Here is a 72089-nt window from a genome sequence, read left to right as displayed (position 1 = left end):
GCCATTAGTCTTGTATTTTGACCACATGGATTTCCAGCAATTTTAAAGTGGGGGCTGATGTACCCCACTAGAATTAAAGTGTTGTCCTCTCTTAGAGATTCAGGAGTTATAAGTTAGGGCATGGAAATTCAACTCCAAGGTTTAGTTGTAGCTGTCAATTTGTGAAACAGGTGTGGGTCAGAACACTTCTGATCTTTGCTCTTTGTGTTTGGCAGAAAGCCAACCACATCCTGGACTACATGAAAAGCAGCATGGCCAGCAGGTCACTGGATGTTACTGTCCCCCTCCACTCTACTCTGGGGAGACCCTGAGTAGAGTGCTGTATCCAGCTTTGGGACTGCCAGCATAGGAAGGATTTGGTCCTGTTGGAGCAAGTCTGGAGGAGGACCACAGAGGTGACCAGAGGTCTCGAGTACCTCTCCTCTGGAGACAGGCTGAGAATTAGGATTGCTCAGCCTGGAGAAGAGAAGGTTCTGGGGACACCTTATAGCACTTTCCAGTACCTAAAGAGACCTAAAATAGAGATGGGGAGGAACATTTTACAAGGGCATGTAGGGAGAAGGACAAGAGGTAACGGTTAAAACTGAAAAATGGCAGGGTAAGGCAAGATATTAGGAAGAAATTCTCTACTGTGAGGATAGTGAGGCACTGCCATGGGCTGCCCAGAGAAGTTGTGGGTGCCCCAACACTCGAAGTGTCCAAGGCCAGGTTGGATGGGACTTGGAGCAACCTGGTCTGGTGGAAGATGTCCCTGCCTGTGGCAGGAGGGTTGGAACTAGAAGATTTTTCAGGCGTCTTCCAAAGCAAACCATTCCATGTTTCTGTGATTCTCTGCCTTGTGCTGCTAAACCAGTCCTTCCCTCTGAGTGGCCATGCCCCTTTCCCCTTGCAATTATGATGGTAAGAAAATGAAAGAAGTAAGAACCATATAGATGAACTTATGAATGTTTCCAAGTCACCATGTCTAGATGTGCACCTGAATGTGTCATCTCAGGGTGACCATTCCTGGTTGTTTACCAGCAGTTTTCCTCAAGATTCCTGGATAGCACTGACTGCACTCACCACCTGGGCTAGAGGCCAAGTACAGATTCCCCTGTTTTCACTACTACTCATTTTAATATTTTCTTCTTAATTATTCACATTTTCTACTAAAGCAAGTGGGAGATTTTCAGGATCAAGCCATACATTCTTCAAGCTCTAGAGCTCGAGTATATGTTAAGAATCAGGTCCATGGAGAAGTGCTATTCATGCTACAGACCATGAGGGATGGACCCTGATTAAGGTAAGGTAAAAGAAAAATCAAAGAAACTTTGTAGGGGCATCTTGTGAAATTATTCTGAGATATCAAGGGCCAGGAAAGCAGTCCTATTTGAACCACACCTGAAATTGTAGAGGTGAGTCAAGTTAAGAAATTAGGAAGATTACAGGTCTGTGTTGTTGTTCCTGACCCTGACCCTGTGTGTTGTTCCTGACCCTGATTCTGAAGAACTTGCCATGTTATTGTCCAGCAACAGCAAGACTGTTGACCTCTCAGTCAAACAGGACTGATGCTTCTCTCTTGTTTCCTTCATGGAGCATCACTTATTAAGCTATCAGGGAAGAGAAAGACAATTTAATATCACCCTGTATAATCATCATTCTTTGGAATTAGAGGCAGTAAACATGGTCTGAATTGACTTAATTCCTCATCTGGATGTCCATCTGGATTTCTTGGAGAAGTACAAACTCTGATTGTAGCAGATAGGCTGGGAAATACAAATACTAATTTTATATTTTATGAAGATGTATGTCCTCTCTGACAAAGCCTGACAAAGCTTTGTCTCCTTCTCTCTTACTCTTTGAATAAGAAAGTTCTTTTTCAGTGCTTATCATCCAACCAGAGCTGTACACCTCAAAAATCACATTTTCTGGTGTGTTTGTCATGCTAAAGTGTCATGGAAATAAGAATAGTTACTGAATGACAGATCAGGAAATTAATTCTAGACAAACAAAAGATGTTCTTCTTTTCTTTAGAGATGGGACATGCTGAGACTGTCATTCAAGTCCTTGTAAGGAACACTCAGACATACTATTTACTGCTTATGTCATGTCTGAATCTTCCCATACTGAAATGATCCTGCTTAAGCATTATGGTTCATATGCCAGTTAGTTCTTATACTTTACTTACCTGGCTGGAAGCACTGTCAATTTGCATTATGGGTGAATAATGTAACAAGCTTAAAACCATGCCCTCTGGAAAAAAAAAAAACAACTTTCCAAGGCAAATGGGATGAATCATCGATAAAAATGTTTAGAATATTTAAAAGTATGCCTGAAACCACCCCTGCATAAGCTTCCTTTAGCAAATCAGAAACTATGGTAGGATTATGAAAGTTAGGCCATGTGTCTAAGTTCTTCAAAGTCAGTTATTACTGACTGCTACTTAACTAGATGACATCAAAATGACTTGTCAAATAGGGAAAGAAACTAGGGAAAAACTGGTATTAACTGAGGTCTTCATGCCTGCACCCTTGTTCCAGGATAAAGAGCTAAACAGCATAGGTGGTTAGTGCTTTTTGGAGTATTTTGATGGCTATGGGCATTGCCCAGGAGCTCTAATGCCCCAGTAAGCCTCTGTATCTCATGCACATTTCTTCATGTGAGTTCTGCTGGAAAGGGATGAATTCTACCAGATATCAGACTTCACCCTGAAAACTGAATTGGCTAAACTACTGTCTTTGATCTTGCTTTGCCTACAGTTCTTGCAACACTGAATAAGCTGGTATGTCATAGTTATCTGTAGGATGAGACAAACAAGACTGCATGAGTGGACTGTATTTCTGAAAACCAAGAGCAGCAAATACCTTCTCTCTGTATGTGCACACTTCTGCCTTTGAGGAAAGGAGGAAAGAAGAGTCAACACAGCACCCACTTTATTAGGTAAGCTTATTTCACTGTCAAAAATATTCAAGTCATGACAGTGTTACACAATCACATTAAGAAAAATATTGTTCCTATTTCAAAGACTGTCTCATGAGGATGATCAATTGTAAAACCCTCACTGTGCTATTTTGAGGGAAACTATCCATGAAAGAAGGAAGAAGAAAGGAGATAGCTGCCTGCAGTCATCTTTCAGCCCTGTTGTTCTCCAGGAGTTGAAGAGGTTGGCAGAGGGGACTGTTGTTTTCTGTGCTCTAAAGGGACACTGAGTATGATGTGCTAACCTGGAGAAGCCATACCAGCTCTCACATACACTTCACAGAGGTTTTCTGTATCAGCAGAAAAGTTTGAACAGTTTTCCCGATGTTTGAAGTTATGGGGAAAGTATCTTGCTCATTCATTCTCACAGTAATGTGCATATGTTGAGCAGCTCTTGGCTGCTGCACAAAAGCTTCCTCTTCCCTTTGCAGCACAGTTGAAGTATGATGCTATGGTGGAAAAGGGCACTGATGTAGATGGAAATTCCAGCAATAAATATTGGATGTTCTTTATACTTTTCCCAGAAGAGAAGGTGAGTTTAAGTGTATTTCCTGAAGCATGTGAAAAGCACTTCAGTACAGCACCCGCACCCATCATCATAAAGCTGCAGCTTTAGGCAGCTATTTTTTCTTGATGATCATAATTCAAAGCTACAAAGAGTTTTTTTAGACTATCTGACAACAGTAGCAAAAACTTAGCAGGAGCAGGAGGTCTTAGATGCCCTAGAGCTTTCTTTTGAGCAGGAAATCAAGAAAGGTGTCATGTCCTGAGCTTCTTGTGTTTGGTGATTTCCCTGACCTTGCAACACAGTCCAAGAGAAGAAATATCAGCTGTGTCCATCTGCAATATAGCATTAAAGGAAATAACAGGGATACATTTTTTTAGCAACTAGATATGCAGGATGCAAATTATGTTGGTACTTATCAGTATCAATGCTGTGTCCCAGTGATTCCACAATCACTCTTCTGCCCAAGTAAATAGGAATAATTTCTGGACGTGTCTGCAGACAGGGACTGATCTTCAGAATGTGGGTTAGACCTTGTCCTTCTATAAAGAGATATGTATTTTGCTTGAGTTGATTTGATGGGATTTGCATCAGGGCTTGTGCTGTTGGGTCAGTACTGAAACAGCACTGTCCACTTTGATGTCCTCCTACTCTGGCCTCTGGGATTTCAGAACAAATTAATGCATCTCATCAGCTAGGATAGATATTGGGCCTGAGTTTTGTGGGTGGGTTTCCTCCCAGCTGCTCTGGAGCCAATATCTTGTGAAATTTGCTGAGTCTCTGAACTGTGTAAAGTGTTAAGAATGATGACTAAATTCTAGACAAAAAGTAAAAGTGAGGAATTCCCCCCCAGTCCCCAGGGTTAGAGGGCTGACAGCAATGAGTTCATCATGTCAATGCACTTCATCTGAGCAGAATTTGCTCTTTTTCTCATCTGTGTCTAGGCATGAGAGAGGCTCAGGTTTTTTCTGTTTGTGTAAAAAGTGTGTCAAAGCTAGAAAAATGAAAACTGTACTGCACATTGGGTGTGTTGGGGTGCATGTGGTTGCATTTGGAATGTGACCACACTGCAGTCATGCTTTGAATACTACCCAGTGTGTTCCTCCTTTTGCCAAGGAGAAGCTAGAAGTAAATTTTTTCTCATGTATTGGTTTTGTTAATGACACTGAAGGTATGTGGATAGTTGCTGAAAATATTTATTGAATCCCACTGCAGTGGGATAATGAAGTTGTTTAATGCCAGTGAGATACAGCATAAACAAAGCAGCAGTGGTGGAGCAGAGGATCAACAGTCCCAAAAGCTGGAAGCCCAGGTATTCTGTCCTCTCCACAATTAAACTGTACTCCAGATTGCTATACTGAGGGAAGTGATAATGTACAAATAGGACATTATTCCACATTTTCATAATTTCTTTTTTCAAACATGTTCAAGCAGGTGCTCATTCTGTAGTCCTAGTTCAAAAGCAAGATATGTGCAGGACACACCCAAAGAGAAGGAGTTTTCATCTAACTGTGCTGTAGCAGATGGCTCCTTTGGGGTTTTCATGCACAAAATGCAACTGAATACAATGGGATTCCTATCTCATGTCCCCTACAGATCCACAGGCTAGGAATGATGAAGGAAGATATTATGTGATTGCTCACTGCAGCTCTGGCTGCCTTGTGCTTCACTTTTGATGATTCATGAGGTCTCTCTTAGTGGCACAGCTCTAATCTAGAGGTTCCAGACAGAACCATAAATACTGACACGTGGACAGCTGACCCCACAAGGAGAGGTGATAATCTCCACTGCCATGGCAGTAATTGCCAGCTGCTTCTTTTTTTTGTGGAAAAAACCATATATATAGACAATGCTTTGTTTGATGACAAAAGCATTTAGAAACATGTCCAACATGACAACAGTGTTCAGTGTGTTAAAATAATCTCCTCCTATTCAGTGACTTGGCATAGATCTTGTTACTGACTGCATCAGGTCACATCAGCATGTGCTGCCTGACATGATGTGACACAGCTTGAAAGCAACTGACACAGAATTACCTCTTCCCACCACAGCGACCTATACAGGATGCTCAGGCAACAACTGGTGCAGTTATTAAATCCTCTCTGTTACCTGCAGTTAGGCAAGTGACCCATGCTCTGAAGCATCTTCATTTAATACCAAATTGTTACTTTTGTGCCAGCTTGAGGATAGGGTTTTCTTACAGGGCACCTCCAGTGCCATTGCATCAGAAACTCACTCTGGGCTGTTGAGAGCTGAGGCACAGCTGAGTGCTTCAGAAACAGCCCAGCAGTGAGTGTAGAAAGCATGTGCATACTGTAGGGTGTGACAGGCCATTCCCACTGATTTAGGCAGTTTTTGACCTCTACAAAAATATTAAAATGGCAGGTATAAAACCAAAAGCTTAATGGCTATACACAGATACTGAGATATTTGCACTAGCTTCTTAAATCATAATGCTAAACCATTGCAGAAAGTAAATTTTGTGAAAACTGGGCTAAGAGGGCACCTTTCAAAACTAAAAAGCTTGGGAAACTCATTGAGATAATGAGCTCTAGGTGATTAACCCAGTCACTATTGAGGTCACCAGCAGTATTAGAGCCATAATCCCATTGATTTAGATTATTGTATAGTTTCTAGTTGTATAGTTCTAGGTTATATGTTTTTATGTTATGTCTTACTCTTGTTTGATGGTGTGTAAGACCTCATGAGACATCAAATACTGCTCAAACAAAGAAGATTGTACCTGTCCTTATCACATGAAGTTATTTCCAGACTCTGTAAAATTTCAGTGTCTAGAAACTCTGGAGAAATTGTGGAGAGATTGGAAAATACAAAAAAGGGTGCTCCTGCTGTCCTCAGGCCCATGTATTTGCCTGTTTGGGCAGCGTGCGTGACTCGCCGTGAAGCTCCCTGCTGCCAGCCCTTGCTTTGTGCTCTGGAGGTCATGAAAGGAAGCTGAGATTTTTCTAATCATGACCACCAGGTTCAGAGCAGGGGAAGAACAAAGATGGGGAGCCATTGGAGAGCTAATGCTGAGCTACTGCAATGGCTCTGATGACTATTTTACATTGAAGAATGAATTGAAGCTTCATAGTTGGAAGCTGGAAGAGGGTTGTGGTGGAATTGCTCTGAAAGCCTGAGGAAACCTAGTGACTGAATGTGCATGTAAAGCAGAGTAATGATGCAGTCTCCATGGCAGCATCTCAGAATTGTACAGTAATATTTTGAAATGTAATATAGATTCTAATTTTTCAGTCTTAACCCATCAAATCAGTTTTACTATAAATACCCACACTATCCAGTCTCTGAAAGAACTAAGGCTGACAGTTATTTTAAGCCTGCCCAACCAAAGACAAAAATGCAATTTATATTCCCTGCCAAAATAAACTCCTTCAGTTAGGAGAACAGAAGGATTTTGATTTTAGGCAGGTAAAATCAAGGAAATATAAAGATTACAGAAGGAACATGGTCTCTACTTCCTCATACATCTGGATCATGGTAACCTTTACTTGCCAACATCTGAAAACACTGAAACTCTGTGTACATAGGAAAGTTTCTTACCATGGCTGGCTACACTACCAATCAACTCAGGGCACAAAAGGGCTACTGGATCTGTCTGAAGCCACCAGTGCCCACCATAGTGTGTAACTCAGAGCACATCTGAAAAGGCACTGGCTGCTATTTGCAGACAAAAACTACGGGATTAAATACACATCTGGTGAAACAAGGGACTCCAAGCACTTTGCTGAACCCACTAGTGTGTCAGTATGTGCCTTTGTGTCTGAGGAAGCAGATGTTTCTCCCAGGTAACTGGGAGCATGTGTGAGCACCCAAGGGAGAAACTGAATGTCCTCAGTGAGAGTTGTCTGGTCTCCATAATAACAGCTGCATTCCATTCAGCATAACAGCTTGATTGAGAAAAGATGCTCTAATGAATACTAGTTGTGATTTGTGTCTCCACCTGACTTCATCCTCTGTTGAGGAAATTCACAACAATTTTATGGGAGCTGCTGAAAAGTTGTCAAAGAATGGCAAGGATGGGGATGGTTAATGAGGTTGTTTTGAACAGTGTGGGACCTGAGTAGGATGTAAATGGTATGGAATAAGGGGTGGAACGTGTGGGTTTTGGTTGGGGTAGAATTTGTTTTCTTCACAATAGCTAATATGGAGCTATGTCTTGGATTTGGCTGAACACAGTGTTGATAAAGCAGAGATGGTTTTATTATTGCTGAGTAGGGTTCACACAGAGCCAAGGCCTTTTCTGCTTTCTGTGCTGCCATGCTGGAGAGGAAGAAGTTGGGGCTGCATGGGAAGCTGGGAGGAGACACAGCCAGAACAGGTGACCCAAACTGACCAAGGGGATATTCCAGACCATATTCATCATGTTCAGTATACAAAGTGGGGAGAAGAAGGAGGAAAGGGAGGACATTTGGAGTGATGGTGTTGCACTCTCCAAGTCACCATTACCTGTGATGGGGCCCTGCTCTCCTGGAGGTGGCTGAACACCTGCCTGCCCAAGGGAAGCAGTGAATTAACTCCTTGCTGTGCTTTGCTTGTACATGTGGCTTTTGCTTTCCCTATCAAACTGTCTTTATCTCAACCCATGAGTTTTCCAGCTTATATCCTAATTCTCTCCTCAATCCGGCAGTTGTGGTAGTGAGTGAGTGTCTCTGTGGGGCTTGGCCAACAGAGTTATCATGGGAAAACATGCTCTTATTCATCACTGTGAAAATGTATTTATTATGCAAAGAGCTAGAACTCATTTTGAAGTTACTTGTATTTATGGTATAGCTCTATATACAGATGCTGCTGGATCTGAAATATTTGCTTGCTCATCCCAGACTAGATTTTCTAACCCCACTCCCACTTTTCACCTTGTGTGCAAAGCACTTGGATATTTGCACCCTGGACTGCTCTTGCAGATTGGCTGCTTTGAAGCCCAGATCTTAAAAAGTTTGGACAGACATAAAGTAGTGTCCCCTATAAACATCAGAAACCCAGTCTTATCCTCTGATGGAAAGCAATAGGCTACAATCTGTCAGTCAGGCATGACAGTTCTGACCCATGCTAGAATTACTAATTAAAAAAAAAAATAAGTTACTCATGCTCCTGGCAAGTTACATATATTGCCATCTGTAGTAGCAGTTACATCAGTGTTACCAGGATTTCTTTAGAAATTTAGGGCATTTTATTCTTTCCAGTACCCAGAGAAACACTAAGGTGTTGCTAGCAGCTTTGTTGCTAATTACTCTTACAATTAGAGCAAAATGAAATAAGTATAGCATGAGATAATTACAAGGATTGTCAGATAAATAAGAGATTAATCAATAAACAGGTGTTTCTAACCATTGTCTCTGTGGAAACTGGAGACTGATTTTCAAAGGGAGATACCAACTCAGTGATGCAGGTGCTGTGCCAGAGCCAGGGATCCACTTGCCGCTCCTTTCCAGTGCAGTCAGTATTTGTAGGATTAGGCCCATCTGTGGAGACCTTTCAAATAAATGAGAAAGAAGGGTTTGGCAGATGGTTGTCTATGTGAGGTGCTGGGATTCAGTTCATCAAGAATGAAGCTGCAGCCATCTCTGGAAAACATGGCATCTGGAAAGAACAGGAAATTGCACAGCTGTTTCAAGACAGTGTGGCAATCATTGCCCAAATTCAGGCACCCAGTGTTGGCCATGATGCTTTAGAGAGTGTCCCTTGGTCTCCCAGAGGTCCCATGTTCTATCTGCTGGCCCTGTGCAAGTGCTCCAGCCCACTGGCACCGTGCCCCAGACCCCAGGAAAGGAGGCAGGACAGGTGAAATGCAAGTGCATGGTGAAAAGTGAAGGACAGCCTGGTAATATTATCAGGTCACTAGCTAGCATGTGGGGGCAGCATTGATAACCAGCAGCACCAGCTGATAGCTTTTACCTGGGGAGAAAGAAGAAGAGGAGGGAGAGGAGGAGTAGGAAGAAAGCTCATGGTGCTACATTTAAACGTGAGCCAAATGCTCACCCACGGTCATTTTCAGGCAGAAAATTTAGATGTGGTCTTCAGTCTTTACTATTTGTACCACATATGGTGAATATATTACCCAGCTTGTCCTATTTTTCAGCTGTGAGTTTTCTGCACATATTTGTGCCTTTGCAGAGGCTCCTGGTGCAGGTGTTAATTCTCCCCCAAAGCTGAGCTGATTGGGAGCTACAGTCACACCCTTAGGGATGGAAAAAATGAGGCATATTGGAAAGTGGGAAGGTCACAATTTCAAAAACAACTCCATGTCCCTCCTGATTCTTAATAAGTCCTATTTTTTAAATCTTCTTTCTCTACAGGAGTTGATTCTACCTTGTTATTTATACAGCTTCTGGTATCATCGAGTACAAGTGTGGAACCCTTGGCATCACCATTGTATAAATGCTTAAAAAAATGTTCTTAATTAAAGACAAACAATATTTTTCTTCTCTCTGTTTATATCTTAAGATCATCTCTTTGACGTGTTTTATAATTAAATTATATATGGCAGAAACAGTGATTAATTAGAAAAAATTACAGATTTATACCTTTCTGTATACAACATTAGAAACTGCAAAGAGCAAAGATGTTTCACAGTTCTGGAATTGTAATCAATTATATATTATACTATATAATATATAATCTAGAATTATAATACATTTATATATTATTTCTTAATCTTCAGGTCGATCTGGAGCATTAATATGCTCAGTCATAGATGTCAGTTGATCAGAGCAAGTCTTAGCTCCCACTTTAACATTAAAACCTAAAAGAGAATATGTTGATTTAAAATAAGCAGGCACACCCTAGAGGTAAGTATGAAATGCCACAGTTTCATATGGGACTGAATTTAATATGATAGAATCATATGAAATATAATGCAGAAAATACCATTAATATTTTTTAAAAACTCTTTTCTAAAAAGTGCTGCCCATTTTGTGTTTTTATGTATTTTAGGGAGGACTTTATTGTTCACAAAAGAAAAACAGTGAAAATTTATTCCAGGTTTTAGATGTTGAAAGCATAGTGGAGAATTCAAGGGAGACAAATATATGCTTTTTTGGTTGGTGGGGGCTTTTCTAATGTGTGATTTGTGAGCCTTAGAGAATTGTTTATTTTAGGACAAGTCAAGGACTGAATCACAGGGAGTCACTTTTTATTTTGTTTTACTTCACTTCTCTCTGGAGAGATGCCAGGACCAGCAGGACTCTGGCTCTGTGGCTGGTGCTGCTGCCTGCTCGCTGCCCCTCCTTGCAGCCTGGCTCCCAGCCCCACAGCACCAGGTACCAGCAGGACTGGAGACCAGCCTGTGGCTGGGCCTTCTCGCTAATTCATGGTGCTTAAATGTCCCACTTTTTCTGACACCAGCTGTTCCAGGCAGCTCCTCTGGACCCCTTGAGGGATGCTGGGGATGAAGTCGGGTGCTTTGCCCTGTGTGTCCCTCTGCCGTCCCTGCAAAGCGAGACCTGCTGCAGCCCTCTCCATCCCTCCTCCACCCTCCCTCCTGCAACCACCCCCTGCCCTTCCCAAAACCTGGTACCCCATCTCTGTGTGCCCATCTCTGCTGTCTCATAGCTACAGCCAAGCACCTTTTCTGCTTTGGGGAGGGGTAGCAGGTTCTTGCCCCAGCACTGTGGGCAGCACAAGAAATTCCTCTTGCTTCCAGATCCATACAGGCTTTCCTGGTGAAATCAATTAGTGCCCATTGCCCACAAGTTTCCTTCAGACCCAAGGTGCTGGCCCAGGTGCATTTTTGGCTTGCATAGTCCTACTCTGGGCTTTGGGCTCTGGGAACAGCCCAGGGAGAATTGGCTGTGTTTGGAATTCCATGTCTCTGGTGGGGATGCAGCATTCAAGCATTAATTTGTTCTGCATGAATTTGCACAGGAGGCAAACACAGAGGTCAGATTCTGCCACATTGAATCATGAGGGCCTCTTAGTTCTGCCTGCCTGCCTGCCTGCTGATCAAGGTTAATAAGAGCTGGCAAGCTCCAGAGGCCCAGTTACACTGCTTTAAAATCTTTTAAAGGCAACACAGAATATCGCGAGTAAAATCAACTGTGTTGGTCTCACTGGAGTTACATTTGATTGCCTGAGTTGTCAGTTTATCTATTAATAAAGAGATAAACCTGTTGCTGAAATAAACCACCTTCTGTAGGTCAACACTGATTTAGGCTGAAACTGCATTTAAATAGAGATCAAAAGCATTTGAATGACAAACTGTTGACTTGTGTTGCACTTTCTATATTGCACCTTCAAAATCTGCAGTGCAAAGAAAATTTTAGAGTTGAATTAAATCTCATTCTGCTGTGGCTGACACCAGACACCCTTGTGACATGAGGACTTCAGAGATCAGCCTTCCCTTTACAACAGAGATGTTGCAAAAAAATCCATCATTAAACAGAATTCTTGCTCCATCAAGTAAGTTTACACAGCAACTTCTGTGATTCTGTATGTCTCAAAAAGACAACCCTGTGCTTCACACCTGAGCTGAGCTCCTCAAGTCTGCATTACTGAGCTGCAGTCCAGTGACCCAGCCCATATTCTCACAATGACAGCAGCATTTGAGTTTGAGAGCCCCATAACCATTGCCTGTGTCCTGCACACTCAAAAGCCACAAGCCCCTAAGCTCTTGCTACTGAGGTTTTTGATGTTCAGCTACTGCCCATGCCTAAAATAACTTCCTTGGTACACGGCTGTACATCTCCATGCTTATCTCACTTCTGCACTTGGATTAGAAATCAGAATCTCTTCAGTTTAATCCCCATGAACCATGCATCCTCTGCCTGGCAGAGCTAGTACAGATAGCTGCTGTTCTGAGGGCAGGATAAAATTTAGATTGATTTAATTTCAAATTAGTAGCAGTATTGCTGAGTGAAGAATGGGGAGGAATCACCCACATTTTCTAGAGATTGTAAGAACAATTCTAGTATTGTCTGTGCTTTAAAAGGACAGGTCCACTGCCTGTTGTGTAAAGGATGGCTCAGATGTTTAAGTCCAAAGCAGGTGCTGAGCTTTGGATATTGGGTTTGCATTGAAATATCTTTCAGGGGTGAAAATTAGATTTCTGTCACCCCTTCTCAGCACTTCTGCCTTGGAGGACTCTCCTCCTCAACCTGCTGTCTAGCAGAAGTCCTGTTGGGAGATGTTTCAGAGTCCCACTGCACGTCAGCAGAGCCCATCTATGTAAAGTCAGTTGGGTCTTGCATCCAGAGGATGGGGAAGATAGCAGCAAAAATACCATGTGGGAATTTCCATTAGAGTACCTGAGGGCCAGCTGCCCTCATCCTGACACCAAGGCAGAGCAAGAGAATAATCCTCTGGGCTACATGAGGCTGTGAGGTGTATTTTCACCTGCTGGGCAGAAATAGCATCACCAAGTGATTGCAGAGCAATGATGCTCTGGGGGAGGGGATTCAAGCTGCTGGGTTAGCTGTTCACCGCTGACCTGTCCTCTCAGCCATGGGCTGCCTGTTGGCTCTCAGATACTGATCTAAAAGAAGGCATATGAACCCCAAACTATTTCATGTGGCAGCATTCACAGGAACTGCCATCACAGCAGAGGCTCCGCAGCAATGTCAGGTTACCGAGAGTCCGTGTGGGAGGGAACAGGGTGCTGCTTTGCGCTCAGTGTTAATGCTTTTGCTTAAGCATAATCCAGCTGAAGGTCTTTTCGGTACAGCAGAGTTCAGTGGAGGACTAGCTGAGTGTGCTGGCTCAGAGGGCACTAATGCAATTGTGTGATTAATTTACGTCTGCGCTTTTGTTTGCTGTGCAGGCTGCGGTCAGTGGAGATGGGCAGCGGGTACAGTCACTCCTCCAGCGCTCCCTGTGCTCTCGCAGAGATGACTGCTGGCCTCTGAGAGCTCCTCTGGAGCAGGGATGAGTCACTGCCCAAGGGTAAACAGTGAATACTATGATGACACTCACGTTTGAAAGACAGTGAGGTAGAACAAACAAGGTAATTTCTTAATAAATATTTATTTCAAAGAAACATATTTGGCTTAATCCTTTTCCCACTGATGTTAATAAAAATTATGCATTGACAAAAGGCTACTGCAGCATTTGTAATGTATTTTGACATCTGTGGATGAAAGGTTCTAAATAATAGCTAAGGATTATGTATCCCTCAGTGGGAACATGAGTTAGCCTGCTGGATAAATTAATAAATACATTGTTATGTAAGTATGGTAAAATGCTGCTGATGCTTCATGATTAAACTTGACATGTTGACAAAAGGAAGCTGAGGATTTTGTTTATTTTACTCTATTTTATATTTTTAAAAATTTGAATTTTCAAAAATTTCATACTTATAAGGCTTGCTTGAAAAATCTCCAAGTACTTTCAGTTTAAAGGCCTTCAATTTCCAAATGGACACAACTATATTCAGTTCTGTTTCACAGGTAGAGAAGTTGAGGTATGCAGATCACCGAGACTTCAGTGTCATGGGATCTGTGAACTACAGGCTGCATCCCTGGTCATTACAAGGTATAGAAGGTGATATTTAATTGTTTTAATCATGCAAAAACCTCAAAATTGTCTCAAAAAAAGAAAGGGACTTATGTGGTGTAAGAATGTCAGAAAGCAGATATTCTTTGAGTTTAGATATTTAATAATGGCCAAGAAGATTTACCATGCACTCATCATGGTGTATCTCATATTTTACCCTGGGTATCAGCACAGACACTGCAACCATGGGAGATCCCAGGGGGCTATTTTTGGCTGAGTGGGTGGGACATGGGTCCCTGGTTCTGGGGGTCTCACTGTTAATCCCACCCAGCTGTGTTTGCCCTTGGAGACACCTAGCACCATTGCTGCCTGGTGCTAAAGCCCGTCCTTGCACTCCAGCCCCAAAGCTGCAGGTCTGCTTAGTGCTGCTGTAATTATGCCAAAAGACCTTTCTCTCTTCTTTCATTGAGATCCCTGATCTGATCACAAGGATTTGTACATTGGTTCCCAATGGTGGTATTTAAGAATCATTTAAATACCCCACTTGATCCCAAAACTGAAATATCTGGCACCTAAAAGTGATAACTAGTGATAACACATTCACAAGCACTAGTCTGTGGTACATAAGAGATCAGTGTTTGCTACTAAATGCTGGACAGTCTAGTATGAAGTATTTATGATTTTTTTAAAATATTTGTAAATATTATGATATATTTATAAAAATTTAAAATTACAATTTTTCATGGAAGTGGTTCTTTTACTGGGTGCAGCCTACATCATTTCAGCAAAGGAAGCCCATAAAAATGACTAAGAATGAAATTAGTTATCACCAACTTCCAGTGCCTTTGTCTTAGTGTGTATTGTATTTACTATTGTATTTACTGCAACTCCAGAATTATTCTCCTGGACTTGGACAAAGTAAAGATTAAAAGATGAGTTTTCCATGAGTGATCGTTTCCTTCAGAACTGAAGAGGAATTGGAGTTTGTGTTTTGTCTTTTTTTTTCCTTCATTTTTCCTTCAAATTTAGTGATCTGAAATCTGAAAGATTTAGCACTCTGCCTTCTGTTCTGTCGTGCTCTGCAAAGACTACTTTTGCTGCCTGTGCAGTAAGCTGTCAGCTTTTTTAAAGGTTTTCTTTTTCTTTTTATTCTTTTTTTTTTGTAATAGCTTTATACAGTGTGGATGCACTTTTGTCTACAAGGTCACCTTGTAGAAGGTGACACAAAAACAGTCACATTAGAAAAAAAATATTCTTGGGAAATAATGTCTGTCTAGTAGTGGTGCTCAGGGATCTGCTTGTTCCCTGCCTTTCTGAACTGTTTTATCCACTTAGATGACTCATGAGAACAAGAACTGCCTCATAGCCCATACCTAGCACAGGGAGTACCAGTCTCAGCTGAGTCAAGGGCTCTTCTGTACTGAAGGCAATTATGTGCTGATGGAACCTGCTAGCTATGAAATAATAACACTGAGATCAATCAGGTCGATAACTAATCTTCCTTTTCTTCTCTCAGATACAGATAATGCAGATTCTGCCTTCCATTACTCCTCTGGTATTAGTAGGAAGATTTATTTAATACCACAGGAAATGAAGCCAAAGATGAGACTGAAATTCATTTCAACATAGTGAAAACTTTGATACTTCTGCAAGTCTCTTCTACTTAAGACTTAAAGCACAGAGAAAGGGTGATGTCAGTGTCATGGGCTGACACCTCCAGCTTGCACTGCATTTGCTTGGAGGTAAGGAATTATAAAAAGGCCGGGATAAAACTGGGCATTTCTGTATTGTCTCTTTACAGGAGAAGGGGATGCCTTCCCAAATGCATCTTGTCTTCATCTCACCATTGCAATCAGAGGTCAAGTGTGAAGAGAGCGTATGGAGATGCCTCCTGGAGGTCACAGCCTGTGTGTTGCTGCAGACAGCTGAGGCCCAGCTGCCTGATTTTGTCTTAGCATTTAAGCAGGTACTGTCTCTGGTGTGGGGTGTTTCTCTCTGCACCCAAAGGCAGCGGAGAACAGCGATTCCCTCTTCATGGTACAGCAGCAACTGTGCAGCTTGCTTCTCTGCTCTATTCCTTTCCAAAATGGTTGCAGATAGGAAGCAATTACTTAAGAAGTATTGTTAGTAGAATAATCTCTGTGCTACTGTCCTTCTCCCAGGATCCCAGGAGCCCCCTGGGAACCCAGGATCCCTTCTCTTTGGAGATCTATCAAGTCTCCTGCTTGGCCCTGCCAAGCATAACATCTGCCTGTGTGAGACCAGTCTATTGTCAACCCAGCCTGTGATGCTCCTCTGCCATTATCACGTCTCTCTCCATTTCCCACCTCCACGTCTTCCCGTGCCCCACCAGCCCCTTTCCCGCAGAGGTGCCATCCGGTGCCCTGCCCGCCCTTGGCGCTCTGCCCTTCCCGGTGCCGCTGCCTCCCCCGCCGGGCTGGCGCTCAGCCTGCGCTCAGTGACCTTTCCAGCGCGTGTAGTGCCCTGCGTGCTGTGGGAACATGCTCCCCTCCACGTGTCAGCACAGCCACAGCCTCATAAACTTTTGACCCTTGCTTAGTCCTCTGGCATCCCTGGCAGAACCAAGGGCAGGGTTATACGCCTGGGTTTAGTTACCTGTGTCCGGAGACTGCCAGGGAACACAGTGTTGCAGCTCTGATTACACTTACATGGAAGAAAAATACACTTAAGGCAACAGCTGCTGTCTTCTTTTCTTCCTAGGCTGTCTCTGTATGTGTGTTGGTTTTTTTTGTTTGTTTGTTTGTTTGTTTTTAAATTATCATTATTATGATTTGTCTTTAGGTTACTGCTCAGGTGTGAAAGGCTATACCCCTTGAGTAATACAGCATGCTGCTTCCTGAACTGTGTAAGAAGTCCCTTTTATGGATAATGGGAAGGAAGGGCGCAGAAACAGAGAAAGGTGGTTGCAGTCCTTTTGGGAGAGAGGATAAAAGGCAGAAGCAGCAAGTTCATATGTCTAAACTGTAGATTTAATGACAAAAATTATGCCTTCCCTGAGTCCAGCAGAAGAAAAATCCCTCCCCAGTCAAAAGCTGCACAGAACACACTGCCCATTGCTTCACTCCTACTACTAAATTAATAAAAATAACTTTCCAATGAGTTCCAGTGCAACCTTCAGTCAGTGCTTCAGTCAGTGGTTTGCTTTTCCTATTTCCAGTACTGCAGTTGTGCTTTAAACAATTTCTAAGCTTCACAGGCTTGCTTAGAAAATATTTTCAAAAGCATTATCCTTTCACACAGTGTATCTGTAACACAATCATTTTCTTAACAGCTCCTGTCACATTACTACATCAATCTCAATAACTGATTTCTCAGACCAGCTTGAGTAATCTCATGAAGTTTGGCTCTGCTCCTTTATCTTCCGCTCCTCGCTCCCTTTCCCTTAATCAGAGCATTAATGGGGAGGCTGAAGCCCAGGTAAGGTGTCTTTCTGCTTCAAAGTCTTTGTCAGAGGATAGTGAGATACCCTTCCTGAAAACAGCAGTTTGAATATGTGTCTCTCAATAACAGAAACCTCCTTTAGTTGCTTTTTCCTTGGACTCTGCCACTGCTTCCCTTAAAAGCTGTAGCTTCTTAGCTATTGTGGGTGCTACCAAGCAGAAGTCATGGAGATACAAACACCCCTAGTGAGTCCGTCTTCTTGGGGAAGCTAAACCCAAGGAAGGCTAAACCAAGAAATGGCACCCATGCTTCTCCTCACCTGGATTTGAATCCCAGATGGCCACCAGTCTCTCCTATGCTTGTGTCAGGAACAACAAGCCATAGTTCCCTCAAACCTAATGGGATATTGGTGTTCCCCAGGAGCTTCCGTTTGCCATCAATGTGAGAACAAGTTCAGATTTCATTTGAAACCAAATCTACAGGGTGTTTCTTGCTTTTACAGAAGACAGAAATCTCCAGATTACCCCGAATATCATAGATCCAAACAGCTTTCTATTTACGGTTGCTTGATTTTGGAGGCGAGGCTGACTCAGGACTTTCTGTGCTTGACTTGGCAAAGCCCACCAGCTTGCACCAGCCTCAGCCTCTGAATATTTGCCTGCTTCACTTCAGACATCTATCCCTGCAATGCAGATTATACAGAGGGCACACTGTTATTTCTTTTCTCCTGGAAAAATTTTTTTTTGTACAGTTGAATGGCATCTAAATAAACATTTGCTGTATTTTTGTGTCATTTTGAAACACAGGTTGATTCTGCAGAGAGAGCAGAACATAGCATTCAGGGTTTGAATTGTCTATTTTACTCCATCTGGACTCCATAGCCTTGAAACAAATGTGCCACATCACAGCATAAATTCACTGTGGAGAAATAAGATGAGTTCTAGTTACTGGATTGAACAAATCGTGTTTATGAAGTAGTTGTTTGATTCTTTTCATTTCCTGCCATATCCTGTTCCATGTAAACTTGATACCCTATATTTTAACAGAACAGGTGCCACAACTTTAATGACTGTGACATAGTATCTCATTACCCTTAAAAAAAAAAATCAACAAAATGTTTGAAGCTTATTGTCAGCTTTCATGAGAAAACTTGCAGACAGAGCAGGAAAGTGCAGTCAGGTTCAGGAACCTGATGAGCAATACAGAGAAATGTTAAATAAATTATTACTTATGCATTATTAAAAATAAGTCACACTTCCATAGCTCCTCTCAGATAATGAACTCAAATCCATTTATTATTAATTTCACAACTCCATGTAGGTGAAGGAACTATGCCATTTTGGTTTTATGAGCAAAGAGCTGAGACTTTGACATGTGAAGTGTTTAAAAGTTATGTAATACCAGGGAATTTTCCCCAGAGGACATTCCAACAGGTAAGTGAGGTAGGCAGCCATCTGGGCTGGTTTTCCAATTTTTAGCTTCTGGAGCTGGGACCATGTGTCTGTCTGTCCTGGATTTGGTAGAGTCTGGTCCAGTGGGGTCTTCAGATTTGCTCAGTGGGGTACTGACCCAGCACCTTTAACTCGATGGGACTGGGCTGTTGAACTCATCATTCTGAAACTTGGAGCTGCTAAAAAAAAATTCACAGTACAATGCTGTGACAGGATGCTGAGCACTCCTGTCACTGTTGTTGAAACCTGAAAAATCATAGTGCTGCACAGCAGGGGCAAAAAAAGGCTGTAATGCTGATTTAACTCATGGATGGGGGAGCTGCAACTGCTGAGACTGGAAGCTGTTATGCCACGTGCTGATGGGAAGCAGAAGGATGGACTTGTCTGATCTGCTGACACACGTCGAGGAAAGCATTCAGCTGCTGCTGAATCCAATGGAAAATTAAAATCCTGCCCCAAATGATTTTCTGACATGGTATATTCCCAGAAAAAGCAATGACATTTACTGGCGCACTGACAATAACATGAGCGTTACACATAACACAACCAAGTGTTCTATCAGAGCTGAAGTCAACTGTGCAGCCCAGATTACTTCCACTTTTGTAGACTGCATTGCAGAGTGCTGTGGGAAGCAGTATTTTGGGAAGCATAATGAGTAGATAATCTGAGCCCCGTGAATGCAGAAGAACGTGACTTGCCCTCCTTTCCCCTGCGCTGCCTGGGTTTGCAAATGGCAGGTTATTTTATTTTCCCAGCTTTCAGCCTTATTTTATTTCTCATGGACAACTGAATCAAGTTGCACTGTACCTGTGGTGTCCTATGACTGTGTTCCTTATCGGGCAGTGGCAATCCTTCTGTGAAAAAAACACATCTCAACCTTCCCTTACATGACTGCCCTTGCCGAGATGAAGGTATTCTGTGGTTGGTACCTTCTGCATCTGCTCACTGCATCGCACAGGGAGCAGCAGTGAGATCCTGAAGGCAGAGAATGCTATTTTTGGTTCTGCATTTTAAATGTGAGCCTTTCTTCCCTCTCCCAAAATTGTGTTTATTATCAGATCACGTTTCAAAGAGGCAATGAATTTCTGCATTTAAAACACTTCCCCAGAAAGTGGTGGGCTTTCTTGATAAAGAGGCAGGTAGGAAGAACCTGTTCTATTTCAAATCTCCCTGTCAAATTATGTTGTTTCCTTCTCATGTTGCTGCAATTTAAGCTGTTCCAGAGGCTTGTTCTGCCTGTATTTGGCAGGAGATGCATGGAAGTTGTCTCCAGCACTGGTCTGTGAGGGGCCCAGGGAGTGTCAGAGGGAGGATGATCATGATGAATGCCCACCTTCTCCTGGGGCCAGCAGCCTTCCTCCAAGAACTGAGATCCAGATGGTGACAAGAGGTGATTTGCTATTCATATAGCAGTAGAAAAGCTGTCAGGACTCCAGCTGCTAATGGATGAACTCCAGTTCTCACAAGGGGTTTTCTATTTTCTGGCCATAAGTTTTAGATGCAGTTCCCTTCCTCAAAGCACAATCCTTTTCACAGGATTTTTTTTTTTTTTGTTAGCTCTTGTTCTGCAGCCTTCTATTGACTTCAGGGTTATGCATGCTGCAAAACTTGCCCATAAAATGGATTGTATGAATCACAGACTCATCAAGGTTGGAAGATAACTTCAAGATCACTGAGTCCAGCCATCAACCCAGCATCACTGTAATCACTCCTAAACCACATACTTAAATGCCACACCCAGAGGCCTCTTGATCACTTCCAGAGATGGTGATCCCACCACCTCCTTGGGAAGCATATTCCAATTCTTAACCCCTCTCAGTGACAATTTTTTATTTTTTAATAACTAATCTGAACCTCCTCTGGTGCACCTTAAGGCCATTTCCTCTTGTTATTTCACTTGAAACATGATAAAGAGACTATCCTCAACTCACTACAACCTTCTTTCAGATAGTTATAGAGAGCAATAAGATCTCCCCTGAGCCTCCTTTCCTCCAGACTAAACACCCTCAAAAGGAACTGAGCCACTTCTCATAAAACATTTTCTAGACCCTTCAACAGCTCCAGTGCCCTTCTCTGGGCACAGTCTCCAGCACCTATTGTGTAGTGTGGTGCCCAGAAGTGAACCCAGTAGTTCATACAGTCCCACCAGTGCCAAACACAGGGGGACAATCACTGCCCTGCTGGCCACACTATTGCTGATATAAGTTGGGGTGCCACTGGCCTTCTTGGCCACCTGGGCACTGCTGGCTCATGTTCAGCTGCTCTTAACCAGAAACCAGGAAAACAACATCCACAGCCCTTCATCTACTGAGTGGGTGACCTTGTCACAGGAGATCAGGTTGGTCAAACAGGACCTGTTTTTCATAAAGCCATACTGGCTGGACCTGATCCTTTGATTGTCCTGCACGTGCCTTTGTGATGGCACTCAAGATGAACTGCTCCATAACCTTCCCTGGCACTGAGGTCAGGCTGACAGGGCTGTAGTTCCCCAGATCCTCCTTCCACCCTTCTTATAGAGGAGCATCACATTTGCCAATTTCCAGTCACCTGGGGCTTTTCACAGTTGTTTTCTTTTTTTCACCAGGACTGCTAGTAAATGATTGAAAGTGGCTTGGCAAGCTCTTTTGCCAACTCCCTCTTTTCTCGAGGTTGCATCCTGTCTGGGCCCATAGACTTGTGAGTACCTAATTAGCATAGCAGGTCACTAACCATTTTCCCCTGAATTATGGGAGCTTCACCCATCTCCTCATCACTAACTTCCCCCAGGGTATCCTGAGGACAGCTGGGTTTGTATATGCAAAGAAGGCATTAAGTACCTCAATATTTTCTCCATCCCCTGACACTATGCCATCCCCTGCATCCAGCAAAGAATAGAGAAGCCCCTTGGCCATTTTTTTTGTTACCAATATATTTGGAGAAACTTTCTTATTTGTCTTTAACAGAAGTGGCCAAATTAAACTCCAGTTTGGCTTTGGCTCCTCTAATTTGCTTCCCAATAACCTCATAATAATCTTGTAGTCCCCATCAGATAACCTGCCTCTCCTTCCAGAGGTGATACACTCTTTTTATCTCTTTGAGCTACAGCCAAAGGTCTCCGAAGCTTTAATGAATATTGAGATATTCTTCATAAGCTGGTGAACAGCCAACTCTTGTCTCTGTATGTGGAAGAGCATGAAGAGAAGTCTATGCCAGGTAATGGCCATATGAATAATTTCTTTGACAAAAAAATACTTTGTTTCTTTACAAAGTCTTGTGTCCATGTGAAAGAAGAGGTCAACACATTTTGCCTCTGGGGCAGTATTCTCTTTTCCTGTATTTGTTTATCATTTTCTAGCAACAATCTTATTTACTTTATCAGGATTCATCATTTATAATCACTTTGTAGAAGTTTTCTGACTCGACCAGCAATTATTTTGCCATCCGGCACTACACATTTTCAGAGTGAACTATAGAATATATATTCTGTATTTTGTAATAAAAATATGTCAAGAAAACATTTATTTTTTTGAATAAATTGAATGGATGTAAGATCTGAACAACAGAATGAGGTATGGATTTGGGATTTGATTGTAATTTGAGCAAGTGAAACATGACATTAGGTCTAGAAGGGAAATATTTGCTGAAAATAAGAAAAGGTTACCTCAACTTATTGGAATTAGAAGATGGTATTCAAAAGAGGTATTTTTATACCCACCAGGGAGCCATAGAGGGTTTATGCAGATTTGACATTTTCTTCTTTCTTCTCTATTTGTATCTTGAGCCCAGGGTGAACAACCTCTTTTGTGTTTGCTCTCGTCAAATATCTTTTTCTGGGCAGCTGTTGATTCAGGCCCTGTGAATAAATAAAATGAAGAGGATGTCCTGCATGATTCAAAAAGAACTACTATTTTCTGAACCCTGACTTGCCATTTGTGGTGTTAGCATTATCTTATTAGACAAATAAATGGCCTCATTTCCCTCCTCAAGAGCACATTAGCTTTGCACTTCCAAAAGCTGCAGCTGAAAGTGAACTTTCCTGACATTAATGGGAGGTGACAGCAGGCGAGGGAAGATATTGCCTTCGTCCAAGAGAAGGAGAAGCTCTGTGAGCCCATTGTGCCTGCAGCACTCCAGCTTCATGCACAGATTTTATTCTCAGTGCTTGTGAGTGTTACTGAAGGAAATCAAAGACAAAATCCTTTAAGAACTCTGTCCTGTCACCCCCCTGCACACTGCCTCTCACCATTGCTTAGGGAAGACTATTCATGGGAAAACCTCAGTGGCCACTGGGTGCAAGCATTGAAAAATGGGGTCAGTTGACAGAAAATGCATTAATTTATAATAATTATAATAGCAGCAACTATTCCATTAGCCTTGTTTTATACATATGGAAATGGAGACATAGAAAAGCACAATGTGATGAATCTGGGAGCACTTGCTGGGCCTCAGATGTCCATCCTCCCCTTTCCAGGTCTCCATTATAATGACTAGACCAAATTTTGCAATCCAAACATGTGATTGCTCCCTGACATTTTTTATTAAATGGGACTAAAACTTATTATGGGAGCTTCACACAGCTCTTCAAGGTTCAGGAATCCTCACTGACCCTCAGCAATATTTGTACTGCCTCTTGAGAAGCATCAGGCACTTTGGAGGAACGTTCCTCCCCCTGCAGCTCAGCGGCTGTGATTGTATCACTCAGCTCACACGAGCCCTGTTTCACATCCCGTTAGCATGTTTGAAGGCTACTGTGCTTATCTCCACCCTGTACCAACGTTTTAGCTCCTGTTCTTTTTGGACAGTCCAACGCTAGGGAGGAGGGTGACGAAAAGGATAAAATCACGGAGACAATATGCCACAATGTAAGGAGACATGACAGCTGTCAAACAGAAAGTGGAATGGATGCTGTGGCCTCACCAGACAGGTGAGGAAGAAACAGGAACACAGGAAGAAACCCTGTGTAAGCCATATATACAAACCCTGTGTAAGAGTTTATATACCAATATGCCATGTGGAAAATATTGCCCCATGGCTGTAAATCTGAGCTACATGTTGAAGCCCCAGCGTCCATTGCTCGTGCGGGTTGTGGGGGCTCCCTGGCTGGGCAGGGAACTCTGTTCTGCTGCAGTGAATGTGCACTGTGGAAGAGATAGGGCTGGAATGTGTCCAGATAGCATGTCTCATGCTTAGCAGGGGTGATATGACAGGGCTGCTGTGAACTCATGGAAGATTACTCTAAGCAATCTCTATCCTCACCATACATTTTAGAAACTGCAGACATTTTCAGTGTTCTGGAGTTTCCAGTGTGTTGAAACAGAAGGCAGTTGAGACAGATAAAAGTAAATACTGCTCATAACTACAAGCTGTGGTCTTCTCAATCTTCAGAACACAGGAAAAGGACATCAGATTAAATGCAGGTTTTCAGGCTGAAAAAGAATGAAATTCCTGTTAGTCAGCATGATCAATTAAATGAAATTTAATTTGCTTTCCAAATGTATCCACAGGACAAACCAAAAGCCTCCAGATGACAAGCCCAGACAAAATGGACTGTTCTCATTTCTCTTCAAGTAAATTGCAAATCTGAACAACTTCCAGAGTTATTGGTAGTTGTGTTGCAAAGCTGGCTCTGGCATGGTGACAGCTTGAGTGGATGGAGATGAAACCTGTCTGAGGAGTGCATTTCTTTTGGAAAAGTCAGGCTTACACATTGAGCAGCTGGAAGAGAAAAATAATATTTTGGGGTCATAGAGACCAAACTGCCTGAAAACAGAACGTGAAGTCCCAGACAGTGCAAGTACAGAAAGGCAGGATGAACACTTCCTGAGAGAAAAGATAAAACTAGGTCATAAAATCTGAGAAAAGAGGAGAAACCACACTTTCCATTCATTAGCAATTCCCAGGTTTCTTGGCATCTCAGATCAAGTGTCTGCTCCAAGGATGGATTTCACAGAGACCAGAATGATTCCCATTTTCAGGTAACTTTTAAATAAAACTCAGATTTTGCAAGCATTACTCCAGAAACTGAAGGAATTTCTTGCGTTAGCTGTCTGTCATATGTCAGCCTGGTGCAGCCGCACAGCTGGGCTGTAGCTCCCAGGAGAAGGGGACAGCTCTCTCCTTTCCTCAGTGGCAGCAGTGTGACAGCTAAGGGAAGTGGCAGCCTCCAGGCCTTTGGGAGATATGCAAAGCCTTGGGGCACCCACATCTTCTTAACAACTTTATTTCAAGGGTAAGACAAGCCTTAAAACAAGGTCCTGGGCTGTCTGTCGAGGTTTCTATCATGAGTACCTTTAGCTACTTAAGGCTTAACCAAAATCTGCCTTGAAGCTTATCTATGTAAGAGAGCAGATCTGACTGCAGCTGGGAGAACCACAGGGTGGTTGACTTCTTGCCTGGTGAGATGCACTCAGCCTGAGAGTGCTTGTATTTCTCAGCAGCTATGAGGGGCTGTTTTATCTATGGTTACTCTGCTGTAAGCAGTTTTGTCGTCTCAGCAGAGATGAAAACATTGATACAAAGATCTGAAATCAGGATTGATGAAAGAGAATTGTTCTACTATACAAGTATGATCAAGTGATGGGAAGCACACCACTGGCACCTGCTATGGATGTGCATGGAGAAAAGAGTATGAAAGGAGCTCTCATCTTTCTTGTCTTTAGCTCCCTTGCTATTGTTAAAACAGATTTGTTATACTCACCATATCTGGTGATATGAACTCCTGAAGGGGCAGAAAAATGTTATGACCATGTCTAGCACTGACTTTCAAATATCCATGGTCACAAAGATAAGGATGGCATTGCTCTCAGAAGCATGGCATTCTGTGGATCCATTAAAGACAAATAGATTTGTGGAACATCACAAACTATTTGAAGCCTGTCAAAATACCTGCTGTTCTGCTCTGAACCTGAGCTAAAGTGGGACTTTGAGAAGAGAAAGGAGAATTTATTTATAGTGTGTACATCTTAGAATCCCACATAATGAGTGTTAGTTTTTCCACAGGGTGCTTGAACAGACCTATATGGGTAAAGTTTGTCTGTTTGCACATTTTTTATAAATGATATTGAGCTGCAACAGAACCTAATCTTGACAAAACTGGCTATGTTGCTATGGGATAAACTCCAAGAGACCCAGAGGTACCTTTTAGTATTACATGAAAATACTGTTTCCAATCCAAGCAACATTTTTCCAGCTTTCTCTTAGTCTTTCTCATTCAAGAGATTTGTTCCTGAATTGCCTTGTTTTCTCAGAAATGATGGATATCCAGCCTGAAGGGACTTTGCTTACAACTTCTGTTCCTTTACAATGTGCCATTGGCTTATATTGCAGCACAGTAGTGCTCACTAAGATAACATGATATGAAGTTACAGGTGATAATGTGACATGAGCCATAGGCTACCCCAAGAAACAGCTCTCTTTCCCCTTCAGAATCAATATCTGTCATTACTTAGGCTTTTTTTTCAAGAATTTTAAGATTTGATCTAACTGGAAAGGTGTCATTTCTGGTAGTGGCATTTTTATTTTTATTTTTTTTTTCATTTTAAAGGCATTGCAGCATCTGAAGCTTCAGCTTAATTAGAGTCGCTTTTTGAGATGGCTGAGTATGTCTAACTTTCCCTTAAGATGATGATGTATTCTGGTAGACTGCATTAGACTTGTCACATAATGCCAGTGGTTTGAAAATTTGTGAACTTCGCTTGTGATTGCTTAAAAGTTAACGTTTGATAAATACATACACACTGGCTAATAAAGCTTATTAGGACTATCAGGGGTGTGGCTGAAAAGTGTAAAGAATGTCAACCATTTATAAGTAGCCACATTTTAATTTCTATTATATTATTTTTTGCTAATATACATATACCCCTGCAAAACAGGATCTCCCATTCCACCCACCCTTCCAAGTGTTCTGTTAGACTGGGGTCCAAGGTACTCTTGGAGAATTATTTCCTTCACTGTCTACAGTAACACCTTGACTTAGAGACACAGTGTATTTGTGGATGTCTTCCACATATGCAGTAATGACAGCCATGTCTATACTGCTGAGATGTTTGATAAATGTGGTTGTGTGCTTATCAGCCTGCCTTCCCAGAATTTATGTTGAATTTCAAATCTTACAGTCATTCAAGTAGCTACCATCTAGAACCTTAATAAATGAATGCTTAGTAATGACAGCATGTTAAGCCTAGCAATCAGACATTGCAGGACTGCAGGCTGAAGTAAGGGCCTTTCAGAGTTTTTCTACTGGGCCTCCCCCATCAGTATCTCTAGAAGAACTAACAATTACATCCTTGAAAACTAGAACAGATATGTGCTATTTTTTCTAAGTCCCCTGTTTTTCTCTTACCACTGTCCACCCAGCTGCAGCCAGGGAAACAGGGGAGATAGTATAGCATGGAACAGAGGAACTAAAAACAAGGCTCTTTCCCTTCCTGAGATGGAAGTTCAGCTTTATTCTTGTTCTTGGGATCCTGTGGAGAAGGAAAGCAGGAGGAAAAGAGGAAGAATATTGATAAGCATGTCTTTTTGAAGGCAGGGGGAAGAGGGTGGATTACTTTCACACAACCAATAAGGCGAACTGAGGAGAAAGAGATAAGGGAAAGAAACTTACATTCTTCATTTCGGGGGTACATTCTCTTGGGTCACACCATTTTTTCTAAATGCATTACAACAGATATGTGCATCTGGTTTTGTTCTACAGGTTCAAAAAAGAGTCAGTGACCATACACTCTACAACACTGTGGTTTTTATCTGAACCCTGGTTTATGGCAATTCACAGAAATAAAAATAGTCCAGGGCTGCTCTTAAATTGGCTTTTGGGTGGTATCTCATGTATCATTAGTCCAGTCTCTTGATGGATGACCATTGGTTAGCATGATTGAAATTTATTGCTGGAAAGAATAATTAGTTAACGTGTAATAGCTTTAAATGTGCTTGATATTATTAAATATATAGAGTTAGAAAAATATGGAACTGATAGTAGCATAAAATGATACCAAAGCTGAAATGTAGAACCTCGGCAATTACTTTATGGTTATGTAAACTGAATAAGCTGAAAATGAGATGAAACTGTTGAGGTGGTCTACTTGCTGTAACCAAGTTTCCTGGCTCTTAATGACTTTGTTCTTTCCATAGTGCTGAGCAAGGTTTGCATCCTGCTGTTTCTTCTTGTGTCTCATTTCTAATGGCTTCAAGACTATTTCACACTATAATTGGTTTCACTGGAAATACCTGTCAAAAAGCAAACAGGAAATGGGGGAAAACCGCCACATTTGTATGGGCTGATATATTCTTGTACACAATTAACTTAATGCACTATGTGTTGGGAAGAGTTTTTTACAACAAAGTAATTGACTTTTTTTACATATTTTATTCAGATTTAGTATCTAAATAGGAAATCTTTTTCAACTAAATCTTTATGACCTTTAAGTAAACCAAACACAAGGAGAAGGCTGTGCACTAAGCAATTGCTGTAAGTAATCAACAGAATGAAAGTACATATAGTACTTGTACAGCTCCTTCAGTTACTCAGCGTAATTCAGTACTTGATAATTTTGCAACAAAAATTGCTTTCATGGAATATCTTTCAGACTTCATCTCCTTACAGATGCTTCTGAGTATTTGCAGCTTCTGAGCACTCACTAACTCTAAAAACTCCACTATTCAGGGAAACTACTAATACCATCTTACCAACAAAGGAATTCAAATGCTACTTGAGAGTGACTGGAGATACAAGTCTATAAATGACTTGAATATAAAATTCTCTTAGCTTTTGCTTTATTCATCTTCTAAAGATGAAATCTTTAGAATCTTCTCACAAAGAGAAACTTAATTTTGTTTTCATTTGCAGAGGAAGGGGCATTTTGCATTCTACACTTGCTGTCTGCTCTCTTGTTCTCTGTGATGGTGGGATAGCAGTACAGTACTAATCTGTGGCCCACTCTGGGTATCCACTGGTTGAGAGTGGGTTAAGCCTGGAAAGACATGAATGAGCTTGAAAGTATCCAACAGAAAGAAGACAAACATGTAGTAGGTAGTGAGAGTGACTAAATACAAACTCCTGCACAAAACTTGATGTTGCTACAGCAGATAATTGCTACTCAAGTACAAAATAAGCTCATTAGAAGAAGCTCCTGGCTTTAAAAGGTTTACTTATGTCATTCCACAGATAAGACAGAATGACCCCAAAATCTCTCACCTCTAGACTACAAAGACAGGAAGCGATCAAACAAAAAATCAACCAGCAATAGCAATAACAAAATTGGATCATTATCCAGTCATACACTGACTGAACTGGCACCTAATGGCAAACTGTCTCTGTCCTGTACATCTTCTGAAGCTGCTTTTTGCAGCCAAAATCATCCACAACCCTTAAGTGTGAATCGTGATTCATTTCAGCTGCAGTTTTGTGGCTATAACAGCTGTGGCTATAACATCTAGCAGAAGAATCACATTCCTTTAATAACCTAACCCTACATTATCACCTTTCAATTGGATTACTCCATTAGAAAGACCCCAGCAAGAAGGATGGTCAAGATAAAACTTTATGGCAACAGCCATAAACTGTACAGACCTTTCCTGAAGGGACATAGAAACTTCAAGACCCCCCAGACATCTGCTTTGAACTTCCTTCCAGGCATCTTTGCTGTGGAACTATCAGCACTGTAGATTAAAAAATTGTGGGTTTTTTAAATTGTATTCTATTCTCTAGAAGAGACTTTGTAAATGCTGGCCAGACATACATGGAGCTGTGCTACAGGTAGGGGAAAAATTTTACCTGTGTTACAGAAATGCTGCTTGCAATACTAAGGTCACAGTGCTCCAACACGATCCTGCTGCAGAGATGAGCATGCTCTGATGCACTGTGTTGTGCGGTGTCGCCCTCAATTAACCGAAGGCGCTTTTCCCCAGGGGCTGCCAATTCATGTTTGCTGCGGCTCACACTGAATTAACACACAATGAAATCGAAAGATTCTTCCAGGATGAACAGCCTGCTGAATCATCTGTTGTTGCACTGTGCTGCTGTACTCATTACGACATTTGATTTCATTTGTACCGTGCTAATTGTGAAAAATATACTGTGAGACCCTTGCTTTGGGGCACAAAAGACCAACAAAGCAAAACGCTGCTGCCTTTTGGGGCAATCAAAATACAACATGTAAGATAAATTTGGAATGGCTTGCAGATGCTGCAGAGTAGGGAGCTAAAAAGGTTTTAATCCTTGTTTAGAACTTTGTGTTTTGTGGGGTTTGGAGGAGGGAGGAAGGTGAAGTTTTTTAATATCCAATTTGCATAAGCATATTGTGTGAAGGAATCATTTAACATACATAATCCTTTTCCCTCTCGATCTTCATACATTCCCCAATAAGAAAAGGATAATGAAGTCAGGTCCATGTTGTAAGGGGCACTGTTTGCTAGAAGAAAAACAGTTATTCAGATCATTAACCTGAGCAGTGAAAACAGTAAGTGGCATCTTATAAGCACCTATAAGGAACTATCAAGCAGCCACACTGGATTAAAAACTGAAGTTGCATTATTCATTTCTGTTCCAGTTCATATAGAAATAGGCTCCTTTCCTATGCAATTTTGAAATTACTTTGAGTTAATAATATGGCATTCAAAATTCTCAACAGTTGTGTTTAAACTGCTAAGACAATTTTCTTTTCTGGTGCCTTTCTAAGTTTAGTAATGACAGCTGGAAAGACATAAATACTGCAGATCAAAGGATGGAATTTCCCTCTAAATTCTTGCATTTTGGCAGCAAGTAAAATCTTAACTAATGAGAATTATTGGTAACTAAGATTTCCTTTTAAATACTTAGTGATGAATTTCCAGTAATATAAAATTAAAATGGACAAAATAAAATTTTGTAAGATGCTGCTGCATCTATTCAACCAATAATGTTTTTGCACTTCACACCATGTGATGGCAATTAATGAGTGTTTCTGTCACCTACAGAATGCTCTGTGGGGGAACTGTGGGCACACTTTTCTAAGCTCCCCAGCATCCACCTTCACCAGCTTCAACAGTAAAAGATGAGGGTGGAGAAGTAACAAATACTAAAAAAAAAAATATAAGATTCAGAAGCATGTTTAGGGTTGCCCCTTAAGCTAAAGACATCTCTCTAATATATCAGAGAAACATGAAAAGATTTCAAAGGTCTGTTTCAGGATGTGCCATTTCAGATTGCCTTAACATCCCACATTTTTTAAAGGTCTTTTAAAAAGGTCAGGTTTGGAATTCATGCAAATTTATTCCTTTTAGCTAAAATCCAAAGTATGACAGAAAGCCTTCATTTGTTGTTGGTAGTGGTATTTCCTGTAGTTAGATTGATCCAAATATTTATTTAGCAATAGTGTTTATGTGGTAGCACAAGTAATCACCCCATCAATGCCTTGTTCTCAACTACTAGTTCTTAATTCTGCAAGCTTCTAAATACCCTTCTCCCTCGCTGAAATCCAGAATAAACTCCCTCCTGGGTGGAGAGGAACACATGCATTTATGCAATTTTGTACCAGTTCTAGAAGTCTCTCAAAATGTTAAGACTATCAGCCTGGATTTTCATGGTAATAAGGATGCAATTTAACTTACATAAACAAATGAAACAAACCATAGAAAGTGAATTTATTAAACTCATACACTATAAGGAATATAAGAACTTTGGCTTTACATATGTATTTAAAATGCTTTTAAAGTATTTTAATTTTAAAACCTATCATTCAATAAGAAATTATACTATCAAAAGCCAACTTGAAAACCAGTTATGAATTATTTTTACTCAGTTTCTTCACAGATTGTCACACAGGAATGATTAAAACTAATTTTTTTCTGAATAAGTCAGAAAAAACCCTTTTCTGTAATCTCTTGTGTACATAGTTGAAAGTTTTCTAGCTGCATTTGAATAAGTGTTATCTTTTAAAATGACAAAAAATTGAAATTCAATCTTTTCTTGCTACTCAATGTAACACAAGCTTTTCCACAGGAATGCATTAAATATAGTTAATCTACTTTGAGGTGGTTATTTCAAAATGTGTATGGGACATTTGCTCTGGCTAACTTCTTACATAATAAAAAATTTGCTCATCAGAGCATAGCAAAGTGTTCTTTTAACTGTTTGATGAGCTGCTGTGTATCAACATGGCCTGGAAATGCTTCTTCAGACTTCTGAGCTGCTGTATAACTTCTCTGAAGATCTCCAACCTGTAAGAAACACACAAACTAATTTTGAAAATCCAAACACTGCAGTGTTTGCATCATGTATTCTTTGCATTCTGTGCAGTACAATTCTGATGCTCACAAATTTTAAACACAGCTGGTCTGAAGAGTGAACAGTACAAAGACATTTGGACTTACAACAAGGGACAGAAAGACAGAAATGTGATTCTAATGGGAGGGATGCTTTGAGTCATCAACAACATATTCCATTTCACCCAACTTCTCGGAGAATGGACAAGGTACGCACCACCATACCCAGTGCTTGAAGTAAGGAGGAATAAAAAATAGAAGTTTTGCTTTTAAACTGCATAGAAGTGCTATTGCATATAGAAGCAAAACACAACCCATCAGGCCTCTGTAAAAAAACCCAACTCTGTGATTTCCTGCTTCCTCACAGAGATGCACAACAGTCTTGGAGAACTAATAGTGCTCCTCTGTTGCTTTTAGAAGAAATTGTTTCCTACTTAGAGAACTTCATTTTTTGTCCTAAATAGGCATCATTTTTTTGGAAGGATTAAAGGGAAAGCGTCGCAGAAAGTGGGATCAGCAAAAAAGAACCCAAATATCTGGGAACACATCTAGTAAAAGTGATTACTCCTGAATGGAAAGGGAAGAACTATAGACAGCCAGGAGCCCTTTTTTGCCTGTGCATCCCTCAACACAGAGCTTCAGCACAGCAAGAATTCTCTGAAGGAGAAAAAGCTAAGGTCCCAGCCAGAAAAGTAATCTTTTGGAACCTATGGTCTTACACTAGATGTAAGGATTGCATTACCCCACTGCACCAACACCTGGTTGATGTGGCCCTCTGTCATCTCCCATAACCTGTAAAGGTTCTTTGTGCAAAATCCACGTAACAAGACATTGTAGACTAGGATTTACTCCCCAATCATTAAGTAAAAATTGCAATTATTCAACACCCTCTTGTGTTTCACAATGGAGAGGATACGCTTACAAATTAATGGGTTATTCTCTTCTTGATGCATGTACTTCAGCATCTGTAGGAGTGGAGTTGCCCACACAACACAGATTCATAACAGAATCATGAAGGTGTAGGCATAAGCAAAGGAGCAATTTTCTTCTTGTGAAGAAACAAGAAAAAAATTGTACAAGTTTCTCTTATTAACAGACACTGTTAATACAGTATCTTAGACACTCTAGATGAAATAGACTATTAACATAAAAAATTCAGAGGTTATAAAGCTGAATAACAGATTTTCCTTCTGAGGTCAGTAAGATATTATCAGTAAAGGATATTCTTTCTATCATTACTAATAAATAATTTTATATTATTACACTTCACATTCTGAAAAAGCTTATGACTGTACATGAAATTCTTAACAAATTGTTCATCTTCCAGGCATTTGGACAATTATAAAGTTACTTCATAGCCAGTCAGACTCATTTATTCTCAAAACACTGGAATCATATTAAAATGAAAATGTTATTTTGCATTTTCCTTGAATTTATGCAGACTGTATTCTTTAATCTATCTGGAATTCTCAGTAATAACAATAAACCCACCTTTCTCACCAAGGCTCAATTTTTAGATTACAAGAACAGGACAATGCATTACCTTCTCTGAGAGTATGGCAACATTGAAATGGGGCTCATACATGTGAGGTGCTAAAGATGAAGCAGTCTGCAGCAAAGCTCTTGCCTATACAGAGAAATGAAATAATAATATAGTGAAATCTATGAGAGAAAGTAACAAGCAGCTAATTCAATATTCATAATTCTTAAAAGAAATCATCCTATGTTTACTAAGTCTTTAGTAAGAAAGCCATTTTCAAGAAAGTTACATCAACAGCGTAGGCATAACAAAGTCAAATAACATTGAAATGAATAAAGACTTTTGGTTGAGCCAGGAAAAAAAATATTGGGACATACTCAATTAAGCAATTTTACTTTAAACCCTGAGGACAATATATCAAATATATTAAAACCCAAAGTATTTAAAGAACACCCCACTGTATTTATCTGTTGTCTCTGACAGCTCCGTCTTAAGCATCCCTGAAACCTTTATATGATAAATTTTATCATATAAATGACAGCTTCCACACTCAAATATTTTAATAAAATTAGAGATTTTTTTCTCACTAGCAAAATAGAGGCATAAAAAGGTAAAACAAACTAAGCATCAGAGTGTATAATTTCATGCTGTAAATCCAATGCAGAATTAAGGTCCACCTGTGAAAGATTTTACTAAAAAATGGAGAACTTAATGAGGAAAACTCCAAAATGTTTAAAAACATAAGAAACTGTAAACTGTGGCAAGACTGAGCTGGGAACTTATTAAAACTTCCTTGATCTGAAAAATCTGAGTGCATAGAACAGTACTTATGAAAGAACATTGTGAAATAAAATCCATGATAAGCAAAATATAATCCGTATTTCTATTCTCCTGTGCATGTTTTATTGCCAAGATGATCCAAATTTTTAATTATACATGTGATACAAAAAGGAAACTGAAAATTTTAAGCTAAAAACTAAAGTAGGCAGGAAGCTATTCTAAAGGAAAGGCTCTTCAGTGCTAGTTATGAGCAATCACAACATCCACAACTGAGGGTATGCTCCACTAGGGAATTAAATGTCTACAAATTTACTGAATTATTGAAAAGTTATGAAACTGAAATTAACCCAAAGTTTATTTGTCACTGGTAACATCCAGTGCTGGGTTCATTTCAGTGTCTCCATGGTAATTGCTAAGTTATCTGAATAAAGTCAACTTCTATGAGAATTTGCTCTTTAAAAAGGTATTTATAATTTATTTTAGCTCTATGATGTATATATATGAATTCATCAAATTAGCTTACTCTCAGGAGGTTTAAAACAAGCCCACAGTAGCTCTGTCCAAAACTGTCCAAAAAACACATATTAATTTTCCCTGCATGTATATAAAAATGTTTACATTTATTCCACCATGCATGTCAATTATACATCTAAGCCCAATACCCTTAGTATACTCACTTTAGGTAAGATGAACCACCAAGCTTATTGATTCAAAAGTATTTATGAAGAACAAGTTGCTTTCTGACAAAATTCTAATGCATTCTCCTTGCTAAAGAAGCCCCAACTTTCAAGAGCTAATCTGATTTCTCTTTTCTCTTTTCTGCCACCCAAAAAAAACTATGTTATCTACATCTATAAACTGAATATACAGTCAAAGTTGTCTTTTATATGATGATTATAAAGCCATGGGATTTGCTTTGGGTATCAATTTAAAAAAAACAACTCAACAACTGCAAAGCTATTGGAAACGTTGCTTGTCTTTGATGAGTCATTTGGATATGCCAAAGAATAAGCAGTTTAATGGGAGATGGCATGACAATACTTCAGAGCTTACACTGAAACAGGGATAATAGTTATCCACGTTTTCTGCATCTAATAGTGAGTTAGACATTCATATGATGCCTCCACCTCAGAGAAATGACATGTTTGTTAAATACAAAATGTCTAAATGAAGCATTCTGCTTAGGCTGAGATTCAGCACTGACCTGTTCAGTGTGACCTTTTCGCATTTCCAGCACGGCCAAGTTGTTGTAAGCTTCTGCATAGTCATTATTGTTGACTAATGTTAGCTTGAAACACTGGTAAGCCAGATTCAGGTCTCCTATGCCCTAAAAGTAAGATTGTGTTTTCATTTGTGAAAAGATTGGAAACAACATGCATCTCTTTTGGTTTCTGGAGTAACATTTCACCCACAAGTACTACAATGGAATGAAAATGACAATAAAAACATACTGATCAGAAACATATATGCTTTCTTCCCAGATCCTCTCATTTTTTCCTTATTCTTTCTATAGATAGAATCATTTCTCTCCAGCACAAACTTCCATGCTTCAAGTGATATTTGCTTCATCTAATTTAACTTTTAGATGATTGAAGTGTCATCTAAAGATTATGCTATCTGCTACTGTCTATAGCAGGGTAAGAAAAACTGAGATGTCTCCAGAGAGGAAGTTATCTTGCCTCTCTGTCTCTACACATATTTAAGTTAAGGGAGATTCACTTCTCAGATGGAGCAGCTGACAGCTGACTACTACTGTAGTGTTTAGACTAACACTGACGCAGCATCAGGTTAAACATCAAAAGTGACAAATGCTGAAAAACACAGGCACATCAGTTCAAATTTCAGTCTTCAAGGCAGTATAAATTACTGTGTTTATGCTAGCTGCAGTAAAAGACAGTTGTGTTTCTGACTCAGATCATTAACAGCAATTGAAGACAACTCATGTTAGAAAGCTGTCAAAAACTTTATTCAGCAAACTTCTTCTGGGCATGGAGATAAAGAGAAATACAACACAACTGCTTGAAGAACATCTGCAAAAATGGGCAAGACTGTAAGAAAATCTCTGTAGAAATTTAACAAAGTTTATCACACAACTACACAATATTTCTATAGCTGCCTTTAAGACAGAGCAACATACCTTCTCAACAATGACTTACTTAGTGTTTTAGTATTGGCTGCTTGGTGTTGAATGCGTATTTTTGTGACAAAAGAATCAACCTAATTCTCCATATAAAACAAATAAAAGTACCTAGAAAAATATCTAGTATTCAATTATAATTTTTTTTTCCAGATTAGCTTGTTTTTCAGCCAAGGCCTTCAAGGGCTGGTATATGTTACAATTTTTTTTAGAAAGATGGGAAGGTTAAAGACAGTGAGTAGTGAGCATCTTTTAGCAGGAGAAAGCCACATTATGTAAAGTACAGAGTTTTTTTCTCTTGCTGCTTCTTTCTTACTGAAGTGCAAATAAACATTCCATCTGTACAGGGCTTTATCCTGTACACTATCAGGTTTTGTACTTCCAAGAAGAGAAATTACTCCCACCCAGTTAATTTTTTACATTTTTTATAAATTGCATTTATTCAGAAAGGTGGTTAATATTTTTCATACCACAGCCACATGTCCCAGGTTGTACCACACATCTGCTGTCTCCTCCTCATTTTCAGCCAAAAACAGTGCCCGTTCAAATGAAGATAGTGTCATATCATATTGCTGGGCATAGAAGCAACAGAGGCCCAGATTGTTAAAGAGCTGGCAGTTATAAACACCCATCTGCAGGAGCCGTCTAGATATAAAGAAAACATTTGTATAATTTTTTTTAAAATTCATTTCAAGTAGGAGTTCTACTCTAAAAGATGAAGTTCTCTCCTCCTTTCTCCCTGTTCTGAGAGGGTATAAAAACCAAATGCTACACTCTTACACTTACTAGTTTCATGAAGGGCAGTGCAAGGTATTTTTTAGTAGAATCACAAATGTGCAAAAGTCTGTGTAAATTAGTAACATCTGTCTACTTGACCAGGTCACATGATCTGACTTTACTATAAGACAGAGATGTAACAGACTTTCTCTGTTTCCTCTTTCCAATCTGTAGACATAAATCAAGCTGTAGTTTGTTGCAGTTACTTTATATAACTCTTAAGACTTCAATGTTTTGCTTGATTCCCATCCTTCAGTACTGCTCTAATTAGTAATAGTATATTAAGATGTGAATCTATATTAATCTTATACATCAAGCATAACTCAGATACTGATTCACACTGATATTGTTTAATGTGTCTTTTAAAATGGAGATGTATTATAAAAAATATTTTATTAATATTTATAAGAAAAACAGAAGTGCTATGAGGGCCAGGGGAAAAGATGGCTGCTGTCTTGCAGCATGACTGTGAGTTTCTGAACCTAAAGCATAAAAACCCTCAAGTCCAATAGAAATGTGATGATAGTGCTCTTGTTGACTTAATCTGCTCTTAGCAAGAGAATGTCAGGATCCTTTGCACTCTGCCTGTATTGAAATAAAAATCAAGCAGCAGTGTTTAACACTATCTTTTCACTGCTTTCAGTAAAACACACAGGAAGCCCAGTCCACATTCCAAGTCAGGGATTTTGTGGTCACAAGTCCTGGTCACTTCAGGTGGAGTAAGGGCTAAAGAGGAAGTCCTTGTGCCTTCTGTATGCAACTGAAGTTGAGGGTAAGATCCACTGTTCTCAAAATGCCCCATGCTGTGAAAGAACTTTCCTTGTTCACTGGTTGAATGGTAACTGTTTTGATCTTTGTTGATACTTCTACATACTCCACATGTAATGATTACAAGTTTGTAGTGATATACTTATCACTGTATAAAAAGATACAAAAGTTGGTAAACTGATTTTACGGTAATATTTGTCCAAATGCTCATTCATACTCCATGTCAATCTCTTAGTTAATTTTTTTCCCCACATTACAGAAATCAACCCTTTATCAACCTTAATCAACCCCCTCCTCACATATTCTGTTCCCCCTCCCTCCTTCTCCATAGGTACAGGTACCTGTAAAATCGAAGAGCTATCTCAGGTTGGTCTGAATAAAAATGGTTGCTGCCAATGCATGCAATGGCTTCCACGTGAGTATTGTCTTGTTTTAAGACGTTTTTATAGTACTCTGCAGCTGTGGAGATATTGTTCATTTCCTATACAATTGGACAAAAATTTCAATTATTTCTACTGTTTATCACCTATTTTTAATGTGGAACTCACTAAAATGCTAATCTATCTTGTGCTTTATCTATGCCCTGTACAGTACCTAATTGAGTTTAATTATATATGCTCTTAAAGTTCTCTGATCGTACCATTCAACATCACTGGTTGGCATCTTCACAAGCAGCACACACATCCATGAGGGGAATGCATATTTATTAGTAATATCTTTACCTGAAATTAACTCTATGCCACAGCTACAAAAAGAGATTTATTTGGTTTTTCTTTTTTAGAAAAAGACACAGCCTGTTGTATTGAGCTTGGAAGTTGAGGAGAACTACAGGGGTCCCTCGTCCCCTGTGAGAAGCTGCCAAAGCCTCCTCCACATCCAACAGAGTCAATGCCAGCTGCTTCTGGGATGGACCCACTGCTGGCCTCAAGGCTGAGCTCATCAGAGAAGGTAGTCACATCTCTGTGATAACATATAATGTATTTAAAAAGGAAAAAAAAGTTATTGCACAGATGTAATTGTGGCCAGGAAGAGAGGGGTGAGAATATTTGAGAGGAACAACTCTGCAGACATCAAGGTCAGTGCAGAAGGAGTGGCAGGAGGTGCTCCAGGCACCAAAGCTGAGATTCCCCTGCAGCCCTTGGTGCAGCCCATTGGTGAGCCCATGGAGGTCAGTGGGGGAGCTGAGATCCACTTGCAGCCCATGGAGGAGCCCCATGCTGGAGCAGCTGACCCTGCTGTAAGCTGTGTCCCTGTGGGAAGTCCATGCTGGAACAGGCTTCTAGAAGGACCTGTGACCCCATGAGGAGAGGAGCCCACACTGGATCAGGTTCACTGACAGGACTTGTGACTCTCTGGGTTACCGGTGCTGGAGCACCCCTTCTTGCACAATGTCTTCTGATACCCAGAACTGTGCAGTCAGTTTCCCAGCATGGTAACACAGAACAGACTAACTTCCCCAGACAATGTCTCAACTATTTTCAGTGCTTTTTTAAATCAACTCATTAATTGCTCTGAACACAAACAAGAATATAATTGCATATGAAAATCTATTATGTGCCTTTGAAAACAGGAATCACGAATTTACCAAAACTTGTACTACCGAGGATATGACTAGTTATATCCTAGGTATAGGATAGTTAAGAGAAGTTAATAGTTAAGAGAACTGCATTGTAAATAAACATATGCTCGGATTTGTGCTACCTGGAAGATGAATTAGGGTAAACTCACTGCTGTAAATGACAGTGCACTGTTTCTGAGGGGTGCAAGGTCCTGAGAACCCTATCCCATGCAAGGAAAAAAAAATAAATTAAAAGATCAAACTCACTTCTGTGTTTCTGTGTTTATATAGGAATAATTTCTACCTGTGTGCTGTAGATACAATGTGCTCCCAACATAACTAAAGAATTAGCCTTTATATAACCTCAGCAGTGTATTTAGCTACAAAAAAAAATAAAAATTTCTTGTGATTAAAGGAAATAGTAATAAAGCAGTCCCTTTAAAAATCATATGTTTTTTTTTAAACCAAAAATGCTCTACAACTCTTTGTACTGTCAAAAGTTAGTGACTGAGAAGGAAAGCTCTGATTAAGATGCCTGATACATATATCCCACTTGTGAGTCTATATAATGAAAGCAGCCCTGTGTTGCAGTACAAATCTTTGCTAATGAAGCTATAATCCTGCACTCAAGTGTCAGTGCAAAACTAGATCCTATCAAATATATGCTGCTCTTTAATAATTCCTTAAAGGGTTATGCAACGTTATGTACAGTTCTGCAAAATAATATCCATATTAGAAACTATTCAACAATTCAGAAAGAAAAGCCTCCAAAAAATATGCAGCTGTTTTCTTCTTGCTGAAGGACAAAAAGGATTTAATATGAAAATGGATTAAGGCTTAGGGGTTAGATGAGAATGATGAGAACAGGATAGAATGCCAAGCATGAATATAGACAAAAAAATAAATTCATTACTTTTTTTTTAACATTTGTTCTGGAATAGCACGTTACCAACTTTCAGTGAAAAACAATATGAAGTCCACTGTTTGACATGAAGATATAGAATTATAAAATATAAAATACATGATCACCATGCTAAAGTGAAACTACTTTATAACTAATCCTACTTAGTACAACATTTACTTCCTGACTAAGAAACATTCACATTCTAACTGTTCTCAGAGCCTTAAAAAATTAATGGTAACATATAGTGCTAATAAAAACAACACAAAGAAACTATTTTTGCTGCTTAATTTTGCTAGCTGGTGACTTGAGCAGTTTTGGTATGATGAAATATATATAAACTAGCAAGGACAACATGTGGACAACTTGACTTAATATGGACTTGCTTCTGCATGCCAAGGGCAAATGGGATCTCACTGGTGTGATTAATTGTTGAAACAAATCAGCCTGCAGGGTTCCCCTGACATTACCTTGTTATCTTTGTGGAAAGTTATCTGTATTGCGTTAGTGAAACTGAAAATCAGCACAGTTGGTTTTTGATGACCTTACAGTTATATTCAACTATTGACTCTTCTTTCTTGCTCAAACAGCTAAATTTGGCCACTATAAGGATTGCATAGTGGGTGCATACCTCGTAGATTCTGGCAATTCCACAAATAAGAGTCACTTCTCCAGGAAATCGCTCTAACCCTTGCTTGAAAAGGTTCAAAGCTGTTACAGGCTGATCCAAACGCAAATACACCTAAGCAAATAAAAAGTGTATATAGATGTTAAATGTCTGACTTCTACACGTTCTGCTGTTTAACAAGGGAGATGAATAAAAGGAATGATACCTCCATTTATGCAGTAAACCATTAGCTGAGATGATAAATAATACTGGGAAAATAATGGAGTGAATACTGAATAAATCTGTGTAATGAAGATAAAATAGACTACTTAATTAAATTTACCTCATACCGTCTATACACTATTAATTTGAATACTACTAATTAAAAATATCTTGTTATTTATTATCATATATAATATATTTTGACACTGAGGTGAAGGCATCACCTGGAATATTTCCCTGTTTAATGTATTTTCAAAAACTTGTGTTTAGGCTTGAAAGAACTGGATCTTCAGGGTGATAGTGCTGGAATATAAAAATGTTCTACTTAGTCAAATAAGACTGAACCTAACAGAGCAGTGACACTTTCAAGTTTCCTTACAGCTCAGGCAACCTCCCCTGCCACAAACAATAAAATCCTGTAGAAAGAGGGAGATTTTGCCTCTGTGATTTTGGCTTCTGTGTTGATTAAGAAAACATGCAATGTAGTTAATAATTGTGTGAGAAATGCCCAGTGTTGATAGGGACCACCTCAGCAGCTGTCTGAGATACAGCTGCAAAGCTCTCCTGCTGTGAGGTATGGTAAACACAGCTACAACAAAGGGAAAAACCTTGCACACATGCTTTGGGGAAACTAGATGGCTAGAATGATTAATATATCTCCCACTGAGTGAAAAAGGATTGTGTTGGAGAAACAGTATACTAATCAGTGCTAATATTTGATACTTCTAAAAAAGAGAAAGAATCTGTGACTGGTATCCTGATACAACCTTTTTGTGATGCAACATTAAGACAAATATCAGTGCTAACTGAACACCTGAGAAACCTCCAATATGATTTCTGCTTTTGGCCTTCATGGATTTCTGATTGCCAACAATCACAACTCTACATTGTTTATTTACAAACCCATAGATATATACCACTGCAGACAATTTCAAAGAATTCTTTCCTATGACCACTCAATGACATTCTTAATTGTCAAAGAGCTGACAACTGTGAGTGTCTTCCAAGAAAGGACTGTTATTCCATGTTGGTCATTGGCAAAATTAAAAAAATACAGGCATTTTTTACACTCATTCTGCTAATGTCGCTCACATTTCCTGTATTAAGCTAGAAAACTAATGCCTTCTTGTGAGAATATATAAAAGAACAAGGAGGGCACAGTACTTAGTAGATTAGATCTGCACTAATTACATCATTAACCATGAATGATGCATCCAATTTAATAAATGGACAGTGTGAAACTCTCCTAGATCTCCCCCTTTTTTATATTTTTATCTTTGTTTATGAAGTATGTTTTCTGAGCATTAATGACTTAAATCTGCTCTATTCCTTTATATAGAAGTTGTCTCCAAAGATACACTCACTACAGATGCTAAGACCACACAGCAAGAGTACTCTACTATGTAATCCCCATATCCAGTGTGATATCACACTGTCCAACATCTCTGTAAACAGTAGAGCTGCTCTCTTGATAAGCGGCAAAAGAAATTAAAAAACAGGTGGGGAAATTTCCATCTACTCGCAGTTGCTTTGGGGAGACTTGTTCTTTAAAAGCTATAGTAATTATATACTACAGCTATAGCAATTATAGTTTATATACTAAAAGCAGAATAGCTCCATTTTCTTTTTGGTCTCCCGTTTATCTCTTGTAAAAATATCCCATTTCTAGCTCTTCTAGGTCATGAAATACTTTGTAACTTCACAACAGGTCCTGACTTCCTGACTGCTTTAAAGACTCCTACATTTTTTTTTCTTTTGGTCTTTTATATTTTTGTAAACTACATTTCAAGTCAGAGATCACTTTCAAGAAAATATTAAAAAGCCAGATAGCTGTTGCAATAATGAATATAAACAAAACTAGTACTGTAGTATCAGTATATTTCCACAGAATTTTATGCAATCTTATTATTTTTTAATGGCTGCTTAACTCAAGCCTGTTTTTTCAGTTCTGTTAAACTGAACCATATCTCACTGCCTTACTCTATTGCCTATCCACTGACAGTCACAAAGTCATGCTATGCAATGTTTTATACTTGAGTAAGCTGGCCTACAAAGTGGGAGGTAGAAGTTCAAATGCAGCTCCTGCCTGATCCAGTACTGATGTAGGGGGATGCAATCTCCTGTAATGAATCACTGTTAATCCAATTACTCTGCCATTTTAATAATTCTGTGTAGTTAATGGAGCAATTCCAGAGAAGGGCCAGCAAGATGATAAGAGGGTTGGAACACCCCTCCTGGGAGGAAAGGCTGGGAGAGTTGAGTCAACCCAGAGAACAGAAAGATGTGGGGTCACCTAATTGCAACTTTCCAGCACCTGACGGGACCCTACAAGAAAGTTAAAGAGGGACTTTTTACAGGGACATGTAGTGACAGGACAAGGGGGAATGGCTTTGACCCCAAAGATGGTATATTAGATAGTAGGAAGACATTCCTCACTATGCAACAGGTTGCCCAGAGAAGCTGTGGATGCCCCATCCCTGACAGTGCTCAAGACCAGGCTGGATGGGGCTCTGAACAACCTGGTCTGGTGGAAGGTATCCCTGTCCATGGAGCAAGGGGGTGGGGATTGGAACTGGATGATCTCTGGCATCCCCTCCGACACAAACCATTTTGTGATCCTATGTATTTTGTAGAATGACTTGTGACAGAGACAGGAAAATTAATAAGCTTCAGTGAACTTCAAACACAGTATTGAAGACATGTCTCTAGATAGCAATCATGATCATTTAAATACAAAACATAAATTGCTCAAGAAAACATAAAGCACATATGAATATCTGAATGTAACTAGCAATGATGACTTTTGGACAGGCCTGTGACAGCTGGCTTAAGGGGAACTGATAAAGAGCAACTGGTTTCATCTCCTTCTAGGACACAATGAAGAAAAATTAGTTTTAGCTTCTCACAGGCCACCTTTTCTTGAATGCCTTAGAAAACATTTAGAATCTAATGTGTATCCTGGTAAACAAGTAATTCTGAGACTCTGCTATGCCACTTGTTCTTTTAAAGCTTTTAATGCCTTTATTGTGACAGAACATTCCCTGTTTCAAGGTCTATGATTGCTTCCTACAAGCTCACTTTGTTTTGATTTTGCTTGTGAAACTAGGATTTTGAGCTTTGCTCTTTATTTACAGATTTATTGCATTCGTTTCCTAGGAGACCATATATAGCCACATTGTTCTTCATACTTGAACTCCAATAATTTTTTTAGCTTCATAATCCTCATTGGAGTTTAGAACAAAGAATCCAGTAACATCAGAGATTTTTTTTATCTTGTTTGTGAAATCTGGGAGCTCTAAAATAATTTTGTAAACTATTGACTTCCATTGCAACTGTTAGCATGTATTGCCTCAGGCATGGAGACCATCCACTTTTAAACACAATGATGTATCTATGACTTACTTTTGCCAAATACAAGAACGTATCAACCATGTCCTGCTGCTTAAGGGCTGACTTAAACTGTTTTTCAGCTTCACGATATAATCCCAACCTAAAGAGACAACAGACACATACAGAAGGTACTTGTTTATTTTTATTTTTTTTAGTATTTTTTTAAAACCTTAGTAAATAATGAAGCAGTTTAAACAAAATCAAGCATAAACTGCCTGAAAGCACACTTTATGACCACATATTTGTGTGCATGTTAACAAAAAACATGTTGTTATATAAAGATAACAAAATAGCCATTCAAAACTACAAAAAGACAAATCCATGAAATTTGGCCCCCTCTTATATATGCAGCCTCCTGGAATGGCTGAAGGGTGAATAATGATGTACTCATACTCATAGAAATTTCTCCCGCTCTTAGAACAAACAGTAGAAATGAGCAATTAATGTCTCAACTCTACCCAAACTGTTTGAAACCAGAATTTCCTCACCCATGACAAAGATCACCCAGATAATCTCCACTGTAAATGAACATCACAGAAGTCTGTTTCATCTCATAGGCATTTATTTTCCATAATTAGAGTAAAATGTTTTGCACTAATCTATAAAAGCTACTTCACTACAAATTAAGAGGACCATACAATTTCAAGAATAGAAAATGGTAAATTTTCTCATATACAAATTGCCTTTTGTTTCCTTCAGCCAAAGAGCACATACTTGCTGAAGAAATGCAAAATACAAACAGAACAAGCCAGCTAAAACAAAGAAACACAGCCAATGGGGACATAAGGTATTTTGGGATCCTGGAAGTCTGTGTAGCTGCTTGGATGCATTAATCTCTATAACAATTACTAGTCTCTATAAAAATCCTGAAAGCAATGAATGACCTCTAACCTCATGTATTGGTTTGCATGACAAGGTTTTAGCAGCTGGGGAATCCAGGAATGGCTTCTATGAGAAGCTGACGGGTCTCTGATGTGAGACAGAGCCAACGCCAGAGGGCTCCAGGTTGGACTCATGGCTGGCCAAGGATGAGCCCACCCATGATGGTGGTAGTGCCTCCATCATCAGCACAGGAATAATGTAGCATACAGGGATAATATATTTAAGGTGGAGGAAAAAACAGTACAATGGTAAGCAGAGAGAGGAGTAAGAATGTGTGAGAAGAGCTCTGCAGACACCAAGGTTAGTGCAGAAGGAGCAGAAGGAGATGCTCCAGAAATTCCTTTGCAGCCCTTGGTGAAGACTGTGGTGAGGCAGCTGCCTCCATGTCTCTGCAGCCCATGGAGGAGTAATAGGATGCAGAGGTCCACCTGCAGCCTGTGAAGGAACTCATGCTGGAGTAGGTAGATGCCCAAAGGGAGCTGTGACCCCACAGGATGCCCATGCTGGAACAGACTCCTGGCAAAACCTATCATCCCATGGAGAGATGAGCCCACACTGGAGAAGGTCTGCTAGCAGGACTTATGACCCTGGTGGGGGGACTTATGCTGGAGCAAGGGAAGAATGTGAGGAGGCCTTCCCCTGAGGAGAAGGGAGCAGCAGAGACAAACTGACTGCAACCTTCATTCCCTGTCCCCCTGCACTTCTGGGAAGGGAGGAGATAGAGAAAATAAGGAGTGAAGTTAAGCCCAGGAAGAAGGAAAGGGTAGATGGTAGTTTTAAGAATTGCTAATATTTCTCATTACCCTACTCTGATTTGACGCCTGTGTATGGGTTGCCAGCCTGAGGCCTCAGCATATTTTTAACTGGTACTTCTTGGGCAATGTAATTCTGGCAATGTAATTCTGGCAGAATTACATGAATACGTCTAACATGAATATTTTATTCTGTATTATTTCATCAATCTGAAGCCCTCATTGACAGTACTGTAATATTTATTTCATGTGGTCTGTTTTAACAATAGTTCTTTGCATTTATTGACTGACTTTTCAAATAATTACTTAAAAATCCATTAACACAGGCAAAATTGCAACTAATTTAGTTACTCAACATGGATGCCTTTATCTCAAGGAGTGGTCTCCTTGCACATTAATGGAGATGTAAGCACAGCACTCTCCAACAAAACACTTTCTGAGCTATTTCTCACTGTTCAGCATTGCCCAATACAACCAGAAGTACAGGTCCTGCACTCACAATCACTCACTGCAGAAGAAATGAACAATGACTTACCTATAGTAGCACTTTCCAATTTGGACTTTCCACCACCAGTCCTTGAATTGTGCGTGCTCAGTGGCAAGGGCTGCCAAATCTAGAGCCTTCCAAAACAAACCAATCATCTTAAAATTGATGTTTACACAAAGAAAACACGGTAAAGATGTTTGTAAAGAGAACATTTTGAACAGAAGTCCAGTTAACTTGAGGTGGGGACACTGCTTTTTGTTTATTACTTTCATAGGTCAGTGCATAAAATAGTTGAAAGGATTATTTGTCTCTATAAAAATAGGCAATCCAGTTTCTTCTAAATCAAAGAGAAAATAGAAAATTAATTTGATCCGACTCCTGTAGTGCCACTTCAGAATATACTATTTGTTTGAGCACAAAACCTTTTTCCAAGCTTCCCATCCTTTTTCAGTAAAACTTGTTAAAACCAAGTAAAAATAAACCAAAATAAATTGAGTGCATTTGAAATACTGTATAAATTTTAATCTCATTTCTAATATCAGGTTGCCATTACTTCTGGAAGCTCTCAAAATGTGTACAAGAAGAAATATTTCTTCCTTTAAAATGTCTATAATGTAAACAATGATTTTATTACAGGAAAAATAGAGAAATATTCTAAGAAACAGATATCTATTGAAGATGGTGGAGGTCTAAAATCTTTTTTGTCTGGTATCCTGGAAAAGCAGGTAAGCTAATCAATGTGCTCTGATCAGGCACCACAGCCAGAATCTATGGCCCCCATTTCAACACCTCTGTTAAAACAAATACATGTCTTTTCTGTACCACAACCTACCACAGAAGCACTCGTCTTTCTTTCTTTTTTTAAAATTTCATTTTGTCTCAGAACATATCACAGCCATGTTATGTTTGTTATATTTTCAGTATATCATCAGAAGTAGGGTAAAAAGCTTTAACACAATGTTTTTATAACAAAGAACCGACCTTTCTACCATTCTTGCCTGCTTTTTTTGGTGAACATTTTGCTGACCACAGAAATCAGAAACAAGTTATCTATTAGGAACAGAATGTAAAAGTTCTGTGCACCAATCACTCAATAGCAGAGAAACAAATAATTACAGGAAAAATTAATCTGAATATTGAAATGCTGTAAGAGCCCAATTTAGTGACATCTACGCCTACGTTGAATTTCTGCTCTTTATGCTAGCAAAATGAGGCTGCAAGTAGTCAAAGGGTTTAGATCTGACATAACAAAGAAAAGTCAATGGAGCTATGACAATTTAGACAAGTTGCTCTCTTTGGGGTTTGTGAGAAAGAATAATTTGTTTTCTGTAGCAATTCAGGATAAGTACTTCCATCAGTGCTGCCCCTAAGAGAAAGAGACAGCTGTCATTCCCTGCCTCTGTGACAGGAGAGAGAAAACTCAGCTAAACCTGAATTCACTATTTCTTCAAGTCAAGTGGAATCCTTTAAGGCTATAGATGGCAGCTGTTATCTTGGCTGCTCTTTGTTTCTTAATGTTGCAAATTGCCCAACATGGCCTTTGGATGCTACAACTATGATGGGGAATAAGCTTGCTTTAGAACTTTAGAAATTGTCCAGATACCTTTCCAGACAGATTCTTCCTTTCAAATGAAGGTACATAAGCAATTTTGTCCCAGTACTGGAAAGCCTGTGAAAGCAGTTGCTGTTAAAACACTGGTTACTTTTGATGCATTTACCAATGTATAAACAAGGTGGGCAACTGTCAGATACCACACCTGCTTCTAATGCAGCAGGAGCAGCCACTTCAGAGGAGAAAGGATCATACTGCAAATACTGTGCTCCAAAGAGTTTTCCTTAGAGTTCTCCAACGGCAAAGGCTCAAGAAGGACTGAGTTTCACAAAATGATCCATTCTTTAGCTACACATTCAGGTTTCTTTCTGGTAGCCTAATTGCTTCTGATAACATTTTATGCAAGGCTAGGAATTTTGGCTGTGATTGGAAAATGGGAACTAAGACTGCTTCAGGTTTAGTAGACAGTAACATCAGCAGTTTATCTGTGCAGATCCTGAACTCTTTCTGGAATCTTCTACAAACATCAAGAAACACAGCATGACTTCATTTTGAAGTTATTTAATGAAATTCAATCCTGTTTTTATATTTTCCAATTAATGAAAAAGGAAAGGAACAGGAAGATCCTGTTTCTGATACTTTACAAACAATTACAATAACTTCAATCAGAAAATACTACTGAAGTTACAAATACTTCTAAAAATTGTTTGCCTGAGAAGGCTTTGTGCATGCTAATAGTTAAAATTTCTGCTGGTATTACAAAAAAAAAATCTTTTGACAATGTGGCCCTTGAAATGTTAGTAAATGGATTTAAATAGTACTTTAAAAGTAAAAGTTTTCAACTTGCTATGTCAATACCAACTGCTAGCATATTTAAATTTCAGTTCGCTGCAAACTTCAGGTTTTTAATTCTACAGTTTGGGTACTAATCAATATTCAATCAGCACAACATGTTAATTTAAAACCAGTCTATAAAAGCAGTAGTGATATGCCTGTCCTGAACATTGCTGGATGTAGTCATATCAATAACTGAAAGGGAACAACAGGATGGATTTGGAATTGGCGGATACTGGTATGTCCTTTTAAGGATTTTTGATTGCAATATATATATCAGTTCAAAGCCTACACTTGCTTGTCCTGAAAGTTTTCATAAATTTTATGATATAACTCATCACCTGGATATATTCATGAGCTGAAATTGTTACTGTCTAGAGCACTCAGCATACTCAAGAATGCAGAGTCCATTTCAACAACAGTCTTAACCCTGAGAAGCTTTTCAGAACAGATTTATTTTACTCTCAGCTCTTATGTTTGTGCAAATAAAAACTATTAAAAACCCTGATACTTGGTAGATTTTCTGTTTCTTTTTAAAAACAAGTTTTTGTTAAAGAATGAAAATTAATGTAGATTCTTTAACTGTATTTAGCATGATTCTGAGTTTCTTTTTTTTACTGTTACTTTCCTTAGCTAAAATGTATTATAACTAAGACTTCCAAACTATCTACCAGCTGTAACACAGTATAAAACAGCCTGTAGAGTTGTGGCAATTTACTATTATATTGAAAAATTAAATTGGTATATGTACAGTTGTTTGAAACAGTAATTTCATACAGAGTATTGTATGCACCTAGAAATTAGATAGATGGAAACAATAGTGAGCATCTGCTGCTTCTTTCATGTGCTGTTGAATGGCAGTAATTTTCCCAGCAAAAGTTATTGACTGAAGTCTTATTTGTAGACAAATCAACACCAGATAGTCTATAAGGTAGCTGAGGAAATTACATTAGCCATAGTCAATTTAGCACATGTATTTTGTTGAGTGTCTGCTGGATTTCTATATTTTGTAGATCTAACATAATTCCATTTTAAATAAATTTCTATTAGAGAGTATAAACTAAAAAGTATTGAGGAGAACTAAGGAAAAATTAGAGGTGGTGACTTCTGGCCATACGTATATATTTTACGATCTTTGTGCTTCCTCAGGACAAATGTTTTGTCACCATTACTCACCTGGGAATAATGGCAAAATACAATGTCATGGGCTACTGGAAAAAGTAGTGGCAGAACTATTTCTGGACAAGTCTTTGAAACTGCCCTGCTCTTACAGCATTTAGCCCATAAAATGGCTTTTAGAAATAACTTAAGGAGTACAGAAAGTCAGTTATTAAGTGTATGTGTTCAAAAGGAAACAAGTCAAGAACAATAATGGATATAGAAAGAGTATTTTCTTCAGACAAGTGTTTAATTTTTCATTACATAAGACAAAAGACTTTTGAATATATTTTCAAGTGCTGAAAAGCTCCACTTCTCTTGCATCCCCACATTTCTGATAATTGATAGATTACAAATATATTTAGTTTTAATTTGAACCAATTTCCTTGCACTTTATTTATACAGTTGAATGCACACTGATTAATGGCATTTCTCAACTGAAATTGATGAGGTTTTTTTTTTTTCTTTCTATATACTGGTTGAATATGAAACAGAAGATAAATAAAAAAACCGCCTTTGTTTCTCAAATAATAATGCAAATGAGAACAGTGCAGACTGTTCCAGCTCAGCACTGAAGGATATTGTCACTACTGCTTTGTGTTTTATTTGCAAAACTGCAGGAAGTGGTATTCTATCCATGTAGAAAGACCAAAGTAAAGACTTTTCAAACTGAAGTCAATTTCTGAGGCTTCCAATCCTTTCAAGCTCTTTCATCTCATCTCATGCAGAAAAGTGTTGGGTTTTAGGAAAGTCCATCATCACACAGCAGCCGGAAATACATAGATGTAAGAGATGTCAGTGAATGTTCTAACAAGTGATCAAGCAAGAGCCAGATCAACTTTTAAAAGTTAACGTATCTGCTGTTTCTCTGATGAACCCTAAGCAACCAAATTCCTTCCAAGGAGATGCAAGATACTGAATTTGTGAAAGGCCATTTCTAGGAGAGGTGAACAAACAGTGATGCAGCCACATTTTAGCAGACATTGAAGTGTTTCCTTTTTTTTAAGAAAAATTAATGCAGATGAGTTTCAAAAGGAAAGGAGAACAGTTTGGAGAACAGAGTTATATTGCAAAGGGTGTAGAAAGTACATAAGAAAAAAGTGAAAGAAAATGAGAGAAAGCATCCTGAAGAGCCAAAAAATCTCTCTTCAGAGCTATACATTGTATTATGAAGACACCTTGTTCTGTGATGTGTGTATTCAATTCACAGCAATATTTTATCCCAAGAAGATGCCGTCATTAACCAAACACTGATCTCTCTCATTACACAGTAAATGGTGATGATTAAGCTGACACCTCTTTGCTTACAAGTATTTATTCAAATGTCTCAGGTGGGTAAAAAAATATAAACAGAACCTTTTTTTCAAGAAAGTGATTTGGGATTCTCAGCAATGATTTCAAAATACATGGAGTACAGTGAAAAAACATCTTCCAATTTTTTTCTGAAGTACTTGGAAAATTACTTGCATTATATGACTCTACGTCTAGCCTACAGATCCTGAATGTCCTTAAAGAGAAGGCATGCAGCATACAAAGTGACCCTTTTAGTCTCAGTGAACTGGACTTTCAGTAAAAAACATCAATTTTTAATTACTATTGGGCTAAAACCCAGGCACTTCCTTCATATTCAGCATTGAATATGTTAATGTTAATTTCTATTTTTCCTCTGACATTTCTGACACTTGCACTTACTGTTTCAATGATATTTTGGATTAATAGTGCATTACAATTCAATCCTCTTAAAAGAATGCTATGCAATAAATTGACAGTGTACAACTATAATCAGTTGATGCTAGATTAAAAAGCTTCACATAGCAGTACACTTGGAAATGATTAGGACCTATGTCAAAAACAGCAAAATATTTTTTGTGTGTGTTATTGATTAACTGGAGAGTTTAACAGCAGATCTAACTGCACACCAGCTAGTAGTGTTGCAGAAGGTTCAATAGCTGTTCAGTCAGCTACACATTATTGACATAAACTTCTTTCAAACAAACTTGGACATTTTGATTCCATTTCAACTGAGTGAAGATATCTAACATAGCAATGAAATATATTAGCACTTTATTAATTCCATAGAGACACTCTTTCCCTGGGTGAACTGCCAAAAGAACCTCTGCAACATTTATCTCTTTCTGGAAGCTTAAACAATATGTACCCAAACTTGATCTTTCCCATTCAGTACAGTAACATAAGAACCACTGAAGAAAATTTTTGGATGGATTAAGAAGGAAACTATAATTAGTAAAATATTTGAAGAATAAATTTTACAGACAATCATATGGACAATACAATCTTTCTCTTGATATCACAGAACACCTCAGCACTATAGATTTACATTTCTATAAAAAGTATCCAAAATCCTATTGATATTGTATTTTTATGTAGTTTCACCAAATACATAAGCAATCATCTGAAGAGTAAAAAAAGTCAAGTGATGTCCAACAATACCTGTTTTGTCAGGTATTTTCACCTACCTCTGTTAATGGACAGTCTTTTGTAACTCATACTCAAGCCTCAGGACTCTGAACTTCCTAGTCAGTTCAGCTACCACTCCAAGTTCAGCTACTAAGCTCCAATAGATTCCATTAACATGAATTCAATAGATTCAGAGACCTTATCATATTGATAGCTGAGGGACCCAGTTTTAAGAATTAAAGTGTTTTGCTTCTCAAAAAAGATAGCTATCCATATTTTGGTATTTGCCAATTATCATTCCTGACTATCACCCATGCAAGAAAGGATTTCTTCCTCTTAAACAACTATTAATGCTCCACTTGTGTACTTGTGACATTCTACCTGGATCCTTAGTTTAGCAGAATACTGACAGAAATAACTCAATCATACGTAATAAAATCTAAAAAAAGGAACATATGAGTTACTTACATTTTTTACATCATTTTCATGGTGGAAGATATATTCAAACAATGCCTGCCAGAAAAAATATTTAAAACATTGTCATAATTGAAGAGAAAAATTGATAATATTCTTAGAGGAATAAAGAATCTTGATTATGCTAAGCAGAAATCAATTATTTGGGAAAACAATCATATTTACACATAATGAATGCTGACATTTATATTTATTTAAGACTCCAATAGACAAAAACTATAGATATACTACACTGTGATCACAGGCAAGCAGCTTAATTCCTAATTTGTTGCAAAAGATTAGCAGAATTGCATTTTATTTTTGGTGCTTTACATCACTTTAAAACAAAAAAGGCAGCTATAACTTGAAAGTGAATATATATTTGAGAATCTGGTACCATTTTAATGACTTTTTACCTGTAAAATCAACCAGTGATCTAAAAAAACACTTTTTGCAATGGACACTCAGGTGCATACATAGTGCTAAATCTACTTAGATTTTTTTTATTTATTATATTTATTAATAATGCAAGCTGTGCCTTCAGTGGAATTTCTTTTTAAGCTCTACAATATTTTGGGATCTGTAAAGGAAAAAAAAAAATTTAAAAATAGTTTGTAAATTATAAATAAATGTTAATAATATTGTGCTTCTGAAACTCAAACACAGCATCATAATATCAAAGCTTAAAGAAGTCACATTCATCAGCTGTGTTGTGGTTAACTGCTCATAAGCCCACAACAATTACACAGCAAAATAACTGCAGCTTTGTTTCCTCCTGTATGTAAAGCTAATTAAGTCATACTATCTTGTAGTTCTTCTGCACTAGAATATTAGATGAGTATATATCAGGTAATGGGGGTGGCATTTTCAGTGAATTAAATGACATTGAAAGATACTTGATAACTAAATGGAGACTGAAAGCCTCTGCTCCCAAAAATGTATTATGGGTGCTAGTAACACAAGGTTCAATTGAGTTGAACCTTGACCTTCTTCTGCATCCAAATCCCAGGTCTTAATTGCTTAAAAGGAACAGAATGTTTTTCTAAATTTGTTTAATTCATTCTAAAAAAACAGGAGAAAATATTGCCCTGTGAGGAAAGAAACACAGAACAAGACCTCAGTCTCCTAAGGGCTTCCATGACACTTCTGCCAGATTTTCTTAGACAACATTTTTAAAATATTTACTTTTAGGAAACTAGAGAATTACTAATCTTGTGAGGAAAATAAACCACAACCTACTTTTCTTCTAGTTTCAGTCAGAAAAGACTCTGAACAGATGATTAAAAGACATTAAAGAATTATAAATAGTAACACATTTATAAGAAGCTTAGAATATGTAGATAAGAAAAGAATAGAAAATAAAGAAGTAGTGGAACATTTTCTCCTCTAGTTCAATAACAGAGAAGCATTCAGTAAAAGTGTGTAAATTTAAAGAGACAAAAAAGATGTTTTCTTCCATGGCAGGCAGGAGGAATTTACTGCTGTTATGCACAGACTCTGACCTTCAAAAGGATTTATGTGACTGAACATTCACTTGAATAAAAATATCTAGAGTTATCTTGATAAGTCTATTAAAAATCCACAAGATAAAAAAGATAAAACTTTCTGTTTTATACCAGAAAATAGTTGTTAACTGGGATTTACCAGAGGCTTTCTCTGGTGACAGTTCATACCTTATCTGTCTAGACTGGTGTTTCCTGGAATAGTCTTTAACATGGTTAATGTTAGTCAAAGACAAGCCACATTTCTGTGGCTATACTTCAAAACTCTGGAAAACCTTATACAGATAATCTAACTTCAAAAAAGATACAGTGAGGCTACTTTGCAAACACATAAGGAAGATGTATGTAGGAGGTGTTCATATACAATCATGAATAGACTGGCAAATTATGTGAACTCAATAGCTGCAAAATTTATCACCTTTATACACTTGGAGAGGCGACAGCTGAAAAAAGTTTTAAAACTTTAATAAATTATTCTTAACAGAGAGTTCAGTCTGCATTCTCACCTCCTGCTTTAGCTTTAGCCTTAATGCTGTTTTGTTTAAAAAAAAAAGTTATAAATCCATGTAGCTCCAAATTTAAACTTAGATTCATTCTGTATGAAATGTTAATGTCATAATGTATTAGCTTCATAATACTGACAAGCACACTTGCTGCCTATGGATGTTTCTGTGACTGTTGATTTACATTTTTTGGCTTAAGCTTCTTTTCATATGAAACTGAAAGGAAGACAAATCTGCCATAGAAAATGCTAATTAAAACCCAAAATTGTTAAAAATATGTATGTTTCTCATTCCTGAGAGCCGTTGTTGAGAATATTTCCTCTGAAAGCTAACCTACCTACTTAAATAGCATGTAGTTAGCAATCACTATTAAAAGTTAGCTGTCTTCAAGAAGAAGAATTAAGCCCAGTTTTTATGGACGTGTCTTGTGCTTCTTAATCCTTCCCAGGTTTCTTATGTTCCTCCTGCTTTCCAGACAGTAATGGATTTATAATAATGTGTCTGCTGGCTGATTGCCAGCAAGGACATAATTGGACAAAAAGCACGCAGTATTTTTTCAGTGCTGATAATTTCACTGATTTGTAATTGCCCACAGATGTTAGTCTGGAAGTTTTCGATTACCTCACCAGACTAGAACTTACTATATTTGATACCTATTCTTCTGGTATAGAAGTTTGGTTAGGAGGCCAAGGGACAATGATGCAAACAGTGGGTGAAGGACACAGTGCAATTACACAAGGTTTATTTCCTTTGAAAACCACACTGAAATGAAATGCTCTACATCAGCCTAGATCAGACTTTAAAAAGCAAAGAAATGTCCTGGTTGCTTATGAAAAACTGTTAACCAAAGTTTTGGACTGGAAGAGCTATTTCCACTAGCACATTATCAGATACTGTCAGTTTTCTTAAGTGTTCACCATTATGTTTCTCAATATAGACTGAATTCATATTGGTTTGTTCTCCTTAAGGCTGAGAGCCAAATATAGCACTCTAGGGTGTGTTTGATACTTTGTGCTCCCTAGAGATAATTCCTTGATACGTTGTGTAAAATGAGCTGTTTGCCTCAGCCCAACAGTTGTTTTTTATGAATGCACTATGCACAAAAAACATGTCCAACCATACGGATAACTGGTTGTGTTGAGGAACGAAAGATTCAACTGAAAGGCAACAGAATGATAAATCTTCACACAACTTTCAGCTCCCTGCCACTCAGAGCTGAAACCTGTAAGTTGGGCAGACAACCTGCAAAAACCTGTTCTATCGTCAGACAGTTTCACTGACTGTCAATCAGATGATCTTAACTGAAAATGAAGTATTCTGAACAAAAAAATGGTACCTTTTTACATAAAAAGTGTTAACTCATTCCATAAAATCAAAGGAAAAAAATCCAAAGATTGTGAACATTTTTAGGCCAGGATTGCCATCTATTTGTACACAGAACCACATTTCCAGACATTCAGAAAGGTTCTGCTGGATTTTTGCTCCTAGCTTTTTTTTTTCTTTTTATAATTGCCCTGCATCACTCCTAGATGCACAGCTCAAAGTTATTTACCAGTAGAATATTTTTTCCCATATATATATATACTTCCACTATAATCTCTTTAGGCATATCTTCAATTTCAAGTCTGGTAATCACTGTCAAAAGATGGGTAACACACTGTTTTTCTGAAGTTAATATCTAAACCACTGTTCATCATTGTTTTTATCCCAAATCCCATATACAGTTACATTACAAACCAGAAAACACAAAAAAGATATCACAACACTAACTAAAATTGTTACATACCTTTGCCAGTTTGGGTTTCTGAGCATATTTTGTTAAATTCAGTCGAGACAGATTTATGAAAGGGCCATCTGGATTTGTTAGCATTGAAGCCTGAGGGGGAAAAAAAGGCTTTTTAAGTGGGAAGATCCCCTACACTTTTCCTGAAGATTTTCAAAATATTATTAGTATACAAAAAAATCCACCAAAATTCCAAACAAAACATTTGTAGACTCACTGCTGTACTATGCAGTGCAGACTCTTTCTTCTCTGTCTCTCCCCACTATTTCCATACACTGCCTAAGCACATAGCTTGGTAGTTGGGATACATAATCAAAAAAAAATCTTCAAGAAATACTTAGGAAGATTAGTTCTTACCTGCAATAGTGAGAAGATGCCACATTTTGCCATTAATGTGATTTTAATATGTATTACATATTCATGTTGGTTGCAGTTTATTAATTTTGCCAATAGAACAGGATAAATTAGCATAAACTATTCTCTTTATCTTTTCAAGTGACAGACACTGAGTGCTTATCAATTGTTTTATAGTAGATATTTATGGTGAGATCATGTCACAGTCTTTGCATGGTCTACCATTAATAAAAATGTTTCTCAAGGAGCCTGTGAATTTGGAATTTATATGAATCCTGGTGAACTTGTGATTTTATGTAAATTTTTGTTTTATTATAAACAGACTAGCAAATGCCCAAGAAGTTATCTTTTCAAACTCTATTTTGAAAAGAATTGAAATAATTAAAAATACTTGCCTCCTTCAAACTTGAGTTTAGATGCAGCTTTTAAGTAAACTATAGTGTCACCGTGCCAGATACTGTGACCAAGAAATCTTCCACTCTGGGAACGGGGGGAAGCAACTCACCGTGCCCAGCCTGACAAATCCTCCGGAAGCACTAGTGATTGGACGAGCTGTGAGTGCTGTTCGAGGCGTTCTTATCGCCTGCTCCATGGTACTTGGCCGTCCACTTTGTGTGCTGGGTCTTACAAATCCTGTAATAGGTCTTCCTGATTGAGTTACTGGCCTGAAGATGTTAAGTACATTATCCTTACGTTAAGTAGTATTTATTAATAGAGAATTTAAACAGTTATACCTGAAGCATTTAATTTTCAGAAGTTAAGTTTATGATTTCTTAATTTAACTCATCACATTTTTAAAAATAAACTATCACATACCTAACAGCTGGGCTGGGGCCTCCACCTTGGCTAGTTCCAGGAAGTTTCAAAGATGTTCCCGGTCCTACAAAATAATAGCATTTCTCCCTTCACTTTGAGATATTACTCCCTTGTCCAGATGACTTCAAACATGATTGTGTTTTATGATAAACAATAAGATAGAAATTTATTTACTCAAACTGATGGGACAAAGAACTAAACAAAGAAGACAAACCCCAAATATTGCATTCTATTACTGATAAATTGATAGACTATTGCAAGAAACCCGCGAAACAATGAATATTGGTTTTCTTTCTTTCACCCTCACCATTCTCTTCTCCATCACACCTGGGGGGAGTGAACAACTGCCTGTGTGGATACCTACTGGGGTTGACCCAAACAATTATCAAGAACATCTTAGAAATAGCACACAGTGCTAAAGAAGGTTACTGAAACTATGAGATCAGGCTAACTCGAAATGGTACATTTTCTATCTGGCACCCAGACTTGAGTAAGTAAACCTTCACCTACAGAGCAGATGCAGAATGGTATCTCATGACACTAGACCATGGTAAGATCCCCCTTACAATTTAGAGCACTGCAAAGTAAGAACACATCCATATGCAAAGGTCATCAGTGAAAACACTGAACCAGCTTGAGCCCAGGTGAACTGATGAAGAATTCTTCTGTGTCTGTGTACAGGCACAACTAGCAGATTTGAAGCATGAACAGCAAAGTCTTATCTCAATGATTCAGAAGTGCAGGCTACACTATTGTAATAATTTTCTTTGGTTTTGAAATCTATGACACACTATCCAGAAAGTCACCTTTTTTTCAGTTTCAGCATAGTCTGAATATATTTTTCCAGAATATCTTATTTCTAAATAGTATTCATCAAATCATTTTTCTTGGAAGATAATCTCTTCAGGGGGCATAAAATCAAATAAAACCTCTAAAATTTATTACAATGGTGTTTTAAGACAGATATCTATAATTAGTTGATCGTAATGTATAAACACATCTCCACTACTGCTTGACTGTGACTAAGCATGTAATGAAAATTTTAAAAAATGTCATCAGATAGATATGTAATTGCCTACATCTATCCAGACAGAAAAACCTTTTAACACTTCAAGTATCAGTTCTGGCCTATGTTCATTTCTTCTCTTGAACTCCTTTTCATGGTATGTGGTAGAAAGCCATGCTTAATAAGTTACATAAACATTTCCATGTAGACTATACTAAAGAAACAGAAAAAGTTACAAGTAATGCTAAAAAAGTAGTGGAAGACAACTAATTATTGTCCACTTGGAAGGGAAATGATGAAGCTGAAAAAGAATTGTATAGAAGAATCAATGGCAGAGCTGAAGAACTGCACTGTGAAGGAAGAGAAGAATGAAGTAGAGAAAAGCAGAAGAAAAATCAATTGAGATAATGTTTGCAGGACATGATGCCAAAAGGTGACATCTGGCTAAGGCACATGGATAAGGCATATGGATAAAACTGATAGTACACTGCAAGCAGATTTTTTTCTCTAGTTTTCCACAGGGCCTGAAGAAGACAGAAAGGAGTAAAAGAAATTAACATACTGATGGAAAAAGCAAGCAACCACTTATATGCTCACTACACTTCCTCAAATGTAGGGGAAAAGCTAACAAAACACAATTGAGCATGGTCTGAACTCATCTGACAGGCCTAAGTACTACATCAAGAACACATGGTGGTTCTCAACATTGCCATGCAACCATAAAACAATCTAAAACACTTTTTTAACCAATACTTAAGGTCATCTCGGTTTGTACTATTGTATGGTAGATGACATAAGAGATGGCCAAAAGAGTTCTTGTGGAGTCAATGTATTTAAGTGAAAGTCAATCTTACGTGCAACTTGAGCAATGGCATTTTCATCCAGGATCATCTCTGCAATTCCTTCTTGATCCATATCAATTTCATCCACATACACCATTTCTGTCAAAGCTCGTGTTTTCAGGTTCCAGGCAGCCTGAATAAGGATAAGTAAAAAGTAAAATATCTTCAAGACACTAAGTAAATAATCTAATCAGCAATTTTATCACTTATTATTCACATCACAGTTTTATTAGGCTTGAATAAGGTACTGACTTAAAACATCTGAGTATATCCATCTGTCTGATGGAGGTATAAAAGGAGACTAAGTCCTTTGTTCAAAGCATTAGCTGTAAAACACTGAATGAATATATACCCTGGGCATTTAAGATTATGAGTTGATTGGAATAATTAATCATTAATTATAATTATTAATTAATTGGAATACATTTTAGTGACCTGAACTGACAAATTACTATATTGTATGTTTTGGAGGATAATCTGAACAGTGTGGAAAGTCAAGCAAAACTCTAGTCTATGTTACAATTATGGCATAGACTGTGGAGACAGCAAATCAGTGTGGAGAAAAAAGAACAAGAAAAATCAGTATCAGTCATATAGAAATACCAACAAAGTAAGTGCAGGTCCAACCACTTTGATGATTTTGATATGCTTGCAATGTAGTCACAGAACTGGCATGATAAAGGAAGTCACAAGACCAATCCTTGATCTTTCATCAGCTATGGAACAGATCATCATAAATTTTCCAGAGCAAAAATCACTGCCAAAAAAAATTGTTTCCCTTCTAACAAGGAGTACAGCAATCTGGTGGAACAGCATATTTAATATTGGCTAAGGAGACCTTTCAAAATGGAAACAGACTGATGCTGTCTTAATAGAAATAAAGGTCAAACACATTGAAATGTTTGTTCCTTAAGTAAGAGGTATAAGAAGATCTGAAACTCAGGCTTATTTAATAATTTAAGTAATCATTTAATGAGATACTTCTCATTCATCCTGTCTTTTCCTCTAGACTTCCCCTATACTTCTATGCAAATTTATGTCAATCAAAAAGAGTGTATCTAAAGACGCTGAAATATTTAACTATTCTTTTAAAAAGTGCTTTCTTCCAAAGAGAAGTAAAGGAGGCCTTCAGCCAGCTGATTCAACCACAATTAGAAATCTTTGTTCAAGAATGAAGAGGAGGGAATTCAGCAGGATGATCTGAATCTAGGCCAGACAGCCATAATCCAGATCTGCTTTATTTTCTTTTAGTTTCCTTCTTATGTAGTAGGATGACAGCCTTTAATTAATGCTGAGATTTCTGTTAGATGTTCAACACTTTTAACAGTTTTTCATGATTCTATGAAGTATTTAGTTTGTTGAATTTTTAATACCTTGATGGTACTCTGTTCTTTTCAAAGACAAGTATACCTGCAGTCAACATAACCATGTCTATATGGGGAATATGTTCCAATTAGAGCTCTTGTATAGCCAAGCACAGGCTAATTTCTTACTAGAAGTAAGAAAATCTGCCCACAGGAATGATATTTTTCTGGAAACTGGAAGTAGTAACTCCTCTATACTAAATGCTAAAACTGAGGTTAGTTCTTTACATAGGCATAACTGTATTATTGCGATTTTTCCACTAACTAGCATGTGAAAATGTGTTTTTAAAATCAACACCTCTTTGTCATTACTGGGCAAATATCTGTCATAAGAAATAGATTCCTTAGGCATCTCTTCCAGTATAAAACTCCTAGTCCAAGGTTTCACAGCCAACAAAAAATTCAAATACCACACAGTATTCCTTAATTAAACATCTGTTTGTAGTTTACAGTTTGTCTGCTTTCTTTTTTTGGGACAGGTAATTTTGTTTTGTGATAAGCACCATGTCTGGAGCTTATGAAGATAAACTTCATTTTTATGAAACAGCATTTATATGGTAGAAAAAAGAAAGGGAAGCTCATTTCAGACAACTGACATATTCACAACAAATTAAGCTTACTTAACTTGTAATCAGAACAAAATTTACAATCCCTAATAGCAATTAAAGAAATGTGATACAGTATATAAATATGCAGTATACAGTATGTAAGTCTAAACTCCAGAAAGAGAAGTGGCAGTGTTTTTCATTCAGTTTATGAGAAGTATGTAACTCAATTGAATATTTTCTTCTTGTTCATGAAAAGTACAAAAACCAAATTAAAAATATAAATTTAGTATTTAAATGTTTTCTCTGAACATGGCAATAAACTTTTCTAAGAGGTTGCATTCTCCAGTAATCCTTTCTATTATAATAAATTTTACTCCATACACAATGAAAACCCAGAACACAACTACATTGTGAAGGGTAATAATTACACTCAAGAAGATATCCAGCAGTGCTTCAGAGAAACCATTCTCTATGTAAACAACTTGCATGAATTCATGGATTGTAATTAAAGACCTGTAAAATACATTAAGGAGATGTATTTAAAGCTGCCATTTCACATTGGATTTCATCTCTTCTGACTGTGAGTTGAAGCCAAAAGATACCATCACCTGCACAATACTATTCTTGCCATTGCAATAATCAAGAGCTAATACGGGCAGAGTGAAAATTCATTAATTACTCTCAATCTTCCATCGCTCATGCAAATCATCATAACACACCTACAAGGTTACCAGACTCTACACAAGGTAGGCAGTGAGCCTGAGCTGCAAAAGCAGGAAGAGCATGGGTAAGAGCCCACCTCTACATGCATGAAACACAACACAAAAGTGAGCCCTAAGAGCACAAACATTGTTCTATCTGTGAATACATGCTGTTTTCTTCCTAATCTCATCTGCAGATGAAGGTCATTCAGTTCAAGGTAGATTCAATTTAGTTTTCAGAAAGCATTGAACTGCTGAATAAAGATATAGGAAGAATATGAGAGAAACAAAATTCTATCAAATATAAAAGCTCCCTGTTCAAAATATCAAAAATCTTTCCCTTATCAAATGCAATGCCTTACCAATACAAAAAAAAAAAAAAAAAAGCTATTGAAGACTTAGCAAAAAACCAAGTATTATTCAGTATATCAGAAATTCTTCCCAATGATTGCATCTAATAATTGTATTTATGGAAAGAACTTTACCTGAAACACAGTGTATTCAGAATCAAGCTCCTGAAAAGAGAGAAAATGGAAACTGAGAAATGGAAATGCCAGACAATAAAAACATACAAGTGCACTTACACTCTGTGATGACCTCATTTTGCACAAACATTTTCTCTCTGATACATATACCGAAATTTCCATTTTATGACATTATCTAAACTTATACACATTATGAAGCAAATCAGTGTTTTGCACAATGAAAGTAAATTTGCAGTAAGTGTATCTTTCTGATACCTTTGCTTTCTTGCTTCTGCTGGATCATCCTAGCCAAATCTTAGATTATCATTTAAGAATTATAAAGCTGAAAAATGATAGATTAAAAGAAAATTAACTTGGACGAAGTATTCAAATCTCCTAAAAATTAACCAGATTATCACACCAAGGTCTTTAGAATGCCTACTTAATAAAATCCATTTTTCCACACTTTTTTAACCGCTCCTGGTGATCACAATGATACTACTCAAGAAGACAAAAGGAAATTTCAGTGCTTTTTCATGGCACTTTTATGATGAAAATGATGTATTCATTGTATTTGGCTAGTAATATTGCAAGTGGAATAAATGTAAATTGACAGCCCATTGCACTACCCAAAAATCAAAAGAAAATCTACCAGATTAAGTTTATTGTAAGTAGAAAAGATGGAACTTGCACCTACTTGAAAACTTCCATTAAGATTGAGTAAATACTGACAGGAAAAAAATTACTGCGTAATTATCATGTTTACATAATATTTAAACAACCCTTCGGGGCTTTTGCTGTTTGCTTCCAGGGACTGGGGATGGGTTTTTCCTAATGTATTACTTTAGCTCTAGACAGGGAAGGTGGGAGATACATGTTACTTTCTCTAAATCACTATTAGTCTTTTGTAGTGTCAGATCATTTCTCCTAGAGGCAGTGAAAAATTTCTTGCATATCAGGCATTGTGCAAATCTATCACAGTTAAACCAACTACATCAGACTGAATATACAATCTTCAAGTAATTCAGACTACAAAGGTCTGAAGGTCTCTAGTCCAAAACCCTCACAGCAAGGTCAGCTATGAGGTCAGTTGAGGTTGCTCAAAGTCTTGTCCAGTTGGGTGGAGGTACACAATGCCATTGGGCAACCAGTTCCACTGCTGACTGTCCTTACCAGGAAAGTTTTTCCTCATACCAAGCCAAAGCCTCCACTTCCCTGCATCATTGCAAGTGGTCTCTGGCTCCATTTTATTGATAACCTCCTTGTATGTATTAGTAAGCTGCTATTAGATCACACCAATGTCTTCTCCCAGCTGAAGCACTGCCCTGCTGCTGGTTTGCTTTACAGCCAAGATTGGCTGGCTTCAGAGCTGGCTTCTTTCTGTTCCATCAGGAGAATGCGAATGTTAAGATCACTCCTCTGTAGCGTGAGACATGACCTAATTCTTTCAATTTGAACATTTTTAGTCGGTAAATTCTATGACAGCAGGGACCTGGACTACTGGTGAAGGACATCTTCCTTCTGTAGCGTACTGGAATTTGTGGTCTTTAAAGAATTGCACTGGGAGCCAAAAAGTTTTTCAATTGTGTTAGAATGTATAACATGTCTTACACTGAGTATTCTGTGGAACTAAACATTAATTCAGGGATTAATCTCAGTTGACTGTGATGTACCTGGGCCTGACTAAGGCTCTGAAACTGGTTTTGCATTTTAGGTGTATGATTGTCCTGGAGTGACATTAAATAAATTACCACAATTCTTTTATGTATAGCAGTTGTTTTCTAAAATAAATTATTCAGCTTTCTAATTAATAAAGGACATTGAGATATTTCAGTTTGCATTTTATCTACCCCATTGTGTCTGAATATTACAGCCCGTATGAAAATGGTTTTAAGAACATTAGGTGGTCTTCCATACCATATGTGCTACAGTAACTAATGAGGACAAGTTAGGAATATTATGTCAACACTAATACTAAACGCCTTGATGTTACAGATGTGTATCTTACTTTAGGCACTGTTCATTAGTTTAAAAAATAATTGAAAAACCAAAAAAATTTGCTTATGTAGGATCACTTATACTAATATAAATTTCAGAAATTACATCCCTCATAATCTGGCAAAAAAGTAGAGATGATCAATAATACTAAAACCATTGCATTCTCATAATTCTAGGTGAGAGTAAGCATTGTTTATATGTACTAATACATTGTTTCCATTTTTGACAAGAAGTAACTTGTGATATTAAATAACCATCAAGCAGGTAATGGGACCCTCAGATTAAACAAAAGAATGGAATAACAAAAGTTACATTAAAATATAATATACTTTAACATGGGTGGATCCAACAGTTGCTACACATGCAAGTAAGCCATAGGAACTAGATTTCAAATAGAGTTCTTTGAGAGGATTAACAAATAGAATTGCCCTGTAAGCTTGTCTCTCAAAACAAAAGCTAAAGTTTATTCTTCATTTACACATAAAGCTCCCTTGAAAGTCAAAAGATTGTAAAAGCAATGAAGGAACTATTTAATCCAGATCCCTAAATCCACTGAGGGCACTTTAATATTAAAATGTAAAGTCAGTTTATTTGAATACCAAAAATACTTAAAATAATTAAATTTTATGATGCTTATAGTCTAGAAGAGGGAATATATTATATACCTTATATTATAATATGGCTTCACTCTACAACTAGTTGCAGGTGAGTATAATTTAATACATTCAAAATATTAAAATTATTATATTCTGAAAAAGTTCTTCAAATGATTAAGAGCAGAAACACAGAAAAAAACCCCAAACCTTTACCCAGGAATGACTTCTCCCTAAGTATCGTTATTTTCATGCATAGACTTACAGTCTCTTGCACCAATAAGTAATTTCAGTTGAAGATCTTTTTCAAATCAAGTTCAATGCCCATAAACATAAGCGTGATAACTTTATTATGACCTTACAAAAACAAGCATGCAAATTATAGCAGCTGTAAGTTCAACATGGGAGAAGAAAGGATAAATGAACAAAAGCAAATCCTCATAGAAGATCATTAACTAAATTAAGAACATCCACTATATGTCTACAAATTATATTAGGCTTTTTTTTTTCTATTGTTAAACTAGAGCAGGCCTCATATATGGATTCTGTTTATTGCCTTGAATCTGACATATGGAACACAAAGAGTAATCAGATTAGGTGACTAATCAGGATGATCAACAGAAACAGTCCTGGATTGTATTTCCTCTAGGTCATGCTATTACTATAAGCACAGAAGACAAGGCCTGTTTGCTTACAATAGGAAATAATTAAACTGAACACCAGTATTTTACATGTTTCTATGCCCAAATGCTAGTCACACAAAATACAGTTTTTATTTATCCTGAGATAAGAATGTCAGCATAAAAGTGAATTCCACCTATACCATTTATATTCCTGACGCTTAAATGAAGAAATGCACAGGATATTTTATAGAAAAAAAAGTCAATCTTTCACAAGATGTAATTCAGTAGCAGCTAATTATTCTTTTACCACAATGTTATTTATTAAGAACTCTTCAGGAAAACTTCTGATTTTGAAACATTTCAATTTTGTTGTGCTCTTTAAGAATTCAAGATTTACAATGGCACGGTATTTGATACTGCTATGTGAGAAAATCTCTGATTCATGCACAGTTAGCTAAAAGGTCAACAAAGTACTTAAAAAACCTCCTAGGGCTTATTGCATCTGGTGACAAGGTTCAAAGAGAGTCCTGCACAATTAAGACAGTCTCTAAATGTATGTACATGTGACTATTGACTGGATCATCAGTAAACTTATTTTTAATATCTTTGTATCATTTTTGCCATGTTCTTAAAGGAGAACTTGTCATTATACTTGTGATACAAACATATCCTGAATACTCACCTATACATACAGGGACTGATAAATCAAGGCACAGGTCAAGATACCCTGCCAAGAAATTTTCTTACTACATTTTTAAGTGTGGTGGCAAAAATGCACCTACTTCTAAGGATATTGTAAAAAACTGGTTTCAGCAGCCCATAGCTCTAGGACAGTGCTGCAGATGCAATGGAGCAGGAGTGGTTCTATGATTTAGCAGACAAATTGGGAAAAAAGTGCAGGCTTTCACACAAGAAAGGCCATCTCTTTCAGGCATGAAAACACTCTCCAGTAAGGCATTATTAGTCTTTTCCTTTCCTGCTGTTACATTACGTGTCTTAGAAGGGAGAAGGCCAATTGCCTGAGCATGAAAAAGTTCTGACCCGTAAGAGTCATTATTTAACTCAACCTATGCTTGTCTTTAAAGGACACCAGCTCCTGTAGCTTAAATTATATCCTAAATGCATGCTGTTCAAAGAAGTGAGTCCCTGAACAGAGGCTACTGTTCCTACAAGATCCCTCTTTCCCTGGGAAGCAGAGCTTGGGAAGCACATGCTTAGCAGAATATGGGACAAGAGGATAAGAACAGATGGCACAGTGATTACAGCCGTTGAGAATTCCCTTGTGCTGCACAGCAGCTCACTTAATCCAAACTTTCTGCAAGTGTTGTCATTTGTCTGTCTGCTTTCCTAGTGCCCAACATGACATATCTTGGGTTGATTTGCAGAAGTGCCACCGTTAAGAGTCTGACCATTAAATCTGCTATAATTGCTATGTGTTTTTTAAGCATTATAAACCACACTTACAGGTTTAGGTACCAAAATGGTACATACTTCATTTTAGATAATTTGCCAGCTTATATTAAAATACTACTAATGCAATTCACACAGATGGAAAACAGCACCATTTTTTAGTAGGTGGATGAAGACGACAGAATTAAAGTACAATCAAAATATTTAGGAACTACTGATTTCATTAACATGCCATTTCAAAAGCAACAGATACCAGAAATCAAAGTGAAACTTCCTGAGAATGATCCTGGACTCTCAATTAATGTGGAAATAAAATACTCATAGATCACTTTTCTAATATTCACAACTACAGCAAATTAGCTGTTGCAATAAATTCAGAATAACATAAAATAGGATTAGACTAGGCAAGCCAGGAGAGTTAAGTAATATATGTCACTTATTTCAGTTCTAATTACCTCAGTGTTCAGCCTTGGATCTTATTACCTTTCAAATATAATTGTTTTTAGAAAAATAATGATTTTATTAAATGCGAGGCATATATACTACAATCCATAAACATGATTCAGTTTTTCATTCTGTTGTATTAAGTAAATTCAGAATAGTTTGTAAGACATATAAAACATATTCTTGAGGCATGTTATTACTTCCCTTACTCCATGCCTGAAGTTCAGTAGGGTAAAGAGGACAGATTGGTACCTGAAAGTAGTAAGTGTCAGAAAGTAATGAGCTGAAAGAGCAGCAACATGGGTAAGGAAAACGTCTTTACAAATGGGAAGCAGAATAATAAAATAAATACAGGCCTATTTGGACATATAACCAGAAAATATTAGGATTTTAAGTTGATTACAATAAAAAGGGTAACATCTAAATAACATGAACACAGTTGACTGACAAAGATAAATGCCATTCCATGTTAAGTTTGCCATGGATGTTAAAGTTATATTCTAATTAGACAATCAAAAAATGTTTTGTTGAAGAGACTTTAGGTGTAACATTTTGTATGTTGAGCTGGTTTGAGTTTGGTCCAAGTTGCACTCTTGAAAGTTATTTAACCAATATTCTGGTTTCTGCAACCTGCTGTACCACAATGAAGAGGTGGCATAAATAATGCTACATCTTCTCCTGTCAGGAGGGTGCTTTTTGTCTGGAATACCAGAGAGGAATGATTGAAAAGAGCTGTGTAGCCATTACATACCATGAATGTAATACACTCCATGATGCTTCTGAGACAACATGATGAATTTCCATTTATTTATCATCTCTCCACTTATTTTAGTCTTAAGAAAATCTCTAAATTGTTATTCCTTATATGAAATACTTCTAGAGTAAAATCCACTAGGTGTTTGCAAACTTTACTTGAACATTGCTGTATGAAATATTTTCAAAGACTGAAACATCCTGTCATGCATTTTTAAATGTTATAAAAACTGATATTTCCCAATCTCAAATAGATATACTTTCAAATACTTTTAGAAGTCATTAATTCCTGATTAAAATGAGCTCTTAATAAGGATTCCTCAAGAAGATTATATGAGGAAAGAACCACACTAATCTTATTTCAAGTTTGCCTCTCTTCCATCTGAACCGTCTGGTAGGTTTGAAATGTGCTGCTGCAGGAGAGTACCTTTTTCACACAAAACTGTGAATAGGAACACAGTTCTGAAATTAACATACTGAAGTTATAAAGTCCTGTCATTTGCATGTAACTGTGGCCTGAAAGTTTTTTCAAAATAGTGATGAAACTTGATCTTGAAATTCAAAGACTTCACATAAGACTTCTAAGAGCTTATCATTTGATCTGGTGTAGACAATGTTCACAACCCCACCCTCCACCATTTCTCAAAGGGAATGATCTTAAATGTTTCTTCTCTTTCATTCTTATAAAAAATTAAGCTTATAGGCTGGTGTGAACATTTCAAAGATTAAATTAAGTGATCAATTGTTTGTCTCAATACAGAATTTGGAAAAACTCTCATATTGCTGGTATACAAGGTCCTTATTCTCAAAGGAGAATGTGTACCTTGTCTAAGACAATTTAATTTATGTACTTAAGTGTTTCACCATGTGTGATCTATATTTGGAAGAAGGAAAACCAATTAGTATCTACATCAGAGAATCACAGAATGTAAAGGATTTGAAATGGACCTTAAAGATGATCTAGTTCCACCCTGCCCTTGCCACTAACAGGGACATCTTCCAGCAGACCAGATTGTTCAAGGCCTTATCCAAGTAGATCCTCTCATTGCTGTTTTTAAATTTCCTCCTTAGCATTTTTTCTCAGCCTCATATATCTTCTATTCCTTACTAGTGCTACTGGAAACAGCCCAGCAGAAGTTTGGACTTCACAGGTGTAACAATACCATTTTATACTTGAGCTTAAGCACAGAGCAGAAATGCAGTTGTCTTTACATACCTATGCTGAGATCATAGATAGAAAAACATTTTACTCATTAAAAACTTAATAAATTAAGACCAACAGAAGCATTATGATCTTTACAACTTTTATTTACTGTTATTTGCACTATTTCAAGAGTTTCTTTCATAAATCACGTGTTGTCCTTCCATATGCAAAGATCACATAAAAATAAGACCCAATAATGTAAATACATAGAAATAATACAGCACTAGCATGGAACTAACAACAACTCTCATTTAGGGTTCAGGAATAATGTTCTTGGAATACTTTCTCCACTAAAAATGTTTCTGCTGATGGCTTCTTGTTGGTGCCTTACAGTATAAAACATTAAAAAAATAATCTTTTAAACACATATCCTAAACCAGTTCAAATAATTACTGTGCTTTATATTTGCACTATTGTGTGACCATGCAGCTTTCTTGAAAGACTTGTCCTTTGTGATAAAAAGATCTGCGTTCAAGATTATTAAAACATCTGTCTATAGGATGCTTTGAAAGACTTACAAATTTACTGTAAAGTGTTTAAGATAAAGTCTGTTCAGTTACTGTTTTTAAAATATGGCATAAAAAATGTTTACATGCAGGGAAACATTAGTCCAGAAACAACTTTATCAAATCCTTTGCTATTACAAAAGGGTGAGAAAATACGTAGGTATTGAAGACTGCAGCTGGAAAAAGAGCAAAGAGAGAGATAAGCGAACGCCTCCTGCCTCCTGTCCCAAGGTAGGGCTCGTAGGTAAGCCGAGCTAAAATGCATGTCTCTTAACCTCATGTGATTTGGGCCACGCAGCAGCTAAACATCAGTATAAAATCAACAGGAACATCCCTAGCAGACCTGATTTTTAATCTCAGCTTTTATCCCTTTAACTCAGCAAAATCTTGAGTGCCTTAGAGCACTAGTCGCGAAGAGCCTGGCCGCCGCAGCTGTCACAGCAGAGCTCGGCAGTACCGGAGCGCTCCCCCGCTCCCACCTCCGGGCCCGGGCGGGTTCCGCGGGGCGTGTCTGAGGCGGAGCCGCAGCGCCGGCTCACCGCCCCCAGCCTGAGGGGAGCGGGGAGCGCGGAGGGGCGGCGCTGCCCGGCCTCCTGCTTCGGGAGCTAGGCACGGCCCGGTGCTCGCTGCCGGCCCCTCCGGCGGCTGCAGCAGGGACACAGGGGTCCCGTGGTGCTGAGGCAGCCGGGACCAGGCCGCTGCCGTCCCTCACCGCGCCTCCCGTCACGGCCCGGCCCCCGCTACCTGCTCGCCGGGCGGCCTCTCCAGCAGCTGCGAGCAGACATCCGCGCACTCCCGGAACTTCCTCCGCCTGAAGTAGCTCCAGGCCTGGAACAGCGGCTCCAGCCCCATCTCGCCGGCGAGAGCAGCCCCAGAGGTCCGGCCGGGCCCCCAGCGCCTTCCGCCGCGCTGCCGCCGAGCGGGGCAGCGCTGGTGCTGCCGCGGAGCCGCCGGGCCCCGCCTCGGCCGGCTGGGGCGGAGCGCCGGGGCCGCGGGGGCGGCGGCTCCGGGCGGCCTCCGGGGGCCCTGCCGGTCCCGGCCGGCCGCCCTGCGAGCCCGGGCACGGAGCTACGGCCCCGTTCTTGGCCGAGCCCCTCCCTGCCGGCGCCTCTCGTGGGCTTACTACATTGGTGGCTGAAAGCAGAGTTTGATTTGTAGTACTGGGATCAGTAGACTTCCCATAAACCCACTGGTCTTAACTGTTGTCATTTTCTGTCCTCTTTTCTAGAGGAGTTAGAATAAATGCCTAAACAAGAATAATACAGTCAATTAATCCGTATTTGGGTAAAATGTTCTTTAGAGCCATGGAGCCCTGGTTGAGAAAAGTACAGATTATTGTGAACAACACTTTTCAGTCTTGTAGACTCTATCAGTTCCTTTAGTTCATTAGTTTTTGCAGGGAAAATTTCAGAGCAAGATATTTAGAGATTTAAAAGTTGGAATACAATTTCTCCTAGTTTATATGTACTATAAAATGGTGATTGCAACCATCAACCAAAGAAAAAGAAAAAATGCCTAGGGATACTTGGAGCAGTAACTGCA

General features: G+C 38.4%; 1 protein-coding gene across 1 annotated transcript; it reads right to left on the bottom strand.

Moving 5' to 3' along the window:
- Window positions 1–31332: 31332 nt before the first annotated feature.
- Window positions 31333–71500, bottom strand: TTC8 (tetratricopeptide repeat domain 8). Its single transcript, XM_015631593.3, has 15 exons — window positions 71292–71500; window positions 63038–63067; window positions 59952–60072; window positions 58092–58155; window positions 57781–57940; window positions 56925–57014; window positions 53149–53193; window positions 46767–46852; window positions 44610–44697; window positions 41010–41120; window positions 38261–38400; window positions 36845–37019; window positions 35442–35564; window positions 33521–33604; window positions 31333–31932 (listed from the first exon to the last, which is right to left on the bottom strand). The coding sequence occupies exons 1-15, from the start codon at window positions 71397–71399 to the stop codon at window positions 31816–31818; spliced, it is 1542 nt and encodes a 513-aa protein (XP_015487079.1). The 5' UTR covers window positions 71400–71500; the 3' UTR covers window positions 31333–31815.
- Window positions 71501–72089: the final 589 nt, after the last annotated feature.

This window comes from Parus major, chromosome 5 (assembly GCF_001522545.3).
Source record: "Parus major isolate Abel chromosome 5, Parus_major1.1, whole genome shotgun sequence".
NCBI classification, from domain to species: domain Eukaryota; kingdom Metazoa; phylum Chordata; class Aves; order Passeriformes; family Paridae; genus Parus; species Parus major.
This window is presented reverse-complemented; position numbering and strand designations above follow the sequence as displayed.

What these genes read in the sequence shown, in the direction of transcription:
- TTC8 (XM_015631593.3), bottom strand. Translation starts at nt 71,399, where the DNA reads ATGGGGCTGGAGCCGCTGTTCCAGGCCTGGAGCTACTTCAGGCGGAGG. An exon ending in GAATTGCCAGAATCTACGAG is followed by an intron (nt 38,401 to 41,009) that starts GTATGCACCCAC and finishes CCAATTGTATAG; the next exon opens with GAAATGAACAATATCTCCAC. An exon ending in ATAGCTCTTCGATTTTACAG is followed by an intron (nt 37,020 to 38,260) that starts GTACCTGTACCT and finishes CTTTATATCTAG; the next exon opens with ACGGCTCCTGCAGATGGGTG.